At 44.6% G+C, this 72,089-nt stretch overlaps 1 protein-coding gene across 1 annotated transcript; it reads right to left on the reverse strand.

Annotated features, from left to right (window-relative positions):
- Positions 1-8,231: 8,231 nt before the first annotated feature.
- On the reverse strand, positions 8,232-39,759 carry ONECUT1 (one cut homeobox 1). The gene is made up of 2 exons (XM_061158383.1): positions 38,655-39,759; positions 8,232-8,524 (listed from the first exon to the last, which is right to left on the reverse strand). Exons 1-2 carry the CDS (start codon positions 39,757-39,759, stop codon positions 8,232-8,234), a joined length of 1,398 nt encoding a protein of 465 aa, XP_061014366.1.
- Between the last annotated feature and the right edge of the window lie 32,330 nt (positions 39,760-72,089).

Raw genomic sequence — 72,089 nt, forward strand, 5'->3', positions numbered from 1 at the left:
TACCAATAATAATGAAAATAGATAAGATTTACTGAAGATTTGTCATATGCCAGACATTATGCTAAGCTTTACTTACTTCAAATTTCTAGTCTTCACAGCAGCCTTGTAATATATTTATTCCCATTTTACAGATGAGGAAGCTGAGATTTAGGGAAGTTAAATAATTAAATTATCTGCTCAAAGTCACATAGCTAGTAATCAGTATAGCAGGAATTAAAACTCAGTTTCTGTTTTTCCTGAGCCAAGCCTCTTAATCAATCAGTATATTCTATCATTCCATAAAATATAAGGATCATGATTTCTCAGCCCTCCCCTAGCTCCACACACATATGACGCATGCACACACACACACACACACACACACACACACACACACACGTTATTTTATCGGAGAGGACTTTTAAAGGCCATGCTCTCTAATAATAATTTTCATTTCTTCTGAGGGTCAACTAGGTTAATATAAATGGCTAACATCTTCAAATAAATTGTCCAGCTTCCTTTTAAAAAATCCTTCTGCTCCAGTAGAGAATACCTCTTTCTTTTTTTCTCCCCCCTTAATTTTTCTTTAGGTCATGGCACTGGCTTGAGTTTTCAAGCATGTTGTCCCCTTAACTTCACCCTTCCTCCAAAGAAAACCCACAAGCTACTCACTGAGGATTGCAGAGAGAATAAAAACAAAAGAAGGCAAGAATTGTCTAAATTTAAAGTGCTGGAAAATCCAACATTTTATTTACTACATTTTGGTGACTACATAAATGCTGAAACATTTTAACACTGAAAAGCATGATGGCATCATCACTTGCTTTTTTTTCTTTTTTTCTTTTTTGCTTAGCAAACACAGCAGATGATATTGCACGGCATAAAGTGAGAACAGTAGCGAAGCTTAAAAAAAAATGAAAGAAACCTTAATGTGGTACAGGAGATACTCATAAACAAACCAGGAGAATGCCTAATGCATTACACTTTTTGTTGCTACACACGAAAATACAGAAGAAGCATTGGACAGAGAGAAAGAGAGAGAGAGACAAAATATTAGCAAACAACCATAACTGGGTACAATAATCATTTAGTCTGAAATGTAGATGCAACGTAGAAACTACCACTGCTTTCTAATTGACAAAGAAAATGACAGCAACATTTGTCTTTTATCAAAAATCTTCTAAGCCCCTCATGGTTAGGTTTTAAAATTAATTAATTATGTATTTACCTTTTTTTTTTTTTCATTACTAAGGAAGAACTCCCTCTGCTCTTGGAAGATATTCTACTCTACTGATCTTTTTTTTTTTTAATTTAATTTTTTTTTTTTTTTTTACCTGATGATTGTCTTAGGCACCCTCCTTACATAATAAACCATCAAGCTAACTTGAACAGGGAAACTGAGTCACACTCAAACATGAGCTAAGGTCAAAGGTACTGAAAATAGAAGAGGGAAAGGGACAGGTCTACGTGAGTGACAGATGGGCTGACTTTAGAAGGGACGAGAAACTCAGGGAGATATGAAGACAACTACCGAAGCAAGTGGAAGACAATGTTTTAAAGTTTATTTTGTTAAAAAATACTTGTCACTTGGTTCAGACGGCAAATGTCAAATGAGCCCACAATGATTATGTAATAAATGCAGAACATACCACAAAAAAATTGAGACTAACACAGAAACAGAAAATACGACCTTATGAATACAACTCTGTTCAGCATTTCATTGCTGATGGTGAAAGTCAACTCCCTCAACCATTTTCCTGGGCTTTCTGTAACTCACTACACAGCATTTGTATTAAAAAGAAATAATTAATCAATGCTTACCAATAGAGCACTGAATGATCCTGCAACTCAGAGCAGATTTATTGCCCTATTAAAATACATAACAAGTATAAAAATGTTTCTAAGAAAATGTAACATTTGACCCAAAGTCTAAACCCTCCCTTTCCTTCCCCCACCCCAAACACCCCTGCAAAAGAAAATAAGGTAACATTCTTGTATTGGGAGAAAAAGTATTTACATCTATGGATTTATGTCATGTAGTTGAAACAACTTACTTAGCAAAATTAAACAAAATAGTGGGCACCGGGTCTTCTGAGGACGCTCTGGTCAGCTGAGAATTCTGTGTGTGTGCTGATCTGAAGCAGGGCCAAGTGTTGATTAAAGGGGCTTGGGGCAGGGACCATCTTTAGTGTGGGCAAGAAAACTAGTGGGAAGATGACCAGTGAGAAGAGACAAACTCAAACAAGTCTGAAGTTCATTCACCCTTGGGACTGTGGCATTTGAGAATTCTTCTAATCTTGGTTGGGGGGTGGTGGTTTGGGGAGGGAAAAGGGTAACTGTGGGTAGTAGATGCCAAGAATAAAAAAAAAAATGAGGTGGCATCTGTATCTTTGAAATATTTTTCTTAAATTTGATTTCTAACTGGGGTTCAGCAATCGTGTTTTGCTTCTTCTGCGGGTTGGCTGGACAGGCAGAGGCCAGGTCTGTTGCTACTTAGCCTGACTTTCTCTCCAAGGTCACAGACCTGTGATGATCTCTTAGGTCTGGGAAGGAACTGTCTCCGAGCCCTGCCTTGAAGCACTTCAGAAACTTAGTGACACTTACGAGGATTTCCAAATTCAAGTTAGCTTGTCTCTTCGAGTTTTTACAGTTTTTACTTCTCATACCTGGGCAAATGTTTTTTTTTATTTTTTTAAAAAAGTGGCAAAATATCTCACAAATGCCGGTGCTTTGAAATATTAAACAAGTCTTAAATTCTTTGGAATTTCAGGTCTAACCTGCAAAGCAATCTTTTCTTAAAGAAAAAAAAATTGATAAATTAAAGGAAGAACATGAACAATGCCTTTCTTCTAAGTGACAGAAAAGACTACCTTGAAACACCCATTTTGGCATGTACAGACTTTTTGAGGGGGGAGCCTGGCAGTGTTCACAACACACATTGAAGTGCCTGCTAAGAAAAGCTGAAGATACACCCTGCAGTTAAGAGAAGTTCTTGCCTTCAGCTAATCTTAGCATAGAGAACAAAAAGATTGTAACATAAAGCTTTGGCCATTTCCATTCTACTATATACATTTTAAAAACTACACAGTCATAAATTAACACAGTGATTAAATAAGCTCATATAAAATGTAATTTAAATTAAAAAAAATCACAGCACATTATAGAGAAAAATAGGAACCAGTTTCACAAAAAAAGATTATATATACTTCTTTACCCTGTGGAAACAAATTTACTACGAAAACACAAAAACTTCATAAGTAACCATCAAAATGAAAATCATTTCTTATTCCATTCTTGCATTTTTACACAACCCTTCACCCACCTGGGGAACATTTCCAGAAATTAAGTCTTCCTTGAGCAACAGAGCAGTTCTTCTGAGAAAATAAACCCCAAACCAAAGTGGGGGTGGGGTGGGGGACATCCCAAACATACAAACTACAAAATAAATAAGAATTATAAAGTTTTTTTTAAAAGTAACCTTAACAATTATCAAACTAGTAAGTTCTGCCTTATCACATAGACTCTCTATACAACATAACCCTAAAACTTTATTACTATGAGGTATTTGGAGGAATTGGTAAAAGTGATGCACGGCCTGCCTGGGGAAGGGACTCGGTGAAGTTGGGGGGAGCTTTGAGAGGGAACGAGGAGGAGGAGCTTTGGTTTATCAGCAAGAAATTGGGGGAAAAAAGTCATCCTTTGGTATCAAAGAAAGTTTCATTGCATGGTTGCACGGAAAAAGCACCACGGTGATTAATTATTCCTTTTTTTTTTTTTTTTTTTCATTAGTGGCCTTTCTAAGAGGCTGAGGTATTCAAAGAGTATAAGGTGAGAGAGGTCAACAGCGGTTTAACACTTTGGTTCAAGCAAGGCACTCGTCCTAGGAGTTTACAAAGTTTGCAACATGTTTGCCTAGAGATTTACAAGTAGAACTAGCAGTAGTAAGAGTAGTATTTCCTAATGTTGTTGTTGTCGTCATTATCGTATCATTATTATTAAGAATGAAGACAAGTTTATACACTGAGTGAAGAGTGAGGCGGGGAGAGGAGGCGGGGGAGCGGGGAGGGGCGGAGTTCCCTCTGCAGACCAAGGCCGTGCATGAAAATATCTTTGGTATTCTTTGGTATCATCAATGTGATTAAAATCACCAATGGAAATCGAGTGAGGTAGCGTCTTTGGTTCACACTATAAATAGTAGATCTTTACACATTTTTTTTTTTACATGTGGAAGTAGCTATTTCTTACCTTCTGCTTCTTTGTCCTTACTATTTAGTAAATAGTTACCAAATGTACTGTAAAGCTAACCACACCACAAGAATCATCCAGAAGGCCCATGGAGTCTCAAAACGGCCTCTGGTGTTTGAATGCACCCTAAACGACTAGATAGGAAAGGGAGAAGTGCTTTCTCTTTGTTTGCTAAATGCATAGTTTTCATCCTTTATGTACAAAGAAGGGAGGCCCTTTCTTAAGGAAAATGTCTTTATAGCTCGTGTGAAAATGTCCTAGGACTCTTTGGTATAGCAAAGTCTGCATTTAACCTGCAAAGACCGGTTGGTCGTTCACCTGGGGTAGCAATGGGAGTGGCATGAATCTGAAAGTAATATAGAGCTTTACTTTTTTTTTTCCTGGAAAATTAATTATGCTTTTGGGGGGGTAGAGTGAGTGACATGTTCAGTTGGAACTTCTAAATTTCCCCACACATTTTTTTTTGTTTTTTTTCTTTTGGAGGGGAGGGGTCATCTATTCCGGCTGTATCCAGGAACTGGAATACTCAGTGCTTGACAAAAAGAATTCTTTTACCTGAACATTTACTGATGTCTGGGCTCTTGGGGTGTCCAGACATCATAATTCCCACTCTTTCTCTTGGCCCTTTTTCAGGGAAGCTTCTAGTCATGAGAGGACCTGAATGATTTATGGCCAAAAACAGTCTAACTTCCATTCCACCAAAAAAAAAAAAAAACAAACAAACCCAAAACATGCTATTTGAAATACAGTTTTGGAATAAACATGCATACAAAGAAAAGAGTGCGGTATCTTTTTAGGTGGTTTCACTAAAGGACTGAGAAATGCCGGGTGAACAAACAGCACTGTTAAGTGTGGTAGGTGAAGACATCTGAGAAGTAAATTAATGCCAGACTGAACAGGAATGGAAGCATTTTCTATGTGCCAAGTCAGAAGCAAGAAGGAATCAGTCATACATGATGTAATACGTGTATTGCTTGTGAGAAGCTGAGTTTGTCCATTAGGATTTCTAAAAAGCAAAGGTTGTGAGTATGCCTAAATAGTCAAGTAAAAAAACTGCTTTTCAGGCTCTGATTTGTGCATCTGTTTATGAGAAAATATATCTATAGGCCCTGAAATTGCATAATGGGTGCAAATTCAATGCTGGTATGAAAATTATCTTTGGTGTTAGCAAATAGGATCACTGGTTATTTATAAAAAAAAAAATTATGGGGAAATACATGGCCATCCAGTGGTGAGGATTTAATGCTTTCACTGCTTGGGGGCACGGGCTCGATCTCTAGCTGAGGAACTAAGATCCCGAATGCCACGAGGCTTGGCCAAACAAAACAAAATATTGTGGTGGGAATATTAAAAGTGTAGCAATATTCCTTAAGACTGTGTCTACACAATACCAAAATAATTGGTTGAAAATGTAAATTGTGTTGGTTGAAAATGTAATCTAATCTGAGTGGGTAACATAGGGAAAATGAAGCAAAAGACATGGTTGTCTGAATTCAACTTTTGTTTTTCCTGGGGTACTGAATTTGGTAAGGTTGTGTGTAGACACAGCTTGAATTTCCCTGCATTTAAAATTCTCATGTTTTAAATAAAAAAGGCTTTCTTCCCTCCTAAGTGATAAATATATTGTATTGTATTGTATTGCCCCCCTCTTTTTCTGGAGAGAGAAAAAAATGTTCATCAGGTTTTTTCTTTTTCACTTATGTCATTGAAAAGATGATATTTTTAGCAAATCTGAGAGGATGGCCATTTAAATGGTTTCTTTTAATAGCTGAACTATAATTGTGCCATATTTAGAAGGGGAAATTTAAAGATGGAATTTGGGGTGAGATTAAAAATAAGACAAAGACAAAATGTGTCAAGGCAAATGCAGTTTCATCCAAGGAGGAGTATGTCTTGGTTTCCTTTTCTCATCCCACGGCAGACACAAAGGAGACACAGATGGCTTGTGGGTTCATCTCTCCAGGTGCCTGCCTCTTCTAGACCTGGACAAGATGCTCATATTTGATTCTAAGGAGTTAGGTTTTGTGTCAGAATGGTTCAATTTTTAATTTAGCATTTAAATGAGTCTCAGTAAATAGCTTATTATTGAGATAATATTTAATTTTATATTTCTAGTTAGGTGTGGTGATTAAGAGTACCCAATTCTTTAACCTACTAGTACAAAAGGTATCCACTTACATGGTTACAGTTCAACTGATCCCAAGAGAATTTTTCTGGGAACCAAGTGGTTCACTTGGGTACTACTAGAATAACTGTATTACCTTGTGTGGGTTTTTGTTTTTTTGTTTTTGCCTTGATTACTATAGCCCTGATTTAAGTGATTTGGAAAAATAGAAATTTAAAATTTTGTGTTTGGAAAATTTTCAGGTCTAGTTTTTAACCTGTCCCTGTTAGAGAGTGGAATCTATGTTATAAACTTTCCAGCTTAATGTGGTAGCAAGAAAGAATGTAGTATGTTTTGGAGGTTATGCTTAGTGAAATAGATAGCTTAATACCTATGGAACCCAAGGTCTTACCTTCCACTAGAATTCTTGCTTTCTCTATGCAGTTCCATAATTTCTTGGTTGCACCTGTTATTTTTATTGGTGTCCAAGTCACAAAATATCTGGGATTGGCAATCAAATCAGCTCGATTATATTTTCAGGATATAATGAACTGGATAGTTCGTTTTAATAATAATGTTGGTCTGCTTATTTTGTGTGGTTGTAAAGTATTTGAAATAGGTATTTGGTGTCAAATGTATAAGGCAAATTTTAGTCAAATTTACCTAAGTATGGGGTGCTTCATTCAGTGGCATTTTACCGAAAAGAATGACTTTGAACAAATTTTCTAGTTTAGCTACCTGTCCTGTTAAACTTAGTTTTCTAAGTTTACAAATGGGTCCTACTTTGGAAGAATCACCAGGTTTTCTCAGCAATGAACAGAGCATGGAGTCATGTCTATATGTTTACTTAAGTGACATTTATAGATCCCAAAAGGGAATGTGCCATCTGGATGTACATGTATACTGCACTGACCTCTCTGTTATGATATAAATTGCTTCCCTGAAGCTACATTCTTTCTTGCCAGTTCTGAAAACTAATATTTCAAATGCTTCAAGAGTCATAAATAATAGTCATGATTCTACATGGTATGTGTATTACAGCTAGATCAGTTCATACGTATAACTTTACATAGTATCTTGTGTAAAAATAGCTTTGGTTATTAAAATCATTGCGATAAAATACCTGCACTATAATATTAAGTGTGTTCTTTGGTACCTAGGTGATTTTCTTTCTTTAATGGATGGACTCTTGTTTCATTTCTTAAAAAATATCTGAACATTCCTTAACAAACAAAGAGAATGCACTGGTTTAGGTGTCATTCAAATTTCTTTGCTGGGTTTGAATCTGCGTTTAGGTTGTGGGCCTGGCAGGTTCAAACGCTAGGCTAGTTGAGCAAAATCAAGCTCCTAATCCAATGAACTCAGACAACCCCACACTACGTTGGTTGCACTACTGCAGCACAACCCTTCCTGAAGACCAGCCCTGCCTAAGTCCCTAACCACTGGTGGTGGTCGTGGTGGTGTGCGTGTGTACGTGTGGGTGTATTCACGCACACACCCACACACAGTACTGAGACACCATACACCTTCATGGCGCGGTGGAGTGGATGAGAAAGTCTGATCTTAAAGGGGTCCACTCGATGGCTCAAAATCACTGTGCTCCAAACCACAAGACAGCCAAGCACAGCCAGGATGATCACGGACGGAAGCTGTGAGATCCAGTGGTGCCTTCCCGCTCATAATTTTTCTTGCCAAGTTGTCACCCGGCTGAAGAGTGTGTCTCCGAACAAAGTCAGAATGCAGGTGAGCTATGTCTTTGGTTTCTTTGGACTATAAATAACACTTTTATTTTTCTTCAAATATTTCTAAGTATAAACCTGCTATCTTGAGGTCCTGGTCTTTAAAAATTTTTTTCTTTTTATTTAAAGCTTTTCCACCGAGGTTTCAGTTCGTGGTTATTCCTTCATGCTTTGGTACAAGTGCTTGATGAAGAAGATGAGTTGCCTGAATTGGAGCCGCCCTCGTCCTGCCACTTGTCCAGACTCCGCCTCCTCGCATTCATGAAGAAGTTGCTGACGGTGCTCAGCTCCAACCCCAGCTGCTGGGAAATGGTGATTTGCAATTCTTTGGATGGACGCTTATTTTCCTTGAATATTGCGTGTAGAGTTCGACGCTGGACATCTGTGAAGACCAACCTGGGCTTTTTGGGTGTGTTGCCTCTATCCTTCCCGTGTTCTTGCTCTTTCCTTTTGCATGCTGCAAAGAGACACAGAGGCTGTTAGAACAGACCGACTGGGAGACTTGAGAGTAGAAAGGCCCAGCCCATTCAATCTGTTAGGCATTCCTCACAGCCACTTTCTATCTGCTGACCTCTGGTTTTAGCACTATCGTGGGCTGGGAGGGAAGTGTAACAAAGGCATGGACAATGAGGAGGAGATAGAGTTTTGTGAGTAGTAGGCATGGGTCCTGGCTTTGATGAGTATCTGTGTTTTGTTGGTGATAAATCAATTAACGGAGTATGGACCTTGATTCCTCATCTGTGGAATGTTGGGTTTTAGATAAGTGAACTTATTATTTGAACTTTTTCTTTTTTATCACTCTCTGTAAAGTAGATGTAAGAACATCTACCTTACTGGGTTGTGGTAAGAATATATGAAATAGTATGTAAAAGTTAACATAAACTAGAGGGCTTCACAAACACAAAGTCTTATCACCTAGAAGTGGGTGTTGCCCTCAAAGGATTTACGGTCTGCTGCTGGTGGAATACTAAGAACCTAATTGAGGGTCTAAAAGCCAAAAAAAAAAAAGAAAGAAAAAACAAAGGAATTGGATTTGTTCCCCTTCTGGTTGTTTTTGTTTCCTAGGAAACAAACTAGGAAAGAGTTAGTATGCAAGAAAACTCCATAAAGAGTGTCCTACCATGCCCATCAAACAGTTTTCCACCGATTCTTTGGTGGAATCAGGACCTGGGGAGCAGGGATGAAGTGCACTTCGTCACCACTGGGGCTAAACTGTGACATTAGCCATGTCCACTTTGGGGTGTCCCTGTGCCTCCTTTCTCTTCTTCACGAGAGTCTTGCTGCTGGAGTTGCCCTCTTCCCTCACCCCATCTCCCACTGAGAAGGCCCATTTCCTGCCCATGCCCATACAGGCAGCTCCTGTATCATGAAGCTGCCTCTTGGCTGCTAGAGCTATTCTGGTGCATCATCCCAATGTGGTCCTCAGGTCCCCAGGGTTTGGTGCTGGATCGGGGGCTCCTCACCTCAGATGCCATACTCCTCTTTCTCAGCTAACTTGGCTCACTGGCTTCTCCCTGCCAAAGGGGCACTGAATTGCTAATGATGCCCTCCCCTCCCTCTCCTGCCCACCTCCCCCATCAATGAATCCCTGCAGCCATCCCCACATAACCATGCAACTGAAGTAAAAACAGTGTTCTCTGGCTATGCTAATTCAACTTTAAGACAAGGCTCTGGTGCTGTAATCCCAGTCAGTTTCTGGCCCCTGGCCAGGGTTTGCACCTCCTCCCCCTTCCTGCCGCCTCCCCAACCCCGACCCCCCATCCCTCTGCCACCCACCCAGTGCAGAGGTTCCCGAGCAGCCTCGGTTATCTTCACAGCTGGCTACTGCACCCTGTATGGTGTACACTCCCACCACAGCAAAAGGCAGACAGGGCATCTTCTCGGTGGAGATGGGGCCTGCCACTCTTTCATGTTGCTGTAGCCGGCTGCCCTACCTACTGCTGTCTCCTGCTCCCTCTTCCTTTTTGAATTCCAGGTTCCTAATTCCTTACTAGGTGGTTCACCACCTCTGGCTGGGTGCAGCCTCCGTTCTCTCCCCAGTTAGCCCTGCCCTTCAGCCTGCCCTTACCTTTTGTACCCTGCTGTTCCACAAGGTGGATTCCCCTAAAGCTTTAGGTGTCCATTTAGCACAAGTCAGTTGAGCAATCAGAGCAGCTAAAAAGCTATTGGGTACAGGTTGAAAAAGCCCCCAGTCTTCAGAGTACAATCTAGGAGTCTCCAAGTCTTTTCTTTTTAAATCATGGCTATTTAGTAAAGAATGCTTTGAGTATTACATTCCCTTATATTATTTCTTTATACATGATATGCATGTGTTACTATACAACTGTGTTATAGACATTATAAAGCAAACACAAAATACAGAAAATTTTAAAGGGGTAAAATAACATAAATAGATATAGAAATTCTCTTCTACAGTTGCATCAACTTACTCAGGATCCAGAGTGCATCATTTGCCTCACTCCAGGGACCACAGGTCCAATATATTAGGAAATATAAGAACAAGAATTTCAGAATGGATATGAGGGATTGTTGTTTAGTTGCTAAGTCATGTCTGACTCTTTTGCGACCACATGGACTGTAGCCCACCAGGCTCCTCTGTCCATGGGATTTCCCAGCAAGAATACTAGAGCGGGTTGCCATTTCTTATTCCAGGGGATCTTCCATACCCGGGGACTGAACGCATGCCTCCTGCATTGGCAGGCAGATTGTTTACCACTGAGCCACCTGGGAAGCCTGGACAGGATGGGAGGCTTCCCTTTTATCTCCTCGGTTATGAAAGGGAGATTTTAGGCTAGTCAGGTCTTCTGGTACCTTTTATGACACATTCCGTAGATCACTGGCTATGTCCTTTGCCCACCATGACAGAAAGCATCTACATAATGGGAAAGATTTATTAAACACCCAACTCCCTCAGAGCATTGAGCTGTATATACTGAACTAAGTGAGACAGTCCCTCCCCCCAGGGAACCCACAGCCTTCACTGGACAACCAGATTAAGTCCCTGAAAAAATAATCTGACTAAAGTCAAGTCTAGTTAGTTTGTGTCAACCCAAGTAGCCACAGCTTTACATAATACTGATGCACATGGCTGGTTGATTCATTCACTTATATTCAAAAACGAATATAACACAAGCCTTTCTCTTAAGGAAGTCAATCTAATGGTTATGTAACCTAATAACTGCAGGAGTATGACAGGAGCCTACAGGATATTATCTCTGCTCGAGGATATTAAAGAAAGCATCGCACAAGAAGGATGCTTATGCTAGGCCCTAAAGGATGAATAGGAGTTTGCTAGTGAGAAAAGTGGGAAAAACTCATTCCCAGCAGGGGGAGCAGCACTCGTGAAGGGCTGATAAGTGTTAGTAGATGGGTGGTTGAGCAAGAGTGCATGCAAGGAGGAAAGCTGTGGGGGACAAGGCTTCACAGGTAGACCAAGATCAGATACGAATTATATTGTAGGTAAGGTTTTGAGTAAGAGTGCTGTGTGATTGAATTTTAGTTTAGAAAAACCCCTCTGGCAATGTTGTGGGGGGTGAGGTGGAAAGCAGCAATTGAGGACATGTATGCTGACATGTGCTACTTTGACCTCCTTTAGGACACTCATTCTTGCACCTGTTGGAAGAAGCTGGTGACTCTCAGCTGAGGTCCATGCTGGGAACTGCCCCTGGCCAAAGGTTATGCCATCCCAGAGACAGGCTGGGGGGCTAGACACATCCAGTGGGGGATTGGCAGAGTAGGGGATGGGAGTATGAGGGCAGAGGTTGAAGACAGTGGAATGAATTGGTTTAAGGCTCCCCCACACCAAACCCTTGCATCTAGTAGGAACAACTTTGAAGCATTGTCCAGCTCCAGAGTACCCTGTAGGATGGGTTGAGGCTATTTTTGCAACTTCATTAAAGTTCAACTCCATTTGCCTGGTCTTACTTCCTTCATGCCCTTCCCCACTCGAAAAGGGTTAATCTCCATAGCCCTCTTTCTGCATGCAAGTATCAGAGTCTGTTTCTCAGAAAACCTGGCCTAAGACAGAAGCCAATTAGAAAATCAGTGTAATAAGGACCCCAAGATAGACAATGGCAGTTGAATATGGAAAACAGGAAGCAAATTTAAGAGCTTCTTGGAAGGGAGAACCAAGAGGAATTAGTAACAACAGCCCTGCTGGGAGGAAGGAGTTCAGAACATCTCCCAGGCTTCTGATTGGACGGTAGTAAGGGGGCCATGAGGAATGCAGATGGAGAAATGAGTTTTATGAGAGCAGTTGTAACTTCTATGAGGGACAAATCCATCTGAAGTGCATGTTGGACATCCTGTTAAACATCTCCAGTAGGTGGGTGTCCAGCAGATAGCAGAATACATGGGGCCTGGAGCTCGGGGGAGAGATCTGCGTTAGGAATATAGACTGGGAGTCGTTAGGGCTATCGACACCTCCCTGTGCAGAAGCTGGAGTGGCCGAGTAAGAAAGTAGAGAGCTCTATGGAGTGAAGAGTGGACTAAATTACACAGAACACATACCTATGTAAAAACAAATAACTGAGCATCAGGTGCACACTCTACTTATTTACCATTTAAAAGGCAGAACTAAGGGAAATCACAAAGAGATATCTATTTTCAACCTCACTAGGGTAACTGAGGGCTTTCCAGGTGGCGCTAGTGGTGGAGAACACACCTGCCAATGCAAGAGACATAAGAGACTTGGGTTTGATTCCTGGGTCTGGAAGATCCCCTGCAGGAGGGCATGGCAACCCACTCCAGTATTTTTGCCTGCAGAATCCCCATGGACAGAGGAGCCTGGCGGGCTAGGTCCATAGGGTCACACAGAGTTGGACACGACTGAAGTGACTTAGCATACACACACACAAGGTAACTGAATAACTTCAGTGTGGTCCTTAGCACTTGGAAGGACTTGGCTGAAGCTACTCCAAAGCACCCTTTTCCAAATGGCATCAGAGGCATGATATTGTCTCAAACACAAGTTACTTGAAAAGAGGGTTTGCAGGCCAAGTACTTTCAGAAAAACCTACTATATATAGCATCTTCCTCAAAATGCATAATATGTGTTTAGCACATATAATTATGTTTCTCAAATTTATTTAATTCCAGAACTCTGTTTGGTAGAGACTATCTGTCTATGTCTTATACAGTACTAATTCTGGGGAAATGCAGTTTGGAAGTTCCTGCCCTGAGCGTTCAAGCATTGCAAATGTCACTATGTCATAACCTGGGAAGTGGGATTCTCCTGGGGCAAGGAGCCTGGCCAACTCATTCTGTCTCTCCAGGGCAGGCTGCCATAGTGCTTGGCTGTAAGGGGAGCTCAGTACTCATATGGGTACTGGATGGGGTGACTAATTAAATGTGTGTGATTATATCTGGAAAGAGCATTGTACAGAAGTTGAAGTGGCCGAATAAGAAAGTAGAGATATCTATAGAGTGAAGAGTGGACTAAAGCTTGTTGAAGGTCAGTGTGTAACCTCAACGAGGTGCCCAGGAGAAGGAGCCCACAGAAACAAAATCATGCTTCTAGAAGCTTGTATAGAATTATAGTTGTGAGACCTGTTCAGAGAATATAAATGAGAGCAATGTTTTGGCATTTCCATGGAACTCATATCAGGGTACATGTTGTTGTTGTTTAGCAGCTCAGTCGTGTCTGACTCTTTTGCGTCCTCTGTCTACGGGATTTCTCAGGCAAGAATACTGGAGTGGGTTGCCATTTTCTTCTCCAGGGTATCTTTCTGACCCAGGGATCAAACCCACATCTCCTGCATTGGCAGGCAGATTCTTTACCACTGAGCCAGCAGGGAAGCCCCAGAGATTACCTAATATAAGGTTGGAAACCAGAAACTGGTCCATAAAAGTATGCAGTGGACAAAGAGAGAGAATGAGAAAGTGGGAATAAAGTCTGACAATAGGAACCACTGCTTAGGGAGCAGTATTGCATGTGTTTTATGGGAAAATTATATTTTTGTGTGGGTATATAGTTTTCACTAAAAATAGAGTAGTTATCACAGAACTAGACTAAAGGGAAGAAGATTCCTTTTACATGCAAAAGGCAGTCCTGAAGAGGAAGAAGACTCGTCACAAGTCACCTCCATGAAGGTGGGCAAGTAGATATGTTTGCAGGATGCAGGGGCCAAGTGTAATGGGGCTGTCTCAGGTGACTTTGATCTTCTCTGGGAGCCAGGTCCCTATAGTCAGTACTGTATGGGAGACAGAACCAGGTATGGAAGATAGTAAAAGGCAGAGAATGATTTTGTGTATCACAAGAATAAAAGATTATAAAGAATTGTTTTTTTTTTAAGGCAATGCATGAGGACGTGGGCAAAGGACAAGCTTTCATCTCAGGCATGCCTGGGGCCTATGCTTTGCCCAGAGTTGGCAGGAGAGAACTAAGGGTATTTCAAGAAATATGAATTCTGAAAGATGTTGAAAGGCATTCCATGAACAATGAGTTTTGAGGTCAGGCAGTTTGGGAAATGCTGAGTTAATGATTAAGCAAGCTTCTTTAATGCAGGACTTCTCAGAGCCTTTAACATGCTAATACGCACTGATGCTTTCTAGTTTATGGGGTCTCTCAAACTTATTTGATTAAGCAACTCTTTTTACTCAGAGATTCTCTCAGGAATGGTGTTGCTTAGAACCATGTCTCTCAAAATCTGGTTGCCAGACCCATGGTGGTCTGTAAACTGTTACTGATCTGTAGCAAGATCAGAAAATTGAGAATAAACAATTAGCAAGTTTATGACAGTTTGACATTGCTCCAACATTCTGTGATTATTGTTCTAGTAATACATTTTTTATTGTATTATCAAAACTGTTGGTCCAGAACATATGGAAATTAGAGACAAACTTCACTACACAGAGTTGAAGAAGCCCTGTCTTAGAATATACTTTATAAAACATGGCATACAGTAATATCCTAGAATCAGCTGTCACCCAAGCATTTGTGTGTCAACATGTCCATTTTCCTGATATAATGACACAAAGGACTTTACAACATCTAAACTGCTGACTGAGCTGTGCAAAAGTCTGCCAAGAATTTGTTTGGGAATAAGTAGGCACCTTGCTGTATATCTGAAAATAACACAATATTGTAAATCAACTGTAGTTTAATTTAACAATTACAACAAAAAAAGACCTGCTGTGCCATTTTCAAAAAAATATGTAGGCACAGACATGTGGGCTTGAGAGACATTTATAAAGTCAGATGGAATTATAAAACAACTTCTTAAATGAACCTGAGCTCACAGGACACAAGCTCAAGTCCCAGCTCTGTGGCCACTGATGGATGTGTAATCTTGGGCAAGTTACTTGTCTTCTAGAGCCTTAGTATACTCAGCTGCAAGGTAGAGGACAATGGCTTTCTTTCCTCTCAGGATTAGAATAAGCATTAAATAAGATAAGCTATGGGCTTCCCAGGTGCCACTAGTGGTAAAGAACCCACCTGAGACATAAGACATAAGAGATGCAGGTCAAGGGTTTGATCCCTGGGTCGGGAAGATCCCTTGGAGGAGGGCATGGCAACTCGCTTCAATATTCTTGCCTGGAGAATCCCATGGACAGAGGAGCCTACTAGGCTACAGTCCATGAGGTTGCACAGAGTAGGACATGACTGAAGCAACTTCATGTGTGAAGCAACGCAAGACCTGATTGTTGAAATGACTGTTGAAACGACAAATGCTTAAGAGATATTCTAGATGTTTACAGATTAATTCTCTGATCATTTCTTCTCTGATCAAGATGCCAAGTATAAACACTGAATTTACACAGCAGGTTTGGGTCTTTGCTCTGTCTCTAGCCTGTGGTATAAACTTAGGCACATCACTTGATCTCTTTTTCTACATCCTTTCAATAAGTAGGCAGTGTTCTAAGGCCCCTGAAGGCTTTAAAGCCCTGTGAGTCAATGAATAAACCCATGCAGTGTCTCTCCTGGTGTCCAAAATTGTATATTATCTGTTAAAAAATTTCCAAGGTAACCTTACTCTGTCTTTTAGAATATATAACCACTATGGTGACTCTTCCATTTTATCTTCTCCATCCTTTTGGCTTCTCAAAAAGAGAAGGTACTGGCTCTGCAGGGATAGCACCCAGTTTTGCAAATAGTCCGGATCCATGTTTATTTGAATGAAGGTGATCTAATACAAACTCATATTCTTCACAGTGGCTTCAGACTTATGAGCTTTAGAGATGAAAATGATAACTACAGCAGCAACCATAGACCCTGTGAACAGTTAAGCATTCTGAGCCCTTGAACAATAGGTACTTTATATTTTTGCCACTGTCTATTTTTCGTTAAAATTGTAGGAAAATTGTCTGAACTTGCTTCTTGAGGTTCTTGGTATATCTGTCCCAGAGTTGGCTGCTTCACATAGCACAGAACTGTGGATTAAAGAGGACCACCACTTCCTTGGTGGTCCAATGGCAAAGCCTCTGGGCTCCCAAGGCAAGTGGTCCACGTTCGGCTGTGGTCAGGGAAGTAGATCCTGCATTCCACAACTAAGAGTTCATACGCTGCAACTAAGACCCAGCGCAGCCAAATAAATATTTATTTATCTATTTAATAAATTCATTTATTTATCAATAAATAGAAGAGGCTGTCTTCTTGGGGGCACTAGTGGATGTTTCAGTGTGAACTTATGGAAAGTACACCAAGGGTCCAAGTAGACTGAGGGTGTCCATTATATCCTCAGTCTATAAGGGAAAAAAGTTTGCTTTAGGAGAAAGCAATGCTCTAGTTGTTGAAAGTTTTAGGTTCTGGCTCTGTCATTAATTAGTTGAATGGCTGGGCTAAATCCCTTAACTAGGTTAGTCCACGTTCCTTAACTGTATAATAATGAAGGAATTTGACTAAAAACTTTACAGTTCCTTCTGAGTACAGCCCTATGACTTGATGTGAGTAAAGAGCTTTTAATATCACTCCAGGGAAAGACATACAATTCAGATTTCTATGTCCTAAGTGGGCAGTTGGAGAAGTGAGAGGGTTGAACCGTTCACCCTAGCTGGCCCCCTCCCTGACCCCCTCCCCTCTATTCTCAGAATATCCCCGTGCCACCACCATCTTCTCCCTCCTGGCAAGCGGTGGGGAGGGCAGATCTCTGGGCAGAGCAGCTGCAGAGGAAGGAGGAAAGGGACCGAGACGTGTGTGCCTAGTGAGCAGTATCACTAGGTGGGACCAGAAAGCTGAACTTCATAAGTTGTAATGACAATTTGAAAAGGTCTTCTAGAAAATTTTCACTTTTCTTAGTTACACTAAGGAGAAGTATGGAGAACTGTGTGCGTTTGGTGGGGGTGGTAGATGTACAAACAGACAAGTGATCAAGAAGCCACAGTATCCACTAGAATAAGATGAGGATGGAGTCAGATGAAGGATAAGCTGTGTGTCTCTCACTTTAGAGACGTTATTTAATTTTAGCAATAGGTCGGTGAGGTATGACATTTAATAGGAAATTTGGGACTCAACTTGAGGAGAGAACAGTTTTGGCCTCAGTGTTTGGATAGAGACCTCTATAGAGGCAGGATGAAAGGACTTGAGGGGTGCCAAGACAGAACCAGGCTTGGCTGATTCAAATCAGACTTATTTGGTGATCTGATTATATGGGACTGAGGAAGGAGACTGTATGTCTACAGCTTCCCCAATCACACCTGGCTTTTACCCTGAGAGTCCTTATACTATAGCCATGTACTTTCCGCCTCCATACAACTGCTAAAGAGTCTGCTGTCCTAGCGTGATTGAGGGGAGGTGGGCCAGGGAGCAGAAAGGGGACTGGGATTCCAGGGCACCATGAAACTGCCCTGTCATCTCAAGACAGTGTGGCACTTTATCAGGGGCCTGTTAGAGACACAATGTCTTCCCCCTGAAGGCTGCTGACAGAGCTGAAAACTGCAACCTGCAGAGCCAAGTGCTCTTGAGCAGGTGAGCCTGCGATGTCACACATCACTCAGGGAAGGCCTGGCCTGGAGCTGGAGGAGGGTCCAGGCAGCTGCTCCTCTCCTGCTCCAGGGTCTCCAGGCCCCGCAGGGTGCATAGGGAGGGCAAAAAGCACAGACTGAAATTCCACCCAGATTCCTGACCGAGTCAGCAGGGGTTTCCTTACACATCCTGCTCGGGGAGCTTGGGACTTCATGGGTAGGAAAAGGGATAAAAAAGCAGCGGGACCAGAATAGGCAAATACATAGGGACTGAAAGTAGTGGGTGGTTGCCTGTGGCTGAGTAGGTAGTGAGGGGCGTGGAATGCAAAGGATTGCTAATGGATACAGGCTTTCTTTTTTGGGAGGAGATAAAAAGGTTCTAAAATTGTGGTTAAGATTGCACAGCTCTGTGAGTATACTAAAAACCGCTGACTTACACCCTTTAAATGGGTAAATTGTATCGTATGTAAATTATTTTTTAGTGCGTACATGCTAAGTCACTTCAGTCATACCTGACTCTGCAACCCTGTGGACTGTAGTCCTCCAGGCTCCTCTTTCCATGGGGCTTCTGCAGGCAAGAATACTGGAGTGGGTTTCCATACCCTCCTCCAGGGGATCCTCCTGACCCAGGAATCGAACCCATGTCTTTTATGTCTCCTGCATTGGCAGGTGGGTTCTTTACCACTAGCGCCACCTGGGAAGTCCTTATTTCTTAGTAAAACTATTTAAGAAAGAAGTAGCTGGGCACACATACAGGGTGAGCTCTCTGCTCTCACTGCCCACATGCCATGGACAGGAAACCTCTCCTGGACTAACAGGGATGGTGGCATTGCTGTTCATGTCTACTGAGCCCCCAGACACTGTCTCTTGACAGCTGAAGCTGCTTTTCAAAGTAAACTCTACAAGACAATACACGTTCGAGGAGGAAGCATGCAAATAGCACAGACTTCAGTAAGACAAGAATGGGTAACACACATGGTAAATCAACTATACTCCAATAAACATTTTTCAAAAAGACAAGAATGGGGGAACTAGGGAAGTGAATATGGGAGGTTCCTGAGCCCATTTAACAGGCCGGCACCCACCTTGTGGAGATCAGAGAGTCAGTGGGTGGGCCACACAGCTTCAGGATTAGAGCTCAGACCGCAGGAGTGCTGGGTCATCGTGTTCGCTGCTTTGCTTTGTGTTATGTTACTGTCCTGTGCATACTTTTTATAAGCCAGGCCCCTCGCTGTTCTGGGGATGGGACGGCTCTTAAGCAGCAAATTTACCCTCCCCACAGTATAAAGTACAATTTGAAAAGCAACTCCAGTGAGTTCTAACTGATACGGCCAAGGGCAGCCTTTACACGGGAAGGGAACACCTGCATGGGCTATGTGGTAATGATGATGCCCAGGAGAGGGAGGTGGGGCCAGTACAAGCTATTGGACACAGGTGAGCTTTGCTGGTGTCTATGACTTTGTGGGTAGCTCAAGCACCTGTGGAAACTCTTCTGGGCATGTATATGAAACACCATACGAACTTGGAAAGAGCAGATGTTCCTAGTCAAGGATGATCGCTGTACCTTACCCCTGTACCATGCTTTACAGCACTTAAAACACCTCCATTAAACCTTCCCATGTGATCCCACAGAACTCAGGGGAGGTAGAAATGGAGAGTATGTCTTTTTCTGTAAGTGAAGAAACAGTGTTAAAGAGGTGAGGTAACTTGCCTATGGGCACACAGCTGGTTAACCTGGGGACCTCCAACTCCACTGTGCCCTGGAAGCAGATGCAACACAGTGGACACATGAAATCTTTCCCCAGGATGGTTAAATAGGGAAGGAGCAGCTGGTGAGCCTAGGGAACCCAGAGCCATGGTGAGTGGAGCAGAAGCAGGTGGCTAGCCAGGAAGCAGGCAGAAAGGACTGCATTGGCCCACCCAGGAAGGTGGGTTGCACTCAAGTTGAGACGGAGGAAGCCCAGGCAGTGAAAGGGATTCAAGACCCACGCTGGCCTGGGAGAGGGGCCAGAGGGGTGTCTAGTCTCAGTAGGGGCACAGAAGAACACTAGAGGCTGTCTCTGTGTGGGTATCGGCTCTGAGAGGAAGCAGAAGAAAGTTGAGCTGACTCAAAGCAAAGGAAAGATGGAGAGCAGCTAGAGTCAAGAGAGGTCTGCTGCAGCAGACTCAGGCTGGCAAAGTCGCCCAACCCTCTCACCTCTCCACCCTGTTTGCTTCTATACCTGAGCTGTTCAGGACACAGACCTGCCTTCCCACCCATGTGCTGCCTGGAGTCCTCCTGGAGTCCTCCAAAATACTTTCATCAATTTCTCTTCTCTAAAGAAGGCTCCAGAGCTGTAGCCCAAGAGGTTGAACTTTATGACCAAAGGAGGGCAGAGGCTGGCTGAGCCTGGGAGGGATGGAACAGAATCGACTGAAATGTACAGCTGCTGACAGTAACTGGTAGAGCCCCTCAATAGTTTGGGTCCCGATAATTGGAAATATGTGATATCGATGCCCTAGTTATGATGTTGATTCTGCAAAACAGTCACAACAAATGGCAGACCTGATGAATTACATGCTTATTATGCACTATTATCTCATGCAGGCCCATTGTGAATTGTAAGTCTTAGCTTATTGATCCAATTTCTTTAATTAATAGCCATATATAACACTTCACAATATTCACAGCAACTGAAAGTTGTAAAATGGAACTCCTTCAAAAACAACCTACAATTTTGACTTTTCGCTTGGTCATCAGACATTTCTCACAGTCAATTTTAAATTAGTGGTTTTCCTTGTTTTCATTTCCAGAAAGTCATCTGCAGAGTCAGTTGAAAATGCTATTCTTCCAATGACACATGTATCATACAGTTGGCCTCACAAGGGTCTCCAGAAAACCTGAGAGAAAGTCCTTGGTAGCTGCTTCATCATGAGATTCAAGGACCTTGACGTTCTGATCCCAACCACTGTTCCCACCTCACTTCCCACAGCTGCCCACCCACCATCCATACTAAGTCACATTACTCAGAAGTCAGTCCTAAATCTACTATGAATGTTCACACTTCTATTCCTTTGCTCAAGCTGTTTCCTCACCCAGAATGTCCTCTTTCTTTTCCCTAACTCAAGGTCTAGCTCAAGCATCTCACTTTGTATCAAGGTTTCTCCATCCCCTGTCTAATCTAGGGAGAACTGTGGTCTCCTGTGCCCACAGAGCTCCCCAGAAAATTACTTATTACCTACCCATCTCTCTCACTAGGAAACAATGAGTTCTGTCAGAGTAGACTGCAGATTATTACTTTGGCATACTCAGCATCCTTGTTGGATAAATAAGTTGGATGTGGCTCCATAGCAAATGGGGAGCCATCCAAGACATAATCCTTTTAAAGCCCCCAGATGATTCTAACACGTAGCCAAGGTTGAGAGCCACTATTCTAAATCAGTACTTCTCAAACTTGAGTTCATAAACTTGAGTCATTTGGACATCTTATTAAGATGAAAATTCTGATCTGGCTGGTCAGGGCAGAGTCTGAAATTCTGCACATTTAACAATTTCTCAGTTTCTGGCTACTCAGTCACTGGTCCAGGATGGTCCTCTGAGTGACCAGGGTCTAGAGTCCAGAGCAGAAACTGTAAGGTGTGGGTCAAATATATCAATGTCATCTGGGAGCATGAAGGGGAGGCTTGTTCAAAATGCACATTCCAGAACCCTATTACTGAATTAGATTCTCTGAGAGAATGGGATTCACAAACATACATCATCCCAGGTTTCCCAGGTAGTCTGGAATAAAGTTGGAGGAGATTCTGTCATTAACTGATAGAACTTCCTAATGCTGAAGGGCAGTGGGGCGGCAACTGTGGAGCTGAAGAGCACCCCCTCTGGAAAATGAGGGTACTTCACACCCACACCTACCTCTTCCTCCACCAGGCTGGCAAAGGAGCAGAAACAAAGAACTGGGGGCTTATCTTCTTTTATATCACACTTCCACACCCACGCTGACAAAAGGACCCTGATGAGTCTTCACTGGAACTGTTTTATGTTTGTTAAATTTAGGGTATTTTAAAGTATTATTGTACACAATAACATGTTGGTACAAAGGTATATACACATATTATAAACCTGTTCCACATATTTTAGGCAGGGCTTCTCAGACTTTAACATGCTTTAGAATCACTTGGAGAGCTTGTAAGAACTCAGATTACTGAGCTCTTTCCCAGTAGGATTTCTAACAAGTTCCCAAGTGATGTTGGGGCATAGGTATGAGTGAAGAACTGCAAATAAATACTACAGAAAACATTTTTAGTGGGTTTATTTATTTTATGGGTATGGGTGAAGGAATTTTGAAATGATTTTGGATGTATTACAGGATTGAGCAAATGAGTAACTGTGCATGTGGGTTGGAGGGGTGGATAAGTTATTGGGTAATAGGGTTCTCGCTGTAGAGGAAGGGACATACAATTATGGAATGTGGGTAGGCAAGAAAAAATCCTATGGGGATATATTGCAGTTAGATGTGGAGGTACTTGTGCAAATTCATGATTTTTAAAAATATGTATGTAAGCATGTTTATGTGTGTGCTTTCATGCCCAGTCACTCAGTTGTGTCTGACTTACGCAACCCAAGGACTACAGCCTGTCAGTCTCCCCTGACCATGGGATTTCCCAGGCAAGAATACTGGACTGGGTTGCCATTTCCTCATCCAAGGGATCTTCCTGACCTGGGGATCAAACCCACGTCTCTTGCATCTCCTGCACTGGCAGGTGGATTCTTTACCACTGTGCCATTTGGGTTTAGGTGCACATGTATATTATATATGTATGAGTGCATATGTACGTGTGTGTGCATAAATATACATACATTTTTTCCCCCTGGATTTTTCTGTGAGGGCTGGAAAACAAAGTCACCCCAGTAGCCATGAGCACACTTAGTACCCAGGCCTTCTTGGTCTCTAACACCATTCCTCATCACAATAAGCCATGGCTCATCAAAGAAGAGTAGACTCTAGAGCTTGGAACATCTTGTAAAGAATGCCATAAAGTTTAAAGGAAAAAAAAAGGGAGAAGGAGGGCGAGAAGGAGAAGGAAAAGACAGAAGCATGTCACAAGAACACATGAGCCAGATTAAAGGGGTTCTCACTGTCAAATCTGAGAAAGCTTGAGAATACCAAAATAGGTATGTACAGAACTGAATTGGAAACCACTGGGAAAGAAGGAATGTGTGAATCCACGCCAATAACAAATGGGTAAGTAAATGAGAGAGAAGGGGCTCTTGCTCACAGAAGAAAGCCGAGAGCTGACTGTCAAACAAGGCAGGAAACCAGAGATGGAAAATCATTTTGAAGCCGTAGTGAAGAAGAGTAGGTCAGGCAAGAATCAATAGATGCTAAATCTGGGGGGAATTTTGATGAGTTGTAGGATATTTGGTCCGTCTAGTCAAGCCTATGGTTTTTCCAGTGGTCATGTATGGATGTGAGAGTTGGACTGTGAAGAAAGCTTAGGCTGAAGAATTGATGCTTTTGAATTGTGGTGTTGGAGAAGACTCTTGAGAGTTCCTTGGACTGCAAGGAGATCCAACTAGTCCACCCTAAAGGAGATCAGGCCTGGGTGTTCATTGGAAGGACTGATGCTGAAGCTGAAACTCCAATACTTTGGCCACCTCATGCAAAGAGTTGACTCATTGGAAAAGACCCTGATGCTGGGAGGGATTGGGGGCAGGAGGAGAAGGGGATGACAGAGGATGAGATGGCTGGATGGCATCACTGACTCGATGGACATGAGTTTGAGTAAACTCTGGGAATTGGTGATGGACAGGGAGGCCTGGCGTGCTGCGATTCATGGGGTCGCAAAGAGTCGGACACAACTGAGCGACTGAACTGAACTGAACTGAACTGAGGATATTTGCATAATCTTATCAATGGACAAAAAAGTGAACTGTGGCTACAGAGGAAAGATCTGTACTCTTGGAAACACATTCCTAAGTACATAGGAGTGAGGGGCCATGATGAATGTAATATACTCTGAAATGGCTCATGAAAACATTTTTGTGCATATGAGTGAGTGAGAGAAACAGAGATTGAGAGAAATTAGCAGACAGAGAGAGAGCACAGGTGCATAAATGATAAAGCAAATGGGATAAAATGTTAACAATTAGTTAACTGGTGGGTAAAGGGTACATGCTCTTTGTACTATTCTATTTTTGTATTGTTTGAAAAATTTGAAATTTTCAAATAAAATCTTAAATCATGCTTTTGGTTAATATTTACATTGAGGTAAGTTTGATTGTTAACTCTTGATGAGCTTAATTTTGTGAAAAATTAAAATTAAAAATGTATTTTATTTATGTACTTTTAAAACCTAGAAGGAAACAAACCAAGACATAGAGACATAGACGGGTATCATTTCTGGGTTACAGAATTATGGATGATTTGATTCTGTTGTATTGTTTACAGTGTTTCATATTTTTCAAAGTTATTAGAGAAAAAATATTTTTGAAAAAGGAAAATATTCACAAAAGTTTTACATATAATGTTGCTGACTGTTATGTCATTGATTTCTAATAGCAAAAACAAAATAAAATAAAAAACCTGAAATCATTGAAATGTCCAATGACAGGAAAGGTTGTTGGAGAGGTTGTATAAATTATGATACTTCTAAAATATTAGTCATAAAATTTATGTTTGCCCAATCAATTTATGGAACCACCTAAGTATCCACAAATAGGGGGTTGGTTAAATTATAGCATAGCTGTAAAACACAATGTGCAGAATGTTTTCTGACCCAAACTGCTCCAGGAGTAGGGGGAGGGCTTTGACTCTTTGCTGTCTTGCAAACTGTAAACATCCTAGCTATACAAATCTGCTAAATGAGTAAGTGCTATGCATGAGGTATTTGGGAGAGGGCAGGGATGGTGGAATTACCCAGGGCGGAGGGGGGGGGGGTTGTTTCTTGCCTCCATTATTCTTCCGTGTATTTTCAAACATTCTATCATAAATTTGGTAACAAGGGATTTTAATTTTAAAAATTGTAACAGTACGTATGGATCATCCCATTGAGAAAAGATTGGAAGGATATTCACAAAAATGAGGATTTCCTATGCTTTTGGGTAATTCTTGTCACTTTTTTTTCTTGATTAGTAGTAATACTTGTACAAAGAAGTTATGTTTTAAAAGCATTAGATGATCATTAAGAAGTCTATAAATAATATTGCTGGAGAGGGTGTGCAGGAAAAGGAATCCTTCTATACTGTCAGTGGGAATGTAAGTGGGTGCAGCCACTATGGAGAACAGTATGGGGGTTCCTTAAAAAACTAAAAATACAGTTACCATGTAATCCTGCAGTCCCACTCCTAGGCATATATGCAGAGGAAACTCTGTTTTGAAAAGATACATGCACCCCTATGTTCATTGCAATACTATTTACAACAGCTAAGACATGGAAGCTGCCTAAGTGTCTAAAAACATGTAGTACATATATACAATGGAACATTACCCAGCCATAAAGAAGAAAGAAATAATGCCATTTGGATGGACCCAGAGATATCATATTAAGTGAAGTAAGTCAGAGAAAGACAAATATATAATATTACTTATATGTAGAATCTTAAAAAAAAAAAAGATACAAATGAACTTGTTTACAAAACAGAAATCGACCCACAGACATGGCAAACAAATTTATGGTTACCAAAGGGAATAACAGTATGGGGGGGATAAATTAGGAGTTTGGGGTTAATAGATACACAATACTATATATAAAATAGATAAACAGTAAAGACATGCTGTATAACATGGGGATCTATATCCAATGTCTTATAGTAACCTATAATGGGAAAAAAACCTGAAAAGAAACATATATTTTTTTCTACCCCTGCTGACAGCGGCGTACAATGTGACCCTCATCATCTATTGCCACCCCTCCTAGTTAGTCCCCTGCTGCTGCTGCTTCTCCTATTGGTTCACACTAGGCTGGCTTTCAAAAGCATAAGCCTGACAACTTCACTCCAATAGAGGCCACAGCTCCCTTCAGCTCCTGCTGTCAAGACTCCAGTCCCTTGGACTGTCAGACATACAACTATGTACTCCCTTTCCAGCCTTCTTTCCAGTGTCCTCCCTGCTCCCACATAACTGTACTCCCACCTATCCCAGAGATCATCAGGGGCACTGTAAGTAATTCTTTACCCATACTCATCCTTCTGTGAGCTCCTATAGGATACGACTTTTGGGCCCCAGCACTTAGCCTAGCATCTTGCACATAAGAAAAGACCCTGATGCTGGGAAAGATTGAAGGCAGGAGGAGAAGGGGACGACAGAGGATGAGATGGCTGGACAGCGTCACCGACTCAACGGACAAGAGCTTAAGCAACCTCTGGGGAGTTGGTGATGGGCAGGGAAGACTGCTGCAGTCCATGGGGTTGCAAAGAGTTGGACACGACCGAGCAATTGAACGGAACTGAACTGAACTTGCACATAGGAGGCGCTCCAATAGCATGAGGGCTAATGAAGGAAGATGGACCTTCTGAATGATGTAATGTGACCCTCGGTGACTTGAATGTGCACATGAATCTTCTGGGGAATCTTGTCAAGATGCAGGTTCAGATTCAGTAGGTCCAGGGGGGAACCAGAGAGCCTGCATTTCTTACAAGTTCTGCTGTTGTGCTAAGAACCACACGGAGTAGTAAGGACCCAGTGAACAGTAAGAGTTTTTCAGACAGAGGAAAGTATGGATACAACATTCCAATAGGAATATTGAATTTTTGAGTGAACTTTTGATCTGAAAAGAGATAAAATATCATAAAATTATATTAATATAATACATGTTATATAATAATATTATGTGTCATTAAAATATATATAACTACAGAACTATATAGGTCATTCCAGAAAAAAGGGTAAAATAAATAATAAAGGGGCAAAAATAAAATCATTTACTCTTAAAGTCTCAATATCAATACTCTTTTTTAAACTATAGTTGATTTACAATGTTGTGTTAGTTTCTGATGTGCACCAGAGTGAATCAGTTAAATATATATATATATAAACATACATATATATACACATACATATATATTTTCTTTTTCAGATTTTTTTCCACTATAGGTTATTAGAAGACATTGAATATAGTTCCCTGTGCTATATACATTAGATCCTTGTTTATTTTATATATAGTAATACTCAATATCAATGTTCTAATTCTCAATTTGGAGTTACATTAGAATCACCTGAAAGACTTTTTAATCGGCATATATTTTCTTCCCACTTCTCTGCCAGCCACCAACCTGATTTGAGGAATACGAAACCCTCTATCCACCCCTCCCCACTACAAAAAACTACAGACTTGGAGGACACTTTTGTTATTGATAGAAAGGTACTGTGTCTTTCAGTTGTGCTGGGGAAGAAACAAGCTTCCAGTTATATAATAACTCACATCCACTAAATCGTCTGCAAAGGGGTTCCAGCCAGGCTGTGCACAGATGCTGTTGTTCCCTCTGCCTGAAAACCTCTTTCTCTATTTCTGACCAAGTCCAATTTTTTTCCTAAATCTTCAAAACTGTCCTTTCATCACATTCCAAACCTTTTGTTTTGGCACAAAAATGTAACTAAGAAACAGCTATTTGTCTCTCTTCCCCACTCAACTATGAGTTCCAAAAATGTCTCTGTACACACCATCCCCAGTATTCAGCATAGCGTTGTTATGCTGGTGCTCAAACGAATAAAGAAAGAACCACTCTCTCCAGATCTAGTGAAGTTTCCTCTTCCACATCTTATGCTCTGTCCCTAACTGGCCAAATCTAATTCCTAAGAGGGCTGACATTTAGTACAGGACTAAGAACTGTGTAAATAACAACTCAAATGTCCTGGGGTTTGTTTGGTCCAAGTTGTTTGGGTTGGGGAACCAGACAGAAACAATCTTTTTCCTCCTAAAAGTTAAAATTACATAATATTTACTTCTTGCAAATCATATATATTTAAGATAGGAAGCCCAGGAACAAAATGAACACAGGTGAAGGCGGACACGACAAAAGAACCAGAATAACTACTGTTTGGGAAGCTACCAAGGTGTTCCCTCCTTCCATCTTTGACCTTCTCCTATTGGAGGTAACCGCTCTTAGGAACTTGAATTTATTATTAGTTTGTTTTTACCACATACTTATATATCTCTAAACAGTAAATTGTTTAGCATTGCTTGCTTTTGAGCCTTGTAAAAACAGTATTGTTCTGGTGTGACCTTTTGTAGCTTGTTCTTTTTTTTTTTTAATTAACATTGTTCCTAAGACTTAACTATGCTATGGTGTATAACTGTGGCTCATTCATTTTCTTCACAATATACTCCTGCATTAATATGAATATATCACAATTTATTCCTGCGTTCCTCATCAGTGGACTTTTGGGATGTTTCTGGTTGTTTGCTCTTAGAAATAGCGCTGTTACAAACCATCCTTGTACTCGTCTTCAAGAGCATCTGCCAGCTTATCTAGGGTATACACCAAAGAGTAGACCTGGTCCAGGTATGGGTTTAGGTTTATAATCCTAATTATCTTTTGAAGCAACGGTGCCAGTTTACACCCCCACCAGCAGGGCATGAACTCCTGGTGATCTGTACCCTCACCAACCACTTGTATTGTTAGGACCCAGGAATTGTACCCTTAAGCGGCAGCATTTTTGCGCCAGAATACAGTGCCCCTGACTGGACAGGTGTTTCCTCTTGGCCATCTAATAGAAGAGCCTGATCTGAGACTCTGCCCAAGAGATGGGCCCCAGGGACTTACATGTTGTTGAATCCTGACTTTGGGACACAGCACTAAATTGAGATAAGAGACACAGTCATCATAGAAGTCAATCAGTCATAGAACATGGATCTGGAAGGACCCTAAGGCCAAATACTTCATTCTACATTTAAGGAGACAGAGGCCCAGAGAGGTTAAATGACTTGACAAGCTCTCAGAGCTAATTAGTATAAGAACCTGTCTCTGGGGCTCTCAATTCTTAGTCTAGGCCTATTTTTTTGTTTGTTTGTTTGTTTTTAAATGTGTTTATTTGGTTTAGTAATTTAAGATGGTGTAAAAATCTATTAAATTAAAAATGACTCTGTAAATACTTAAATAACTGCCAATTTACTTTTAAAAGGTAGTTCTTTGACGTAAGTGACTGATGAATTTGATATCTTCAGGTCCTTTCCTTGTGAACTAAACAGAAATAATACTGAATTTCAATGGGATGAATAGGGGAAAGATGCAATCTCCATAATAATGGTTTTCAATAGGCAAATTTAACAGTTTTTAAAGACACCAATCTCCCAGGGAAATTAATCTCCAATTTTTTGACTGGTCATCTTCATCCTTGGATCATCCCCCCAGGCAAAATATAGGTTTGGGCTTAAGAAGCCATTTTGTGAGGAAGTAAAAAAGAGTGAAAAAGTGCTGGTTGCTCAGTCATGTCTGACTCTTCACTACCTCATGGACTGTAGACCACCAGGGTCCTCTGCTGATGGAAGTCTCCAGGCAAGAATACCGGAGTGGGTAGCCATTCCCTTCTCCAGGCAACCTTCCTGACCCAAGGATAGAACCCAGGTCTCTTGCATTGTAGGCAGATTGTTTATCATCTGAGCCACCAGGGAAGCCCCAGACAAACTGCAAATGCAGTGAAATTTCAATTTATCCTCCTCTTCTGAGTACTCAGAATTAAGCTGTTATAGGAGGCTAGGACCTATTTATGGATATTACACATATCCATACAATATAGTCCCAGTAAGCTGATGGTGTATAATCTTAGATGCCTTTACATGCGAATGTAGAAAAACTCTGAAAAGAGATCAATTTGCAGCTGAAGCTGTTATGCAGGTGTTATGCTCTTGAGTGTGCATAACAAGCACGGTGTGTGTAAAGGAATCTGTCTTCACATAAGAGGCAGTCAAAAGCAACTGGGGAGGGGAGAAGGACTGCTAAGTAGGAAGGGTGTAGTGGCTTCAAAAACCTGAAGTGGAAATTTTCATTCTGAAGTTGTTTACTTCAGAGATCTCCCTCCCCACCTCCCTTGCTTTGATCTTCTCTGCCCCAAGAATCCATTTACCATTTGAAAATATCTTTTGGTTTAACAGTGTCTGCAGGCTGGCAATAAAAGCTTTCCAAGAAGCATCCCCCTTTTAATGTCAGGATAAAACTCAGGAGCTGCTTATTACTTTGGAGGGGGGACGGCGGGGGCTTGAAGGGAGAGGCCTTCAAGTAATTTTGCTAAGAATGCTGACCAAAGGGTACTATGGTACTCCAGGATCAGGTTTTCCTCCCAGCAGTCATTTTAATCAGCACTTCCCCTGTTTAATGAGCTTGTAGTGCCATTACATAATCACCCAGCTCACTGGATTAATGATGAAAAGAGGAACTGATTTTTCCAGTTGTATCATTTGAAGTAAATGTTAACTTTCTTTCTGAGTCCTTAGTTAACCGCATTAGTGTGACAAATATGTCTTTGTCTAGCATAAGTAATTAGAATTTAATCACTTTAACTGCATCTTAATTACCCCAAATGAATTGAAAGGACATTTAATAGCAAAGATTAAATTGCCTTAATGAACGATTTTTGTGACTCCATCAATACTTGAATCGCGCTAGCCACTCCTCTCACGCACTTCACCTGCAGTGAGCACAGGAGTCACTAGGTGGCGCGTTTTGCTCATTTATTTATTTAATTTCCCCCATTGATCTGCTTTTAGAAGACAGGAAAGAAAGTGAAAAGAATAGAGTTTATTATGTTCCTTTAACAACCTCTCTTTGGGACTATGAGGTCATCATCAGATGCAAAAACGAAAGCAGCGATTTCAGAAATTGTCGATTCTGAGGACCCTATGGCGAGTGCAAAGGGAGATGAGAAACACGCGGATAATTGGAAGCTTGCAGTGGTTGAGAGAAACTGTAAGTTACCCTCTGGATGATTGCCAACATATATACAGAGTTTAAGTCAATTTATTATTTTTTAGTGCAGAGTCCTAAAACATGAGTAACAGGCAAGCTTTGGAATAGCAAGACAGGAACTGATGGGAAGCCAAGAAATATAATTGTTGTGTAAGTGCAGATCAGAACAACAATGCCAGAAAGTATGGGAGGTTTGGGCCTTTGGGCTCTCCTCCAGGCTGGGTCCCAGTGGACTAGTCCTACCCACAGAACACATCTAATGAGATGGGTCTTGCCCGTCAATAATTGTTTAAGTGAACAAATGGATAAGGAGACTTGAGTTCCATGGCTAGCTCTGTTACTGCCTCACATTCCCTCTTTCTTCAAAGGAGCAATAAAAGATCTCTCTTATAAGTCTTAATAAAAAAAAGAAAGAAGTTTCCACAAGTACCTCTCTTTGAGCATCCCAGAGGGAAGACACACATTCTCTAATTTCAAGACCTTTATTATGCAGAGACTTTCCAGGTTGGTGTTTATGACAGGGGATCACACATTTCCACATTCTTGGTCCACTGACCTGGTAAACTTGAGCCCGTAATTGAGGCACAGGGTGGAGGGGAAGGGGGTTCTGGGCTTTGAGCTGAGAAAGTTGAGGACAGGGTATCAGTGATTTCCAGCTCTGTTACCACAGTTAAGTAATTCAACCTCATTGAATAGAGAAGCCAGAAAATAATGGTAACTACCCCATAAACTAGTGGCTCCTAAACTTTGCTGCACATTAAAATCACATCAGAGCTCTTAAAAGTCACAGTGCCCAGGTCATGCCCTATACTACTAACACCCAGAATATTTGAGATTTTATCCAGGAATAATTTTTTAAGAGATCCCTAAATAAGTTCAAAGTATAGCAAGATTTTGGAGCCACTGGTACAGGGAGAATTAAATGGTGGCTCAGACAGTAAAGAATCTGCCTATAATGCGGGAGAACTGGGTTTGATCCCTGGGCTGGGAAGATCCCCTGGAGATCCCCATGGCAACCCACTCCAGTATTCTTGCCTGGAGAATCCCCATGGACAGAAGAGCCTGGTGGGCTACAGTCCATGGGGTCACAAAGAGTCAGACACGACTGAGCAACTTAGCACAACACATATGTGCCCAGCAGAGTTCCTGACCAATAATAGGTACACAATGGACACAAGCTCCTTCCTTATCAGCTGACTTCCTTATCACTTGCTAAGGCAAATCTGTGGGTTGAACTTCAGGGTCTTGTTCTGTTCAGCTCTTATCTTATCAAACTATCTCACCTGAAGGAGAGGAAAATTTCTGGAAGTTAATTTGTTTCAGCTTTATGATCACGTTACATCTTTGGGGAGGAACACAATGTGGATGTTTCTGTAGCAAGACCCTGTGATAAAACAGATTTATATGTTTGTATCAAAATAATCAGATTGTCCTGTGATTGGCCTGGTCATCTAAGCCAATTCTACAATTTCAAAATAAAATTAAGCTTCATTCATATTAGCATACTTGTGTTAAAGGAAAAATCTATGCAAATCTATTGATAGAAGACAGGAATGTATGATTACGCATTAAATTAATTCACATTAGAAATCAGGTTTTTCCTTTTTGCTAAACTCTATAAGGCTGACACTTTTCAGGAAATGACTTCTCTTAAAGGTGCTTACCCATCTTATTTAAATACAAACAAAATGAAAATAGTATTTAATTAATACTTGTTGAATCCTTTATCCCAAGTTATAGGAAATCTATACTTTAACTGTTATGACTTCAATAAGACTCTCCTTCTGTTGGTACCCTAGATTGAGGACCATTCAAATTTGCCAAGAGTGTGGAAACTTCTGTTTTTATGGGGACTGAATGAAATTAGAAATTTCTCATCCTGTCCATCTAAGCTCCTTGGTTGACTTAAAATATTAAACTGGTGAAGTTTACAAAGAGCACTGAGCACTGTTACCTGAAGGGCAATGATTCTAACTATGTATTTTGAGGCAAGACACCTGAGAACCTCCTTTTTAATCACCCACTTTCACTAGACTTGAGGATTTTCTTTCTTATAAGGAAATCAAGAATAAATTTTACCGATATACTCTGCAAGAACTCTTTCTTCTGAGAACTTTGGGTAGCAGCATCTGTTTGATTAGCTGAATTTGCCATGAATGTGGAAATGATGACATCAAAACAGCTCATGTAACAACCTCCTTAAAGACCTCATAGATTAGAGATGACTATAGATTTTCCCCAGCACGGATCAAAAGGACTGAATTGAACGTTTTAGCTTAATGATCCAACCCCTGTCACACCCATAGGGACTCAAATTCCGATTGTATAAGCAGGTGTGCATGTGCACTCAGATGCATGCAGAAAGCTGCTGGGGGAGGGAAGAAAAGATCAACCACCTGATCGACGAGGATAGGTTTGATCTTTTCCATTATTACTTGATTGTGCCCATGGATACTACTGGCAGGGCCTCATGATTTCGCATAAGCTTTGAAATATTAGCTGTTAATTTTTGTTTCCTCACCACAACTCTTCAAAGCCATCTTAGCCACTTTCCAAGGGCAAGAGAAACCCAGACAACAGGACTGACTGGGCCCTGTCCAGGGTCCTGACGCCATACTGGGGCTTCAGGATGCCAGGCCTCCAAGCACATCCCACCAGACAGCAAACAAAGAGCTTCAAGCTCAGAGCCTCAGGGCAGCCTTCTAACTCCCATCAGTTAGCTGGAAGGGGAAACAACAAAACAAAGGGAACGCTAAACCACCCTCCCTTCACTACACCCTGAGCCCCAATCTCTGATTTCAGATTGCCAGGATCACCTTCTCTACTATGACCCTGATATTCTCAACATGGCAGCAAAAGTATAATTTGGATATAAATTCCAAACATGCTATCTTGTTTGGAGAGGTTAGAGTTGGGGTATAATTTGGGGGAACGGCGATTTTGTCTCACCAGTGGGGTAATACCCAGGAAGTGGGTAGGACCAAGACAGATCCATTAAGTATCCTTTCCTTCCTCCACTACACTCTACCAATCAAAACAGTTATCGGTTGAAAATCACTAGGACATCAGTGTTCTAAAACAAAGCCTCTTTTCACATTTGATTGAGACGCCGAGGTTTGCTGGGTGCCTGGCCCTGTGGCCCGCAGGGGGCGCGCGCAGTTACTGGAGCACAGTCCCGATCCCCTAAGCTACTGGGGGAAGCTGAGTCCAGATGGAGGGCATCGAGGGCAGGAGTTTAGCTCCCCACCTGGCGCTGAGCACTGGAAGCTTGAAGATAAAGATGCAGCCTGGGATTTGAGTTGCTCTGCTGCTACAACACAACCTTGCTGTTGTTGGCACAGATCGCCCCAAGTGTCGGGTACAAAACAGCTATGGTAGGACTGGGTTTCTACTGACCCTGATTGCCCTCTGACTTGGGGCTGCGCCCGCTGGTGGGAGAGCCAACCGCCCTAGGAACAGGCCGCAGAGTTTATTGTCTCTGGCGGCCGTGCTCAATGCCCCGACACCAGGTCACCACACAACGACCAGCAAGTCTCCTCCACTCTAGTCAAACTATCTGCTGTGATCTTCACCACATGCACACTTAACTCCATGTGTTGCCTCCTCTCCTCCCTGGAGTTTGTGCTTCCCAGTGGGGACTGCAAGGGAGAACTATTATCACAAGGCCTCCAGGACTCAGAGATGGGCTGGGAGAAAGGTGCAGGCAAAGCCATCTGGTGATTGGACTCCAAGAGCCAGACCTGTTCGGCTGGTGTGTCAGGGGGTCCCAAACCAACTCCCCGGGAGCAAGGCGATCACTGGGCCTGAGTTGGTGAGGGGACTCTGCCTCTGCCTGACAACTGGCTGCCCCCCAGGCCAGGCTGGAGGGAGTCTGTAAGAAAGCTTCGGAAGAGGCCCTCCTCCCCGGCAGCCAGCCCCCCTCGCCCCCAGGCTGCGAGGCTGACTCGGTCCACCGCGCCCCACGGGCCCTTTGTTCGCGCCACAGCCGGCTGGGAGCAGCTGCACTGCCGGAGACCCGCGGCGCTGAGACGCCCGCCCGGGCGTGGGGGGAACTAGTCCATTTGGCACCTTCTCCTCCTACTCTTGGGCCCAGGAATCCTTCTGCTCCTGCATTCCGCACGCCCAGTCCTGGCTTTTCTCCTGGCCCAGAGTCCTCGAGGATTCGGGAAGTGGGGTTCCCAGGGCCCAGCAATGCACTCCTTCTGCTTGGCTCCCTTGGTCCAGGGAAATGAGGGGACAGTTGAAGTGTCACCCGCTGGGATAAATATTAACAAAAAGCAAATGGACTTGTGCGGGGGCCAGTTATCAATCAACCAGACCACAAGGCCACTTATGGCAAACATGGCCCAGGTTGGCCGAGGAGAGACTTTTCTCATGGCCACCTTCTGGCCAGACTGCCACCCCCTCACCCCCACCCCTGCCCTTCTCTAGGTGGCCCTGAGGCAAGTGCCAGCCTGGAAATAGGAGCAGTCCTGGGTGCTGCAGACCCGTGTGGCTCCCGGGTGCTGCAGTTTGGAGGTTTCTTCACCTCCAGGTGCCTCAGGGCGGGAGCCGGGCACCAGACTCCCGGCCATGCCCGCTGGTGGGTGTGCACTTGCAGCCACTTACTGCACTGGCAGCTTCCCTAATGTGGCCAGAGTCTTCTGGAATCTTTAATTGGAAACTAATCTCTTCCCCTCTTAATAGGCGACCACGTCAGAGGCGGGCGCCCACCCACCCGCACAGCCCAGCCCACTCTCCCCACCTGGGAGGAGACACAACGTGAGCCTAGTTGCACTGCACTTAAATGGGGCAGCAGCAAGTACTACATTGAGGGAACATATATTGATTTTTTTTTAAAGGTAGTTAATTTGGTGAAAATTTCCTCCTGTCTCCTGTCTTCCACCAGCCGATGTAATTTCGTGAAGAGAAAGCGTCTCTACAAACAGGCTGCCACCTGCCCGGAACCTGGGGTACCAGGAGGGGCACGAAGAAGCTACTCTTCCGCCACCCAGCCAAGGAACCGACCTCGATGGGCCTTGCCTGGAATGGGGTAGAAACGAGTGTGAGGGGGGTTTTTGAATGCAAAGGCGAGCAGAGCTGCAAGTGGCGCCTTCCTCTGTGCATCGGACGGAACTGGCAGCGGGAAGGGGGCGGCGATGTCCCACCGCTGGGGCCAACATGCCCTGCAATCTGTTTGAAGTCACCTGCAGTTAGGACCTACTAGAGATCATCTGAACGGTCCAGGAATCTGACCCCCCCCCCCCACCTTTTTTTTCCCGTAAAAGAAAATGTTAACAGGACGGCTCGCTGTTAGTCGGTGTCTTCAAAACAAGTCGTGGTTCTTCCTGCATAATGGGATTGATCCCGGCTGGCTCCGCAAGCACGCTCATCCCAGCCAGCCCCACCCCTTTAATGAAGTTAAAGAAAGGAAAATGGAAGAGACGACTCTCCATCCGGGTCTTAGGATGCAGAGTTCGCTGGGGGTTTGGCGCCAAACTCCTGTTCCGCCAGTCTCCGATTTTCCTTCCCCACCCCCACCTCACCGAGGAAAAGGCCACGCGCCTCGGCGCAGCGGCTGAGCACGACTCTCTACTGGCTGCCAGACAGCGGCCCCTTGGATAACTCGGGTCCCCGAGAGCCCTGGTGGGGACGCCGCCCGCACCTCCCCCGGCCTGCCCACGCAAGGAGGTCAGAGGACGCTGCTCCTGCGGGACAGGGCGCCAGGGCGGGTTGCCTGGGCTCCGGGGTCGTCTCTGAACCTAACTTCTCAGTCAGTCTTTCGAGGGGGAGATAGGAGGCCCTGGGGAAAGAGAGTCGTTGAAGTCCTTAAGAAGTGCCTTCCCGAGGTAGGGGGTGTGGAGCGAGTTTTCCCGAGGGGACGGCTTTCCACCTGCACCCCCTCCTTGCATTCCCCTAACCCCACTAACCGAGGCTTGTGTGGACACCGCCTGGGTAAAAGGTCCTGAAGCCCGACTCGAGGCTGTCCTGGCGTGCGCGCGTGTGAAAAGGCACCACCTTGGGCGCCCGTAGAGGCGAAGCAGTCAGGGAGAGGAATAGCCTTTTCGGCCGTTCCTTCTAGAACTTGAAGTGTCCTGGGGTCTCGGTCAACCCATGGGATAGGGGGGCGATCTGGTGGCTGCACACACAACCACAGAATGGAATTGCGGGAGCCCCAGAGGGTACCCGGTCAACCTCTTTCTTGTCCCTCCCGTCCCCTTACCCCAGCCTCTCCAGACTTCTGGGCGAAGGCTGCATGAGTCCTCCTGGGGACTGCTTGGAGCCTACGAGCCCGGGGTTGGGCTGGAAAACCTGGCGGGGGCAGAGGCTCCGGCGGCGAGGCGCTCGGGCAGCTAGGCCACAAGAGCTCACACGCCAGGAGTGCTTTGAGTCCTCTCCGGCTCTAGACGCAGGCTCGCGGGGACGCCGGCACCTGCTCCCCTGGAGCTTCTCATTGGCCCGCACGATGCGGGGGAGGGGGCCCTGGCCTCTTGCTTTGATTTTAGACTGTGAAACGGCTCAGTGCCCCCGGCTCTGAGCGGATTGACTGTCTCTCGTACTCCAGGGACGAATTAATGGAGAACGATCAGTTAATTAACAAACCCTCATTCCGGCTTTTACCTTTTTCTTCTCCAGGACTCAGGCGAGGGCGCCGGGCTAGGATGGGGTGGGGAGCGGTAGCATGTACCCAAGAGTCAATCAACTCAGCCCCGGTCTCATCAAACCGAGTCCCCCCTCAGCTCCCCTTGGCTCTACCTCTCCGCTTGTCCTCTGCCCTAGGTGGTGGCTGAATCTGTTTGAAGCCCCCCGTGTGATTCAAGCTGACGTCTCTTGTCCCCTCCGCCAGTCGGCCGGTCAGAGCCTTCCCCATATCCTTGGCCTAGAGAGGCTGGGGAAGCTGGGCGCTGTGTGTATGCAGCCACCGAGACCTTCCCGCCCAACTCAGAAACACTAGTGCCTCGGGGTTTGGGGCCAGGAGACCTCTGCTCGAAGACTTGGTTTTTTCCTCTCACACTCCCACCCCGAAAATTCACGCGGAAGAATAAAACAAAATGAGACGTACTAAGCGAATCGGCAACGAAAGCGGTCTCTGGGCTCAGCTAGAAGTCCCCTTGTTCCTTGGCCGCCCTCACCCGGACCTTGTCACGGTCTGCCTCCGACTCAACATTCGGTCACCCGCGCAAACTGCATGCTAAATCTTAAGAAGCATCTGCGCCACACACCCACCGCCGCGGTTCCATAACCTTTTGCTGGAACTCCCAGAGTGCGCTCCCCACTCCCCAGATCCCTGCCCTTCTCCGTGCCACTAGAGTGAGCGCCGGAGGGGGGAGTCAACGCAGCGAGTTCAGATAAACATTGGCAGTCAGCTCCTGCACGCTCCAGCGCAGCGCCCAGGTATGTGCCAGGGATACTGGTTGGCAGCATCTGCGCGCAGTTTCACGCACGTTTCGCCTGTCTCTCCCCAAACCCGAGTGCGAAACCCAGAAGCGACGCACAAATCGTATCCATCCAGGTGTGGGGATTTCTCTCCTCCTACGGTTGTGCGAGCTTCCTGCGCTGTTTCCCAGCACAAATGCGCCCCCGCAATCACCCAGGCCGCGCCGCTCAGCTCCCGGTACCTTCCACAGCCCAATGCACTGAGTCCTGGAAGAGGCTGTCTGCTCCCGGGAGCCACGCTCTGGCTCTTCCAGGCCTAGGAACCCCCCCTCTCGGTGAAAGAAGGACGGGATGAAGTGTGCATAGAAGGCTGTCCTTCCCTTCCTCCTTGGGTCCCTTTAGCTTCCCCAATACCTTATCTGCTCTTGCGCCCAACAACTTGGCCGCTCACCTGCTAAGCGGAGCGCAGACATACGCTGGAACTCCGGCTCCTGCAGCCACTTCCACATTCTCCTGAAGGTCTCCCGGCCGGACTTGAGTTTGCTCCAGGGTTTGGGGTTGCGTAGCAGGTCCGAGAGGGTCCCTTGGGAACGGCAGAGCACCCTCTGCGCGAAGATGGCCTGTGGGATGCTGTAGCGCTTGAGCTCGGTGGTGATACGCTGCGCCACCTCTTTGGTATTGATCTCTTCCATCTGCCCTGAATTACTTCCATTGCTGACCTGCGCACCGGTTACCGAAGGGTTGGGCTCCCGGGCCGTGCCCAGGAGTTGCCCGTGGCCCTGGGCGTTCAGGTGGGCGTGGGGGTGGTGCGGAGGAAGGCCGTTGATGGGAACCATGCCTGCTGAAGTGGGCGTGAGGTGCTGCTCCCCGTGACGACCGAGCATGGCCGGGTGGTGGGCTTCGAAGCCGTTGGGGGTGAGCATCTTGTCGGTGGGCATGGCGGCACCCGGGTGGGCATAGTGTGGGAGCCCTTGCTGGGAGTTGTGGATGCCGCCCAGACCGGAGCCGGAAAGGGGCGAGAGGCTCTGGCCCATGCCGGCCACGTCCTTGTGGTAGGGGGTATAGAGGTTGTTCATGGAGGCCAGCCCGCGCTCGTCCCGCATGAGCGTGAAGCTGCCGCTCACGTTGCCCGCCAGGCGCTGGTGGTGGTGCGGGTGGTGGTGGTGGTGGTGGTGGTGGTGATGGTGGGGGAACTTGTCCGAGACGGTGGAGATGGGCGGCAGCGGCTGCAGCGGGGTCAGGGTGGTGTAGGTGGTGGGCATGCTCATACCTGGCGGCGTCTCGCAGGCCATGGTCATGGTGGGGTGCAGCGGGCCGGCCAGGCTGTGCTCGGGGGCCCGGTGGTGGTGGTGGTAATCGCCGCTCCCGCTGCCGCCGTCCAGCAAGGACGCCATGCCCATGGAGCGCGGGTGCGCCGGGGGCAGGTGGCTGCCGCGGTGAGCCACCGAGCTTCGCGCGTGGGGGCTGCCGCCCAGCAAGTCGGCAGGGGCCGGCACCGGCTCATGGCTCACCCCGTGCAGCTCCCCGATTGCCTCCATGGTCAGCTGCGCGTTCATCGTGATCTGGGCGAGCGGGCGGCGGACACAACATCGATGAGGCCGGGCAGAGGCGGCGAAGGGCGCACGCAGTCCGGTTTTCACATCGGCTGCTGGCGACTGTTGCCTTCCTTCCTTCCTCTCACTGTGGGGCTCTGTCTCCCTCTCAGAGTGTCTCGCCTTCCCTCTTGCCCCCACCTTCCCCTCTGCGTCCTCGTTTTTTTTTTTTTTTTTTTAATATTAATTTCCAAAAAGGATCCGCGCCGTTGGGCGAGCGCGGTGCCCCCAGCCCTCCCGCCCCTGGCCCCCTCTCGCCCCTCTCCTTCTTAGAATTGTGAGGCCCCCGGCTCCCCTGACGCAGCCCGCGCGCCTTCCGCGGCTGCTGCCTGTCCGTGCCGCTGGCCAGCTCCAGCCATGGCTCGGTTACTGTTGCAGACTCTGTGGCCGCTGTTCCGCCGCCGCCGCCGCCGCCGCCGCCGCCGCCGCCGCGGCCCACCCTCCCGCCAGCCGGGCGCAGCGCGCAGGCGCGCCAATCGGCCCCGCCCCCTCGGTCCCCGCGCTCTCGGTCGGTGACGTCCCCGTACAAATGAAGGTGGGGGGCCTCCACGCCTTACCAGCAGCGCCGGGTGGCGGGGAAGCGGCGGGCGCGTGCGAGTGTCTAACGTAGAGCGCGACCTGGGGTTGCTACCCCGCGCTGGGAAACTGGCGCCCCCCTGGCTCCCTGGGTTGGGTGGGCTCTCCTCCCAGTCCCCGGCCGCGCTTGGTGGGCTCGCATCCCCAGTGGCGCACGATACCTAAAGAGCCATCGCCCCTCTCTCCAGTTGCTGCCTCCAGGTGAAGGTTACCCAGGGAGCCTCAGCTGGTGTCATCACTTCTTCCACCCTGGCCTGTTTCCCGGGAGGGCCTCTGGGAGTCCACGCTCTCCCCAGCTTCAGGTGTTTGACCTTTTGCCGGGGAGCGGAGCAAATATTTTAAAGGCCTTGGTCAACCCAGTGGCTGTTCAGCCGACAACCTCTATGCTCCCTAACACTTTGCCCACCCTTCCTCTTCCATGCTCTGCGAAGAGGCGCGCTTAGTGCCAAGAGTCCCGGCCGGGCCATACCTCTCTGTCCTCCGCCGCCTGGGTCCTTCTCCCGTTCAGCTGATAATTAAGCGGTGCGCCACTTCGTGAATGATTCGGCGTGTGTGTGTGTGTGTGTGTGTGTGTGTGTGTGTGTTTTAAGTGCCCTGGGTGGGTTCCTATGTTAACTCGTGGGTTCTGATGGGGCCGCAGAGGTTCGTGCTGTTCCTGCGGCTTCTTCATGGCCCTCTTGGTAAAGCACCCAGAGGCCGCTGCTTGCGGAAGGACTGACGCCTGCAGGGTGGACCAGGCGCGCCGGTCTCTGCTTGGCCCGTAGGGACGCCCTCTTCCCGGCGTCCCTGCGAGAAGCCTCCAGATTTGAAAATCAATTCAGCTTCGGGAGTAATTGTTCGCTTTCCACAATCACGCTCCAATCCGGAATCGAACCTGGTCCTTGGGCCTGGTTGGGGACGCGTGGGGAAGCCCCCGGTTTGGGACGTATTCCGGCTGCCACATGCCGGCTTTCTTTCATTTACAAAAGAAAGAAAAAAAAGTCCGTAACAAAAGGCAGAGCGTGTCCGCTTAGGTGCTTTCATCCCTCAGAGAAAGGACAGATGTGCCCATTGTCAGGCCCTTGGCAGTTACGACCCGGTCAGTGCCGAGCCTCAGCCCCGGGCGAGTGGTGGTCACAATGGGGGAAGAACTCCTCGGAGCCTGGGTGTCTATGTGGGCTGGGATGTGAAATAAAGTGTTTGTGACCTGAGCAGAGCCAAACTCCAACTGTGTGTTCTGATCAGAGCCCACCACGGGTGTCTCTCCTGGGATCGTTCCCAGACCCTAGGAAAGCTCAGGTTGGTGCTGTGGTAGTAGTGGTGGTGGCTGAGTCCCTTAGGCAAAAGCTTGGGCTGGCCTATACTTGGGGAGGGGGAGGAGGTGGGGAGACTTCCTACCAGCTAAGGCATAAGCAGGCCAACCTCTTTGCCCAGGTCCCTACCACAGCCCAGGAAACAGGAAGATCAAGGTAGGTCAAGACCAGTGGGTTCACTCTAGCTGACTTCTTTGAAAGCTGTCCTGTTCAGAGATGGGTTAACCTGTTTGGTTTCATCACCACAGACACTCCTATTTTGTCCAAACAATGCCTATGGAGGTCCTAGAAATGGGGGTCCATCTCCCGGGACTTAGCATCAACTTGAACAATGAATATTTAGGATTTAAAATTTGCCTCCGGAGGGTAAAAGGTCTTTGGGAAACATAGACTGACAAAAAGGAACTCAGAAAACAAAAATTAATTTTAAAATTATTCGTATCTACATCTATTTATACATACATACATACAAGCATAAAACATATTTTCTGCCTAGTGGATCACAATATGTTGGTGGCAAGCTGAATTCTTGGTTCCTTAATGTTTCTGATCTCGTTTCTTACAACACAGAGCATGTAGCTCTCATATGAGACCAAACAACGGGTTAACATAGAAAGCAGACTTTGAGCTAAATCATTTGCCTCCCCTTTGCACCCCCCTCTTCATTCTAATCCTCCTGAAGTGATTGATTTGCCCTTATGACAACTCTGTTCCCAAAAGGCAGTTTGTTAAAAGAAAGAAGTAAATACCACCAAATGCACAAATTGTTCATGGTTTTCTCTTTGTGTAACTAATTAGGGACTTGATCCTAGAAACCTTTCCTCCTGTGAGGCTCCTGGTTGAACCTCTAGAGTCTACCTGAAGAGAGCTGGGATCAGGTGAGCTTAACTCTCCCTCTCCCCACCTTATGAAAGGGGGCCTGGTTCAGTGCTGGTCCTAAAGGAGGAGCCAAAGTAAAAATCTGGAGAAGTATATATATGGTGGACTAAAGTGTGTACAGGACTTGCTTGGGGAGGAAATCTTAATTTTTCTTGGTCATTTATGCCTTCTATTTAACTTTTGTTTTCCTGGAGTTGACTGAATTGCAGTGATTTCTCAGAAACATTTTATTCTTATTCAATGTCTTGGAAAACTTTCCTGTTACTAAGAATGTATGTTGGGCAGGATGGGTGCTCTTAGGCCTAGTTAGGGTGAATGCATATCTATGTGTGTGCGTGTGCATGTGTGTGTGTGTGTGTGTGTGTGTGTGTATAGGGGGGAACCAGAGGACTGGGATAGCTTTTTGTCATTTTGTCCCTCTCTGCCCTTCCACCTCCCACTGCCCAGCCTGGCACCCATCAGGTGCACTATGGAGGATTGAAGAGCCCAAGGATGGGTCTCTTGAAATTACTTGATGGGTTTAATGTATGTGGTTACAGGATGTGTACAGTTCTGTATAATAAACAAGAAGCTTGAGGGGAGGGCTCATTGTTAGCTGGTTAGATTTTGAGTACTTAAAAAAAAAATGTTAGTCACCACTCTGTTTCATACACGTATATATTTAAGGAAAAAGGAAACAAGACTATGGACTGGATGCTTGTTGCTGGCAATATTTTCAGTGTGGAAACAAGGATTTCAGACTACTTATTTTGTAGATGTTGGAGTGCTGCTTGGTGGTGGTCAGGCAGGTCCAGTCCCTCCTATGCTAGGTGGGCTAGAGCTTGCCCGGTGACCCCAGAAGGCTTAGAAAAGAGAATGAGAATAAGGTCTTTCCTCCAAATGCTGGCTACACAAGGTTCTTTGAGAACCTTCTATCAGTCTCAGAGTTGCTGCTTTAGTGTTCTTTGTGAGTAACAGAGATGTGGCATATGACTCAGTCCCAGTTTTCAGTACCCTTCCAAAGAACTGTTTCCAGCCCCTCTGAGTCATTAAATGTTTGCTTCCTGTTTGTAGACAGCACAAAGAGCAAACCTGAGTGTCGGGGTGGATTCCCTCACCCAGGGCTTCATGGCAAGGCTGGTTCCTTGACCAGGGCCTTGGAATGTAACTCACCAGCCTTTCTGATGCCTTTAGCAAGTCTAGAATTAAACTGTTGGTGAGGAACCATTTCTTTGGTACCGGGTAGAGTTAGGCACCTGATAACTGTGGGTGAAGAATTTGGTCCTGGGTGCTTCTAGCCTGGGTGCTTCCTGTCTTCCTCCCACCTCTGCAGAATTTTTTTTTATCCAGAAAATTGCTATTGGCTTAGAATAGGAAAAATTCAGAAGAGGGTGGCCTGTGATTCCCTATTGACAACTATTAAAAAAATTTAGTCAGTGGATTCTCTCCACTTTACGAGGGCCAAGGAAATGCTAATCAATTATTTGAGCCCTCTTCATCAATCTTTGACCTTCATATACTTCTTTTTCATCTGTTGTTAGTTTTTTCCTTTTTAATGTAAATTATGTTTTGCACACTATATATAGTGTGGGTTCACACTTTCCTTTGTGGCATTTCCTACCTCCACTTTCCAAATCCTAAAGAGAAGATGCTCTGGTGAAGAGCTCTTTGACAGCTCCTGCCAGCTCAGCAGACTCCGGGTTATAGGAGATGCCCAGGTGGTCCAACATTCTAGGACCTCAGATGGGTCTGGGAGCCTCTCCCTGTTCATTCTTGGGCAATTGGGCAACCAGATAAGCTAGAGGCGGCTTTTCCTGGACTTAAATTCATTCCAATGGCTGCCCATTTTGGCTAGGGCTTTTCAAGATCTCTGGCTAAGAGCTCTAAAGGGAGAGGGGCTTCCTGATGCCCTGGGGCTTGGGATGGGGTCCAAGGCTCCCAGGTGGAACATACTGTTTTCAAGACCCCGCTATGGATGCAGCCAGCTAGATTGCGGGGCAGGTGACCTTCTCTGGCCAACCCTTCAGTGGATTTTCTTTCCTAGTCTTTGTATTGTTGAAGTATATTACAAAGGAGCCCTATCTGGGCTGCGGGTGCAGTAGGGCAATGAATTTACCAGATTTGGAGCGGTGGTAAATGCTCTTCCAGTGCTTCCTTTCTGGGGCTCTATTCCAGGTTAGCCGGTGAGCCCCTGATGTAGAGAACGACAGGGCTGGAGACTGGGGAGGACAGGGGAAAGGGAGAAGGGGTCCTTTCACTGGAGTGGATCAAAGTGAGGACAACTCTGAGCAAAAGGGTTGGAGAGAGACCAAATTTGGCTTACGATGATCTCCAGGTGCACCAAGCTTCGGACCTGGTGGACAGCAAGGATGGAAGTCGAGGGTGGCAGGTCAGCCCAGAATCTGAGGTGGACGGGTGTGGACTAGCCCCCAGAGCCCTGGGCTGGTTGCAGCCTCTGCAGCCAGGAGCTTGGCCCATTTGGTGAGCTCCTCCGCAGCCTTGCAGGATCACGCCGACCCGCTGGAGAGCAGCTGCACTTGGGAAGGAAAACTCTTTAAACAAATCATTTTGGTGTCTAATCAATTAGTGTTTGCGAAGTCAAGTACCATAGATTTAACAGAATAATCGTTACTGCCCTTGTCTTTATTTGACCCGCAGACACCTAGAAGATTTAAAAATGAAACGCTGGTGTTGGTGTTCTGGGCTCTCCATCCCTTGCCTGTGCCTCCCGCCCGGGTTGCACCTGGCCATGTGTTTTCTCGAGGTTGAGCCGCCTTTTCCCCTCCCAACCTTCATCTCTCCTTTCCCCTTCACAATTTCTACACGTTCCCTTCTTTCTTTGCCCATCTGGCCCTGTTCATCTTGCAAGTCTTGGCCTTCTTATTCCTTTGTCCCTGCAGATGACAAGAGAACCAGCCTCGGCTGTGTGACTCTTGGGCTCTGGGCAAGTGTCTGCCCCAGTGCCATCTGGGCAATGGTGCCCAGAAGTCTTTCCCCCTACAATCCTTACCCTCTAACCCTTTTGTCCCCTTCTGAACCATCCAAGGCCCAAAGGGTCCTGTGCAAGCCCTTTAACATGAGTGGAGCTCTTAAAAGACCTTCACCTTCACTTCCTGGGAACTTCATGTCGCAGGGTCTTGCTCCATAAATGCAGTGACTCAGGGTGCAGGAGAGGGGATGAGAAAAAAGAGCAGAGTGTGTGGTCTTAGAACCCCTCCCCCCAACTGTGGGGTGGGGGGGCAAGGCGCCAGGGCCAGTGAGGAGTGGGCCTGCGGTTGCCTTGGGGTGAGGGGATGACTGGGGACTATTATGTGGGGAATGTCTGTTGTCTCAGAGGCACACTTCCCAGGGCTGCACCAGCACCCAAGATCCAGAGTCAGGACTGGGAGGGTCTCCAGGTGTCTCTCTCCCAGTTCGTATCTTTTTTTCAGGTCTAACTGGTGTGGATGCATGTGCATGTACTCATGTAGGCACACCAGTGTGCTCCCCGCCAGGCCTCAGGCCACCAACTGGGATGTGGGAGTTCCCAGCCTTAGGTAGAGACCCAAGAGGGTTGTAGGGATGGTCACCAGGACCAATAGACCCGGAAGCTGGGCTAGGAGGCTGTGGGAAAATGCCTGGGGCTGGCGAAGAATTTTCGGTGTCAAGAATGTCTCCACCTCTCCAGATAACCCACTCTAGTATTCTTGCCTGGAAAATCCCATGGACAGTGGAACCTGCAGGCTGCAGTTCATGAAGCTGCAAAGAGTCGGACGCAACTGAGATGACTTAGCTTGTACATTTCTGTAGTCACCTACGCAGCTAGAGATTGAGTCTGACATACCTGGCTAGTAGATTGGTTAAATAAGCCTGTAATTCTAAAAGGAGCGGGAGGAAGAGCAAGCTGGGGTTGAGGTTGCCTTCTTTCTGCACCACCAGCCCCTGTGGGCTCCCGGATGCCCCCATCTGGGCCTGGATACTCTTGAGCCCCTGGAAGTGCTTCGCAGTCCTGAGTCTCCAGCACTCACCTGAGAAAGGTTGCTCTCAACAATAGATGATTATAATGTACTTGACTAATGCCTGTATTTCCCTGTTTAACATACATTAATCCAAGTAACAAAAAAAATCAATATTGCTAACAATATTGCAAACAAATCCTAGTCGCTCTCACACAAGCCCTTGTCTGACTCTCAGTCACTTTGACCCACTTAAATTTTGTTATCTTTCCTAGCCCACTGGTAGCTCCCAGCTAGCCTGGAGTCCAGAACTGGCTTTCAATAGTTTTTCTTTAAAAATTCTATTTCCCCCTCCTCCCAGGGGGAGTTGTAGCCGGGAGGACCTGGGACACTCCCTGGGTCCCCTTGGGAACTCTGAGTTTACCTAAAACTTTGTTCCTTCCAGTACTAGTGAATGTCCCAAGTCACTGCCACTGACTTTAGATTTTTTTGTTTTCTCTAACAACCCCTCTCCCTCAAGCCCCCCACAGGGCAGCTCTTTGCTCCTCTGAAAACCCCATTTGCCTCTCTTCCAGCCGATCTGCCCCCACCCTTGCCACCTTTAAACTAATCATAGCCAGTGGTTCTTGGGAGTTTATTGTGATTCTTATTTTGATTACTATTTTTTAAATTGGTGTTTTCCACCTGGAAGGAACAAACCCGAGGGGCTGGCTAATGAAGGAACTTAGGTTTGCAAAAACACTGTAAATAATTTAGTATTGTATTTCAAGGAAAAAAAATAGCTTTCTTAAATCATCCCTGCAATATAAATTGCAGACTTACAGTATGGTCCTGGTAAGTCTAAATTTTTAAAGGAGCAATATTCAAAGAGACATAGATGTCTGTATTAATTATTTATTCGCCGGTGCCTTCCTTCGTTTCTAACTTATTATTAATTAGGCGCCTCTAGTCTTTCGCAGAGCGCTCCACCGAGCCGGTTGCAGCTTTAAATATGAATTAAAAGCAAATCCAAGCTACTGTAATGCGAAAATTATTCCGTGTCTTGCATGGCAGAGATGAATAGCCGCGTGGATCAATACCGTGAAACTCGGCTCCGAACGACAGGGTTATTGATAGCTTATATTAATGATGTTAATGATGGAAAAAGGAAAACAACGGCCCACCCGACTTAGAAACTTTTTAGCCGCTGAAACCCCGCAATAAAAACGGGAAGGGGGCAGGAATCAGGCTTAAGTGTAATAAGAAAATTATTTATGAAACCGGATAAATGACTTCAGAGCCTTGATGCATTTGAACCTAACGCTCTCGGCTCCTGGCGGCCCCGGCTCCAGCTGGGGAGACCGCGAAAACCCCAAGCAGCGGTGAGCTGGGGGCTGGGGGCGCTTCGCCAGCCTCGGCAGCCTCCGGTTTGCGCCCGCTTCCCCCACCCGCCACCGCGCCCCCCCAACCCTCGTCCCCGCCGGGAGAGCCCTCTGGGGCGCCGGTCGCAGGCGCTTTTGGAAGTGGTATGGGGCAGGCGCTAGGCTGGTTCCCGTAGTCCCGGAGGGGACAGTGAGGCGGTCAGCTGGGCCCCGTAGCATGGACTTTGGCCCGATTTCTTCACTGGTTCTCTTGGCACCTGCTCCCAGAGACTAGTCCAAGGTTTCGGGCTTGAAGGGGACACAAGGCTAACTCCACACTGCTCCCCCTCTCATCCAAGGCTCTTTGAATTCCCCAAATGCAAAAGGGTGGGTGGCTGGTGTCTGAAGGGTGTATAACGCTTTGAATGAAGATACATTGCTCTAAACAGGTCAGGAAAAACTGAGAAAGATGCCCACTCTCTTCCTACGTGCCTTAGCGGGTTCATTACCAAGCACGGGGTTAACTGGGCCTTGGCATTGAGCGCCGGGCAAGCGAGGGATCTTTGAGGCTGGGTCTTCTGGGTGTGGGGAACGGAATGAACACGCAGGTTTGGGCTCCATCCTTCTGCAATCCTGCTTGGACGCCTCTCCCTCCCCCACGCTGGTCCCAAATATTGACGCACTCTCCCTAGCCTGGGGCCGCTGAGTGACCGGGGCGGGAAGGGAAGAGGGGCGGGGAGCGATAGGTTAACTGCTGACCCCAGAGGACGGCGGCAAAGGTCAGAGCCCTAGGGTCTCTCTAAGGCCCGAGGTTCCATCCCCCTCCGCAGGGCATAGAACCATCAAGACCCCTTCCCTTAGCCAGGGTCGGAAATTGGTGGTGGGGGGTGGAGTGGGGTGGTGGTGACCTCTGCCTTTCACTGCGGGGGCAGGGGAGGGGTGTGGCTGGGGGAGTTGGTGGATGGTAAGGTTGCCAGTGTGTCCGCGGTCCGCGCGCCCTGAGTCCAGCCTTTTGGATTGGAGTAGGAGTTTCGGGGATTTTAATTTATGCTGGCGACTGTAATTTGTTCTGCATTTCAGGAGGGAGGAGAAACTACCCAGAGCTGTGGGAAAATTCCCACGTAGCCCACAGAGCAAACAAATTCCCTTCGAGGGACAGGGTAATTTTATTAGGTCTTTTGAAATCTTTTTTCCTTCTTTTCCTTTCTTCCTCTCCTTCACCATCCTTTTTACTTCTCTTTCCCCCTTTTATTTCTCTCTTACCCTCTTCCTCCAGTTTCATTTTCCTCTCCATCTCTTTTCATTTTTTTTTTCTTTCTTCCTCTCTCCACCTCATTCTTTTCTTCTCTGAAGCTTTCTCCCCTCATCCCCACCCCCCTTCCTTCTATAGGTAGGTGGAGGCCAGGCCCACCTCCCTGCACCTCAAGACTTTCACATGAAAGGTGCCAACACCATTTGGCATCAGCATCAAATATCACCTTGTTTTTGACAAAGAAAAGAGAGAACACCAGAATTCAGAGAAATCATCCATGTCTGAGCCCGTTAGCAGGAACTTGCATCCCCTGCCACTTCTCTACTCGGCTTTTGCAGTAGTCCAAGGTTGGCCAGCTCAGGGTCATGCTCCTTTCCTAAACTTGGGGCTGCTGGGAGAGTGCGCTTCCCTTGCTAATGCTTCTCGTGGTGCTGTCTGGGACCAATAACATTAAGATTTTGGGGTTATTGGTTTTATTTTTATTTATTTGATTTTATTTTGAAAAAAATTGCAGTGAAACTCTGAGGCCGTAACTCCTAAAAGCACCAGCTGAGTCTTAAATCTATCCTAGGGCACCAGAGGTTGAAACCATTATCTAGATAACTAGACAAAAACCAAACTTCCTGCCACACAGGCAGAACCCCATTTTAGCTATCTGGCTTCAAAGTCCACAATCAGCTACATGTTTCAGATAAGCACCTGCCCACTGGAGTGCAGTCTTAGAGCCAGACCATCTACCAACAAACGGCTCTTCCTCAGAAAGGAAATAAAACAGACACTGCACAAAATCACTTGATTCTGGAAAAATCAATATCAAGATTAGGTTTATTGTCTGCTTATATGATTAAAAATGACAAAGTGTTGCCTTTTATTTTCATAAAAAGACAGAAGTCTGAACAAAATAATTTACTATTGAGTTCTTGTTTCATTTGCCTGGCAAAACCTGGAAGAGGCCGACAAAGCAGTTAGGAGGTGCAGTGGCCCTTGCTGGGCATGGGTGAGCTTGCCATCGGAGGATGTGTGCTGCTGTGTGCGCGAGGAGAGTAGTTTCCTAATGTCCAGATTGCCCTAATGCCAGGCCAGCTGGGTAGGTCTCAGTTCTTCCTCATTTCAAAGAAATGCTTGGTCATCTGTCACTTGCCCTTACTTTCTTTAGCTCAAACCTGGGTTCCAGGTCCCCCCCACCCCCACCCCAAAATAACTATCAGGATCAGGCTGCTTCAGTGGCTGCAGGACTCTGGCAGGGGCAGCACCAGGGCCTTGCTGGCTCCCTCAGCCGTGGCCTCCCAGACCCGGCTTCCAGCCACTCTGGATCTTAGATCCTATGAAGCACTGCTCTCTGCCTGTGTGTGCATGTGCGTGCGTGCATGCGTGTTTGTGTGCCCCCGACCCACTACTTGGCCCGATTCAGGCTCCCTCTCTGGGGCGGCTCTCGGGGTTCCAGAGTCTGAGCTGCAATCAGGAAAATGGGGTTTTCGAAACCACTGTGGGCTGGATTCTCCAAGTGTTGCCGGCGGTGAGCGCATTCGAGGGACAAGACGGCTTTGGGCGCGCGCTGGTTACACCACTGCCGGGGTTATCTATCTACGTTAAAAACAAAAAGAAAAACAAAGAAAAAAAAATCCACCGTATGAATCCCAGCTTCAATTCCCCTTCCCTATCTCCCAACCCCTGAAAGCCCACTTAGAATCTACTCTCATCTCTAGGCTGCTGCTCTTGGGCGAGAGTCTCGCGTGCTCAGAGCATGCTCCCAACCCGTTACTAACTTGTTCTAGAACAAGAGTGGCTCCCATACGCACAAGGTTCATGGAGCGCGGTCCCCGAGAGAACAGTTTCACGCTCATTTAGCAACATTAGGAAAATAAACTACCTAGACGGTCCCTAAGAGCCCCAAATCCGCCTTCGGATTTGGAGTTGGAGCCGTTTGGCGGGCTGCAAGCGCCGACTCATTTGTTAAACGCATTAATTTGCTCTCCGTTTCTTCTGGAACCTAGTGGAAAACCTGGTGGTTGTGGAAATGAAACCTAACCAAACCATCTCCTCTACCGAGTCCCCACGGGCATAGCTTCTCCAAGACCGTCCTGGCCTCCTCTTGGGGTGGAGGGCTTACCGTGTAGCGGCCGTGGATTATTGTACTACTGGGAAATGTGACAAGCCCGGCGGGCTAGCGGTGGTCGGGCCCCGCTGGCTGTCAGGCTTGACGGCTCTCTCTTTGCTGCGGGAGTGCCAGTTCAGCGCACCCTCGAATCGGGGCACTTTTCACGGAGACGCCCGAAGGGAGACCAAAAGGGCGCCTGGGTCCGGACAGGCAGATCTGAGGAAGCAGCTTTGGGAAAGGCGAAGGCAGCCCGAGAGTTGAGACCTCGCCTGGCGCCTGCTTGGGGCAGCTCTGGACTCCTTTACGAGCCACTAACTTCTCGGGAAACAAGTCTGGTCTCTCCTTTCCTCTCCTGGACCCTCTCTCCAGTCTCTTTTCTCTACCTTCCTCCCTCTTTAGCCATGAGTACTCCGAAGCTGCTAGCCCTAGGGTCAAAGGTCAGGCCTTCACTGGGGGTTTGGGGGCGCAGGCGGCAGGGGACGCTTTCTTCCTGCACTGGCGGGAGCACCGGAGTCGCCTGGCCTGTCTTTCGGGGCTGGACACCCATTGCCAACCAAAGAGAAAACAGACATTGAACTCAGAGCTCCCTCGTCCAGTACTTAGACCTCTTTGATGACAAGGAGAGTTGAAGGGGATGGTAGTTTAATTTAGAAAGTTGTATCCAGACCATAAAGTCGCTCATCTGGATATTTTAGGAGTCTTTTTTGGGGGGGGGGGAGGGTGTGGGTAATGATTTCCATAGGTGTCTACATTGGGGTGGTTTTGAGCACAGGACTGACCTTAAGAGCAGGCTTTTGTTGCATCATTTCCCTTGCCCTAACCCTGGTCAGAGTTGGAAAGAAGTTGCCAGAAGGGCTCCAGGAGAGGTTAACGAATGCCCAGCTCTCCAAGTAGGCAGGTCTGTTCCAAAGGGACCGACCTTTCGCATGAGTGGGGGCAAGGCAGGCAGAGTAAAAAGCAGATCTCTATGCACATTCACGTGGCTTCATGTAATGAACACATCTCCATCAATTCCGGGAGGCAGAGGGCTCAATTTACTTGGGTTTTAGCCGAGGAATGTTCTCAGCCTCAGCTCTGACTACAGAGGAGCCGAGTAGTTAGAATTCTCTCTCCAACGAAAGCGATGGTCAATAGAATTCTCGGTATCAAATGAGCAATAATTTGCTGTGGCTACATGCTGGATAATGAAAGATGTTAGTGGGATCAATAAAAAATGAAAACACTTTTACTTACATCTTGAGTTACTGTTTTAAGCGAGCAAGAGGGATGCAACAAACCCAAAGCTAGGCTCAGAGCCTCTGCAGACCCCCTCAGACTCACAAAGCTGTGTCACCACCGGAGCCTTTTTGTTGCCAGGACCTCTAACTTCCACCTTCGGTGCTCACAGGCAAGTGGGTTATTTATATGAAATTAACCCCTTGGAATCTGGTAATAGTTTAACTGTCAGGATTTTATATTTTTTCTTTTTTTCCTACAACCCGAATTAATTTTAAATTGTTTTCCATCAGAACTAAACTGGTTGTGGTTTACAGAAAAAGTAGGAAAACATCCCAAAGCTGATTTGTCCATTGAAATGCTTAGAAGTGTGCACTTGACAGACAAACCCAGGAGGGCCTGTGTTCTTCCGTTGTGCATAAAGAAAACACAGGTAAAAGGATAGACTAAATTCCTTTCAATTTGTTATTTGTGACCATGAAATCTGGAAAATTCAGACATTAAAATCACTTTTTCCCAGACTAGTTAATTCCCTCATCTTCATTCATAATCATTTCTTCTGTTCAATGTGTTTTTAATTTGCATGGGGTTTATTTATACCTTCCCAGGCAGCTTCTCTCACCATTCAATCCCGAACACTTACGAACATATCTGTTCCTTAAGAAACCTATTGCAAAACCATCCAGAAAGCATTCTATATATATATGTATATATATTTAAGATACAAGACTGAAAAATATCCCAAGTGCTCTGCATAAAACAGGCTCAACGAAAAAGCTCGTTGTCAGACAGCTTCCAGCACCCGAACCGATATAAACAAAGAACATTGGGAAATGTGTGTTTGGTTGCTTCTGCGGATTTGAGAAGCCTATATTTTCTCAACATTAAAGGGCGGGGAGGGTGGGTGGGGAAAGACACGAATTTAGCCGCCGCTTTATGCTCTCTGACCAGAGAAGCTGGTTCTTCCATCGCAATAATGGTCAGTGCTGCAAGGACAGTGCCCTGGGATAATCCTGAGCAGGTTTGGGTTGGATTTGCAGAGACAACAAGCCACCTGGGAGATTTAGAAAGCAGGAACCAGCCTAGGGAAGTGTAGACAAGTTCTAACTCGGGGTTTTCCCCAGGTCAGTGACCCTGGCTATCTCCATTTCTACAACTTGCACGGATGCAGGTGCAGTTCTGCCGCCGCACGCGTCTTCGCGGGAGAACCGCTCGTAGACCGCAGACGCGCGCTCGCGTACCCGCCGCCACGCTTGGCACGCCCGGATATTTACACCCTGTTTGGGAGGCCTCCTCCCCGCCCTCATTTGCTACTTTAAATTTGCCAGGAGGACCTGTTATCGCCGAAGCTGGGTGGGCAGGGTGGGAGGGGGGCGCCCTCGCTCGGCTCCCTGATCGTGACGCGGCTTCTGCCCTCCGCCCTCGGTTCCCACCCTGTCTGCGTGGCTACAGGCTCAGCAGTGGACCAGCGACTCCGGGCCCCTGGAGCCCCTGCCCCGGCCTGTCCCCCACCCCCACCTCCGCACGCGCCTGTGAGAGGCTTACCCGGGTGGGCGAGTCGCGGCGCATTAGCGGATTTCATGGCAAGTTGCTTCTGTGACAAGTGATCAGGTTCGCGTTTGAGGATTTGCCCCCTAGGAGGGAGGAAACGAGAGTCAATCTGCATAATTTCAAATGAGAAAGAAACAGGGAAACTGGGGAGCCTAACTTCTAGCCTCCTAATTTCCCGCTCCCCGGGATCCTATAAGGCCCCCCATAAGCTCCCCCCCCCCCACCTCCGACTCCGGAAACTGTACTCTCCGCTCCCGCCCCCGAGGCAGTGCACAGTAAGAAAAAGTGATCCGCACAAGTCGCAGGTGATACCTTTTATTGCGCTCATATTAAAGACGGGGACGGGATGGCTCCTTCCATGAAGCCTTTCTCGGTAGCTCGGCCCCGGGGAGGTGGGTCAGCCAGGCCGCTTCAGGACCCCTCAGATTCCTGAAAGGTCGCGAGGTGAGGGGTGCGGAAAAGAGCGACCTCGGGCTTCGTGCCAAACGGCCCCCTTCGGCGCCCCGGTCTGAGCTAGGCGCACAAACCCAAATTCCCTCCAGCGCCTTCGGCTCCATCTTTAAGTCCAGGCAAAGATCAATTCTCCCTCTCTCTCGCACGCACACATTTGCAGCCATAAATAAACAGCTCCCAGCTAAATCAGGAACCCGAGAAGAGAAAGAGAAAAAAAGAAGAGAGAAGGATGAGATCCAAAGCACGGGTCTCGCTTCTCCCGAGCGCCGGAAGGCTCTTTTTGGTCCGGCTAGCCTTGCATTTGGGGTTGCAACTTGCATTTGAATAGCTGCCTGGGCTTGTTATGGACCCGGGAAAGCTCTGAAAGGGAATCACTATGCAAATTGTCCCAGTTACAATCGAAAGGTTCGATCTCCAGGAGCTGCCTGACGGAAGTTGATGTCAGCTATCTGTGCATTAGGGTTGCATTACCGCCTTCGCCGGCCTCCTCAACACCCCCGCTCGCGCCTGCCGGGGAGGCTTTTTTTTTTTTGCTTATGTGTATATTTTCCCTCAGTAATTAAAAACAAAGGAAGAAAGAAAAAAAAGGGTGGGGGGCTTAAGGTGGCGATGTAGTTGGCTCGGGCCTGGGAGGCCCACGGGCGGAGGGGAGGAGGTGAGGTGCAGGCGGGGAGGGGGGGTGGTGGTCGTACTTTTGCAGCAGGTGTTGATGGTGCGTTTGAAATCAAACATTTAGAAACGGTTTTTTAGCGCTTTGCAGGCCTAGGCGGCGGCCAAGGGATGGGAACGGCGATGTCTGCCTCCGCCCGCCTGCTTGATCCTACAATGCCGGCTGCAGATCAATACCCGCTCACTGTAATCCCAGTAATTGTAGGGCTCGCAGCTTTTATTTTAAAGAAATAGGACACTAGGGCGCGGACGAGCGGCTGAGGCAGCGCTGCTGGACTCTGGTGCCTCCAGGCCCTTTTTGGGGCGCCCACCTCTTACTCTAGAGCCCTGAAAGCTCCTTGCAGTGGGGTGGTTTTGGGGCGCCAGCGCTCGGACATCAGCGTGGCTCGCGTGGCCTCCGGCCGAGAATGGCGCTCGCCCGAAGGCGCTCTTGATGACTCAGGGCAGGCCGCCTGCGGCATGGGATCGGTCGTTTTCGGGCCTTCTCGCCAGCTCAGGAGGGCGGACCCACCTGGGGATGAGCACCCTGGGCTTGGACGGTGGCCTGTTTGCCTTAGGCCGCGCGGACTCCAGACCTCCACGCTTGGGGCCCGCGGTTGTTGGAATACGGGCCTTCGACACTGAGGCGAGACGTTTTGTCCCTTCTCGGCTGCCTTCCGGGGCCCGAGGCCTAGATAGGGCCTGCACTGTTGGGGCGCTCTGCCTGGGAGGCTGGTTAGGGCGCCAGGAACCAGCAATTCGCCCGTGTGACCACTTAGGCGCTTGTTTCCTCAGGGGGCGCGGGGCCACGCCTTTGGCCGAGACCCACCAAGCCCGCCGCTCCCGCGGGCCTCCTGCTGCCTCTGCTGCCCGCCCCTTGTTGGCAGGGCTGGGGCAGGACCGCTGGGGCCTGGGGCCGCAGCCCCTGCGCGGCTGGCAGCCCGCAGCTTCTGGCGCCCCCGAAGATGACCATCTGTCATTCAATTAAGGTTTCAGGGCAGCTGATGGGGGAGCCAGGGTCAGCGACCTCAGGACAAAACGGCCTGCTGCCTTGGATAGGAGAAGTTCAAATGTTAAATGCAGAACATTGTGCCCACTCCCAGTCCTGGCCCCTACCCGGCCTCAGGTCCGGCCGGTGGACAGCAGCGGGGTGAAGGGCAGCGGTCATTAGCACTTAGATTTCAGCTCTGGGCCGGGCTCCTTCTGTTGGGTCATTTTGACCAGACAACCTTTAACCCTTTCACGCCAGCCCACCCTCTAGGGAAGGCCAGCTTGTCTGATGGAGGAAAGAAAGAGGGCTATCAGATGCACCCATATAAAGAGGGGTCACATTGTATTTCGGGTCACTTCTTAATTGGAGAAGAAAACCTACAAGACAGAAGGAAAACAGTTCATTATAACCAAAACAAACTATGAGGTCTTAATAGTTTTATTTTTTAATTTTTAGTTTTGGGGGAGAAGTGCATTCATCAGGTATGATCAGGGAACTAACTACTGGGTCAGTGTGGGGAGAATGGATTTGCTTTAAAAAGTTCCAAACTTTCCACCCATATTTAAGTGTATTGACCCAAACTCGAGTGAGTGGTGATGAGCTTAAGCCAGCCACACACAACTTCATTTAAAATGTTGGTGATGAGGTCTCCATTGCAGCTAGCCTCATCTACAGTTGAAAATAGATTGGACAGTTGATCTTTCCCTTTGGGGACTTTCTCATAATAAAATGAGATTAAAAATAATTTTAATTTAATGGAATTCATAAAAGACATTAGTTAGGCATTCACAGGCTATGGGCATTTAGGTGTTAATATTCCTGGCTTCCCTATATGGGACAGAAGGGGAAGCAGCCACATACGTAGCAATTTTCAGTGGAAGATCCAACTATTCCTCTCAATTATTAACCATGAGGCCTGAAAACTATTCTATTAGCAAGATATCATTTAAAGGCTTGGAAAACTAGGTCTTTCAGCAGGCTAGTTGGTAATAAAAGAAGGAATTGGGGCTTCTGGCTTCCAGCCCCACTTCTCAATATCAAATTTAGCCTTTACTTTTTGGAAGTAACTATCAAGAAATCAATGAATCAATCAGACATTCAGCATGGAAACACCTTAGCAAATTTTTCATTGGATAACAATGAATAATACATGGCCCTCCAGTATATTGACTGTGGTAAATGGTCTTGAAGGTAAGGTGCTGCAACAAGTATCTTTAAATAAAATCAAAATAAAAAGTTTACCACAATCATAATAAATTGTTCAGTCATCCTCCTATTGACTCACATAGCATCTTTCTTCAGGGGCATTTGGAGTTATTTTTCCCCCTTACAAACAGACCAGAACAAATTGATGAATTGAGCTTTCACTATGCTAATTTAGACATTATAAATATTTAATTAACATCCCTAATAGCCAGTCATAGAGGGCCCCAGCTCTACTTTACACTATTCTTAATCTAAAGTAAATGCTTTTCCCATTAATAGCCTGATGCCATATTAGCAGCTTCCTCGGTAAAAGGGCCCCACTTAGACTAAAAGGAGGCGGCATTGAGTAGTCTGCATTAGATAGGGGTTTACTCTTGTTTGTAAAGAATCCAGAGAATGGTATCAACTCTCTACAAATTCCACGTTTCCCAGTTCTTGCTTAGACTATTCTAATAGGGACAACCTTGCAATTTTACTTTTCTAGACAAGGTAATATTTTGAGTTTGTACTAGAATAAAAATGAATTTATTTTAGTAAGGTTTATATTAAAAAGTGAATCATAGGTAGTGGATGACAAATTGCCAACTGTAGAATTACTAGTCTTTTCAACAGCGTGGAGCAGGGAAAAGAATTCTGTACTAGGAGTCTTGTAACGCTCACTAGTGATGGGACTCTTGGGCAAGGTGATTAACCACTGCGAGCCTCAGTTTTCTCTTTTAATGAGTCACATAGTGCCTATGCCACAAGGTTACTTTAATGATTAAATGGGAGAATATATGTGAAATTACTTGACATATAGTAGATACTCAATATTGGGTTAATTCCTAAATGACTGCCAAATATTCATTAACCTTTCTCTCCCCTTATGTTTATTCTTGTCTTCTGTAAACTATTTTCTTATCATAATCTAACATTATCTTTGCAAATGCAATTTGTCTCATCAATTCTTGGATCTAGTTTCTTTAATGTGAAGTGGGGGAAAACTGGGAGGCTTAAACTCTAACCAGGACACAATTTAAGAACAGATACAAGAATTTAGACTTTTTAAAGCTCTGAGTCATGAATTCTGATCACTGAAATGTCCTTATACGACAGTCCTTGTGTGGTTTAGAAAGATTCTAGAAGTAGCATTATATTTCCCAGGGGGTAGGAATCAGGCCAGAACTGAGAGTTCAAGAAATTAGAAACTCTCCAGGCTGATCTAACTCTGGGACTAAAATCTGCAGATGCCAAATATTAAAGAGCCAAAGAAAGGAAAAGAAGTTTCAGACACAATTTAAATTTAAAACATTAAAAAGATAAGCCATCTTATTCTAAAAGTATTTCTCAAAGAATGTGAAGAAAAACCAAAGTGACCTGTTGGACATTGCTGGTTACAGAGACAATATAAACCCTGAATTATTCTTATTTGCCAGAACAAAATAAATACTACTGAATGTAATATAGGCATTTATATTGATAAAATAAATATTTAGTCTAGATACAGTAAATATCCTAGTAAAATCACATCATTTGGATTTTTGGTATAACTCAAATTTTCCTTTTTATTTTTGATTAGCAGTGGAAAATCCCAGATAGAAAGTTCAATAGGAAAGGGGCAAGGCATTGGCTGGGATGACTTCTCAAGGAAAAGACAGTAGTCAGGAGGTATAGGTAGGTAAACAGCATAATCTGAAATTGGAGAGCTTTTTTCTCTTCCTTGTGCTGCTCTTTCTCCTCTCTCTAGAGGTCTTTCCTACCGCTGCCCACCCAACCTCACTTTCTCTTTCTGCTCTGTGATAATCCATTAAATAGAAAGGGAAATACTTTTTATTGTCCCTTCCACTAGAGGTTTTGTCGGGCTTCCCTGGTGGCTCAGTGGTAAAGAATCTGCCTGCCAGTGCAGGAAATGTAGGTTTGATTCTTGGGTTGGGAACACCCACTGGATAACCTGTGGCAACATGAGAAGATGGGGATAGGAAGGCCAGTATAAAAATGACAAAACAGAAAACCAAACCAAAATTAGTACTCATATTCTTGGTGTATATAAAACCCTAATTCATTAAATGATTTTCCAAATTTCCATTTTTTCTGATTTAACCAGAGAGAAATTGCAGTATTAAATTTTATCTGAGGAGAATGTATAACTTTTTTTTGTTTACTATTACTTTTGGTTAATTTCCCCTTCTATTACAATAAGTACCTCTTAGCTTTGCCTTTGAATCTTATTGTTCTCGATTGAATTTGACTTGTATGTTTTGGGGGGACAACCATTGCCCCAGGACAAGAAACTTGTCTTCAGGGAAGTGTGAGCTGGTCATATTAAAATGAAACACAAAGCAATTAAAAAAGCCTTGAAAAATAAAGTGGATCTTTACTATCTGTCTTCTTGAAAGTGTCTTAAAATTTGCACTACCCTTTTTTACTTAGCTCTTCATAGACAAAACTTCCTAAATTTCATTTTTAGATATCTCTTTATTCTTCCCCCAGAATTTCCCCCTTTTTTCCTCAGCAGTAAAACTTCTAGATTGTTGGGTGTAGCAATGTGCCCAAATGTGCAGCTGAATCTCCCCCTCTCTCTTGCAGTCAAGGAGAGTGGTCTATGAGTGGTAAGCATGTATCACATGGTGAGACTTCCAGGAAAGTACTTTAAAGGAGGCTGAATCAGTTGGAATGTGTGACCTTGGTCCTTGCCCTTCTCTTTTTCCTGGTGCCTGGGTCGTACACTTGATGGTTGGATCTGCAGTGATCATCTTGCAATAATGAGGCAATTTTAAGGATAAAAGCTATATGTTAAAGGTGGCATGGCAGAAATATAGAAGCCTGGTTCCTGATGATTATTCTAACTTTAGGTTTTTTTTTTGAGAGAGGCCTTTATCATATTTAAGTCAAGGTTATTTCAGAGATGTTACTGGCAGCTGAATGCATTTCTAAGTGATACTACCTTCACAGACTTTGAAAGTAAATTCTAAAATCTGGTAGTCTTGGCAGGGGTATATTGACATTATTAATTATATCTTAATTTAATTAGGCAGTCTGTAACTTATCATGGACTATTGGTTATTTCCTTTGTCTTGTTGCATACAGGTACATTTTGGTTTCTTGTTACTTCTCCTAACGCTAGATTTTATTGTATGTTCTTTCTTTCATATCCCTCTTTTATCTCTGTTTCTTATATAAAATGTATTTGGTTTAAGATTTTTATAATATTTTCTTATATTTCTTAAACCAAACATTCATTATTGGTAAGCTGTAAGCTTCCAATTACTTTATTAGTTCTTCAGTGATGTCTGAATATTTACATTTTGAAATATTTACTCTTAAATGATAAATTGCTTTATTTCTTCTTTACATAATTATTGGAACCTTATGAAATATGTGCATTAGTAGGTTATAGTATTAATTTTACTTTAGAGAGTAAAGGAAACATACCAAAATATTTCTTAATAAAGCAGGTTTTGGGTATGATTGGATTGGGGAGATAATGGGGAGGCCCAGACCCATGCTATACAAAATGCCTGTTTACCCTGGCTGACATGGGCTATCCCTGAGGCAGGCCTGCATCCAGGTGGTACTTAAAATAATGGAGACTATTATCCACCTACTGAAAAAATAAAACATTGGTTAGTGGGGGGCTGTCCTAAATGACTTTGTCTTCAAGCCATGTAATTAAGGGTTTCTCTTATGTTTGAGTTTGATATCTATTCCTCTTGTGTTTGAATTTCATCTATTACTGACTTCTTTGAAATTTATAACATTATTTTTTTTCTGTTAAGATATATTTTCTTCTATTCGGATTTATTGATATAAATAGCAAAATCCCCCAGAAACTCGTGTTCACATGCCTTTTTCTGTTATTGTTTCAGCGCTGGAGCATTTGGCGTCAAACTACTGACTTTTGTTCTTATTTCTGAGCCAGGTGCCCAGCCGTACATCACAACGGCCAGTTTCTTATGGCTCACTGGATCTAAAGTTTCTAGACAAAATATTAATACATGAAAATGCTGAATCTCTTCCTTAAAATATATGCTTCTTCCCCTTTGTATTTTAGAAATTCATAGCTTATAGTCACTGAAAATGGAAACAGAATGACAATAATGTTAATCATATAAGAAAAAAGAGAGCAATAAACAATTTGAAATAGAAATATTACTTTAAGTAAAAAATAAAACCAAGCTATGATACTTGTTAAATTTGTGTTATAAAATCCATCATTTTCATTTGGACCAAAAGTAAAATTTCAGCAACTTCTGTGGATTATAAAGCAGGAATCTAACAGACCCTAGGTTCTTAGGGAGACTGGAATGAGGAGGTGACTCTGCTGGTGGATTCCTGGGTTTTTATCCCCACTCAAACCACAGTAGCTCTATTTTATAAAATACTTTGGGTATGAATTAGTTTGGGTAAAGAATTTATTTCCAAAAGCAATAAGAAAGCATTATTTAGTACTGTACCTCAAATAGGCATACATAATTAGTATCTTCAGCAACTCTGGGTAATTTAGTTCTCCTCATTCTTAGTGATTACTAACAAATGAGCAAATACAATAGAAATTCTCTTCTAAAATTAATTTTAGCATTGAAATAAGAATAAACCTTAACCTATAATGATAAAAATATCCCACTTGTTTTTTTGAATTTTTGTTTTGAAATGTCAAAGATCACTAACTAGATTTTTGACTTAAGAAAATTAATGATAGTCCCCTATTAACATGGGTGGTTTATGTATTTCAAGACTTTCTTTTGCCATAATGACAATACAAATGCAATTTTGCTCTATGGAGACAATCCAAATTGTAATAATAACACAATTTTCAGAGGGAGAATGATGCAGATGTTTAAAAATGGTTCTTTAAAAATGAATGTAAGCAATATAACATTATAGTTCTTAAGACTTTTGTAATATAGGGCATATATTTGATGCTGACTTAATATTACTCTGAAGGATGAATTGTAGTCTGAAGTTCCATTAAGATTTAATTTACATTTAAATTGAGGTAGTTATGACTACTTCATGTATCATGACTTTTTCTGCATGTTTCAGTTTTCTAGTTGTCAAAGGAGAGCAATGGTATCTGCCTACTTGTTTTGAATTTTATTCCTGATATACAAAAAAGCTATGCAAATATTGGATTTTTAAAAAGGATAATTATTTATTTTGGTTGGTGATACAAATAGTATTTACCTTCCTTCTGCTGACTCCAAGAAAGTTGATACATGTGTGCATGCTAAGTCGCTTCAGTGGTGTCCAACTCTTTGTGACCCCATGAACTGTAGCTCTTCAGGCTCCTCTGTCCATGGGATTCTCCAGGCAAGAATACTGGAGTGGGTTGTCATGCCCTCCTCCAGGGGATCCTTCTGATCCAGGGATCAAACCCGCGTCTCATATCTCCTGCATTGGCAGACCGGTTCTTTATACCACTAGTACCACCTGGGAAGCCCAAAAGTTGACATATATTTGCTCAAATCAATAAATGTGTCTGTTAAGATGGACTACTTAGATAAAGAATTGTGGCTGAGTGCTATAGTGGCACAAGGTTGGAGACTTGGGTAGGGATTGGACCACACAGAGCCTTGTGGCCAATGATAAAGACATCTACATTGTATTCCAAAGGTGGTATGAAGCCCCTAAAGGATTTCTAACAGAGTGACATGATCTAATCCGTGATTTAAAAGATTCCTCTGGCTGCTCTAAGAGGAAAGAATAGTAGAAGTTCAAGAAAGGATGTAGTGAATAGGGGGCTATTGCAGTTTCAGGTGAGAAATGATGATTTGGACTCAGGTGGCTGTGGAGAAGGATAAAAATGTAACTTTTGAATGCTAGTCCTTCTCAAACTCTTCCAAAAAACTGAAGAGAAGGGAACCCTTCCAAACTCATTTTATGAGGTCAAGATTCCAAGTCTAGGTAAAGACTCCAAGAGAAACCACAGGCCAATATTCCCTGAGGAACATTGTGACGTGGTTTATAATAAGAAATATATATTTGTCGTCTTCCCCATTTCTGGTACAGAGCTCCTAAAACCTAGAATTTGCTAAGTGTTGAGAGCTATAAAAATGTCTTTTATTATGTTCATGAAGACACTTGCATAGCACTTAAGGATGGGGGCTGGTTGCCAGGAGAATCAGCCATGTGTTTAGAGGGTTGGAACTTTCAGCCCACCACCTGACCTCTGGGGAAAGGAGAAGGGCTGGAGGTTGACTAAGCTGCTGATGGCCAAGAATTTAGTCATGCCTGCGTAATGAAATCTCTATAAAAACCCCAAAGAATGGGGTTTGGAGAGATTCCAGGTTGGTGAACAAATGGAGGTTTGGGGAGAGTGGCACCCTCTGAGAGGGCATGGAAGCCACATGTTCTTTCCTGATTCCTAGCCCTGCGTATCTCTTCTATCTGGTATCTCATTGAGGTTTGAATTTATATTCCCCTAATGACTAGTCATGTTGAGCATCTTTTCATGTGCTTATTGGCAATTTGTATACCTTCTTTGGAGAAATGTCTCACTCCTTTGCCTGTTTATTTCAGAAGCAGAATAACGCACACTTAAAGACAAGTTAGCACTGGATAAAAGGAAAGGAAGAAATTTAAGATGTGTCTGACAACCTAAAATTATCATTTTTGTGTGTCTCTTCCATCTGGCTGTTCTTGAGTTATATCCTTCTATAATAAACCACTGATGTAGTATTATGTTTCTTTGAGTTCTTTGAGTCACTCTAGCAAATTAATATTACCAAAGGAGAGGGTTGTGGGAAAGTCTGATTTACAAGCAGTCAGTCAGAAGTACAGATAAAACCTAGACTTGTGACTGGCATTGAAAAGTCTGAGGAGTAGTTATGGTAACTTTTAATCTAAAACTGGTAAATCAGAAGCATAAAATGACTATTATATATTAAAAAAAGGTGAGAAATAGCCAGTGCAGGTGACGATGTGGAGAAAAGGGAACCCTTGGTGCATTGCTGATGAGAATGTAAATTAGTGCAGCCACTATGGAAAACAGTATGCAGGTTCCTCAAAAAATTAAAAATAGAACTACCACGTGATCCAGCAACCCCATTTATGGGTATTTATCCCCCCAAGTTGAAATCAGGGTCCTGAAGAGATATTTGCTTTTAAAAGTTCACTGTAGCATTATTCACAGTAGTCAAGAAGTGGGAAAAATGTAAATGTTTACAGACAGGTGAACAAATAAAGAAAACATGGCATATACATACATATTACTCAGGCATAAAAAAGGAAGGAAATCCTGGCTTATGCAACAACATGAATGAACTTGAAGGACATTACGCTAAGTGAAATAAGTTAGTCACAGAAGGACAAATACTGCATAATTCCACTTATATTATAGGAGGTATCTAAAATAGTTAAACTCATGAAAGCAAATAATAGAATTGTAGCTGCCCGGGGCTGGGAGTGGGGAAGACAGGGAGTTGCTAATCAATAGGTATAAAATTTCAGTTATGCAAGATAAGTTCCAGAATCTGCTATACAACATTGTACCTATAGATAACAATATAGTATTGTTACACTATATAATGTTAAGTGGGTAAATTTCATAAGTGTTCTTACCACAGTTAAATTATAGAAAAAGTGTAAAGTAACATGAATAAAAAGAAAAATGAAGACTTTTGGAGTGTGATTCAGAAGTGGAGTTGATAACAATTGTAGATGAAATGAAAGTGGAGAGGTAGTTGCTCAGTTGTGTCCGACTCTTTGCAACCCTATGTGGCCTGCCAGGCTCCTCTGTCCATGGAATTTTTCAGGCAAGAAATTGGAATGGGTTACCTTCCTTACTCCAGGGGATTTTCCCCATCCAGGGATTAAACCTGTGTCTCTTGCATCTCCTGTATTGGCAGGTGGATTCTTTACCACTAGCGCCACCTGGGAAGCAGTAGTGAGGGAAAAGAGTTTAAAAGATAACTCTTAAGGAGAAGAGAATCCAGATGGTAGGCTATGAAAATGCAGAGCTCACCTCCCCCCACAAACACGTCAAAAATGCGTCCACATGTGGAACAATTCTCACAGAAAACTAATTGGGAAGTGGCAGCAGATCTCCTATACAACAAAGCTGCAAAGAAGATCTCCACATAAACAAGTAGGATGGGGAAAAACAGGCACCAGTTCAGGACCTATGCCCCTGGCAGACATCTGTAAGGAAAAGAAGGTCCACACAGGTGGACCCTCACCCTGGGGAGGGAGTGGACTGATTCACAATCTGGGCATCACAGTCCTGGGGCCCTGCATGGAGAAGACAAGCCCCTTGCCTGCTGGGAAATCCACTGAGACAGATAGAAAGGCTAGAGAAGCCTAGCCTCACTCATGAGGAGTGTGCCCATGCTGGCTTGCTAACGATCTGGGCAAAGAGAGCCTTGTATTGGTGGCTGCACTTCCTTATTGTACCTCCCTATCTGAAGGGGCAAGTGCCCTGGCCTCGCTCACTCCATACTACAACCTGGTGTGAAATCAGGGCAAAGATTTGGTCTAGCTACACAGAGACAGAACCAGGTGCCTGGGGTGTGATTAGGGCAGAACTGCCGAGGCCATTGTCAGTACATGCATGGGGGTGGCAGGTGGAGACTGGTAGACATTGTCAGCATGCACACTGGGTGAGCCACAAGCATGCATGGTGGCCAAGTGCTGACTCTCAGGGCACAGAGAGAGTGCACTGGTCCCTCCCACTCTGTACTGCAGCGTAGCATCAGATCTGGAGCAGACAGGTCCTGGGAGAGGTCTGCCACAGAAGCAGTCCAGATCCCAGCTGGGCACAGACACCTCAGTTCCTGCAGCCACAGTGTCCCGATCCTCAGCTGCAGCCTAATCCACACTACAGCTTTGCACTAGATCCAGGATGAACAAAACAGAGAAAGGGATGCAACCTTGGGCCACTTCTGAGATGAATGGTGGATGTCTACACAGACAGTGCATAGGAGCTCTGTGACTGCATGGGCCTCACTTGTTTCAGCAATTCCCTCCTTTGGGAAAAGGCACATACTCAAGGGCAATGGAGCCTGATTGAACCCAAACCTCAGGGCTTCTACTGCAACTGGGGAGCAAATTCTACCTCAAAAGGTCAGTGATAGCCAATACCCTGCCTCACATTCAGCACAAGGTCTAGTCACTACAACACCAATCACACCCCCTATCAAGGGGATAATGGCCAGCACACTCTGGGGAAAGATGTGGCTGTCATCCATACCAAAATCAGCCCTCGCACCAAAAATATTGGACACATATAGTCTATGTGACCCCATGAACTGGAGCCTGCTAGGATCCTTTGTCCATAGAGTTCTCCAGGCAAGAATACTGGAGTGGGTATCCATTCCCTTCTCCAGGGGGTCTTCCCTACCCAGGGATCAAACCTATGTCTCCCATGTCTCCTGCATTGCAGGAGGATTCTTTACTGTCTGAGCCACCCAGAAAGTCATTTGTTGAAACCTATAGAAGGTTCACCATCTGGAGTGAGACCTAATGTAAACTATAAACTTTGGATGATAATGATGCATCAAGGTAAGTTCTTTAATTGTGACAAATGTACCACCCTGGTTGGGGATGTTGATGATGGGGCAGGCTGTGCTTATGTGCAGTCAGAGTATATGGAAAATCTCTGTACTTTCTTTTCCCTTTTGCTGTGAATTTAAAACTCCTCTAAAAAAATAGTCTTGAAAAATAATAGGAGCCATAACAATAATTCTATTTTTTTGTAATGCTGCAAACATATTTCAGAGACCTGTATGTAAGGGTATCTATATTCATTATCTACATTATCTATCATATATACCTATCTATTTGTCCTTATATTTGTTTACCTACCTCTGTGTTAGTGTAATGAATGTTTTCCTAGTTTGCCTAGGACTATTCTGGTTTCAGTATCAAAAGTCCTGCATCCAGGGAACCCATTCAGTTCAGTTCAGTTCAGTTGCTCAGTCGTGTCCGACTCTTTGCGACCCCATGAATCACAGCACGCCAGGCCTACCTCTCCATCACCAACTCCCAGAGATCACTCAAACTCAGGTCCATCGAGTCGGTGATGCCATCCAGCCATCTCATCTTCTGTCATCCCCTTCTCCTCCTGCCCCCAATCCCTCCCAGCATTAGGGTCTTTTCCAATGAGTCAACTCTTCACATGAGGTGGCCAAAGTATTGGAGTTTCAGCTTCAGCATCAGTCCTTCCAATGAACAACCAGGACTGATCTCCTTTAAGATGGACTGGTTGGATCTCCTTGCAGTCCAAGGGACTCTCAAGAGTCTTCTCCAACACCGTAGTTCAAAAGCACCAATTTTTCAGCGCTCAGCTTTCTTCACAGTTCAACTCTCACATCCATACATGACCGCTGGAAAAACCATAGCCTTGACTAGATGGACCTTTGTTGGCAAAGTAGTGTCTCTGCTTTTTAATATGCTATCTAGGTTGGTCATAACTTTCCTTCCAAGGAGTAAGCATCTTTTAATTTCATACAGATGGTGATTGCAGCCATGATATTAAAAGACGCTTACTCCTTGGAAGGGAACCCATTAGTTCCAGGCAAATTGGGATGATTGGTCATCGCACTTTATGTATATACGAGTGTACATAAGCATGTAATCCCTATTCCAAGGGATCTTTAAAAATACAGCAGGCATGCATCTATTTTTGCCTACTTTTGACTAAGACTGCTTTTACTGATATACACAGGGTATAGATTTATATTCTTATGATGTTTAATTTTGCCTCACATGTTTTCAGAATCTTATATGTCATCAAACAATTGCTACTCTTTTCAACACTCTAGGAAATCTCTTGGAGTTTCTTACAGCAATATTACCTTTTCAAATATAGTCTGTTCCGACTGTCATATCTTAATGTCCTTCCTGCCAAGTTTCAGTTACAAAGAAACCCCTCTTCCTGTGTAATCACGTTTACTTCCCACAACCATCCCCAACATTCACAGAAATGTTTTCTTGTCTTGTCTAGCTTTTCTTTTCGGTTTTTAACTTTCTTCCCTAAATATTCTCTTCTTTTTACAACTGTGTTCCTACTTAGTCATCAATTGTTCTTCTGAAAACTCATATTCTTCAAGAAGCCTCCATAATAATGGGTAGTTATAGGATCACAAAGGAAGCATTCTAAGATGTGACTGATTTGGACTATTTATTTGAGATTTACAATCGTTGGAATGGGCTTTATACTATTCAGGGGAAACAGTTTGTCATTCTAATTAAAAGCACAAACAAAATGTATGGAGGTGGAAGGAAGGGAAGTGAAAAGAGTGTTTAAGAAATAGAATTATATTTTCAAGTGTTCAAAGTCTGTATCATTTAACCCAGAATAATGCTGTATACTATTTGTATGCCTCTTTAATGTAGATCCAGTGATACTTCTTTTGTCTGTTTTTTTACACACATACACATAAACATGTACATATGTACATATTAGGGCTTCCCAGATATGTACGTGCCAATGGTGAAGGATCCACATCCCAGTGCAGGGGACCTAGGTTTGATCCCTAGGTTAGGAAGATCCCCTGGAGAAAGAAATGGCCACCTACTCCAGTATTCTTGCCTGAAAAATTCCAGGGACAGAGGAATTTGGTGGGCTACAGTCCATGGGGTTGCAAAGAGTTGGACACATCTGAGCATACAGCACATATGTGTATTTGAAAAAACACAGTAATAGCTACTTATTGCTAAACAAATCAAAGAAACATTTAAAAGAAAAGCAATATAGCTGAAGTCAATATACATAAATATTAAAAATTCAAAACACCTTAGGGTATGAAAAGAAAAATAAACCTCTTTCTCCATTATTCCTCTCCTCCAGGAATCATTCTTAACAGCTTCTCATGTAATCTTTTATACATTAAAAATATTTTAAATTCTTCCATGTGTATGCAGGCATATGCTTTAAAAATATTTACACAAATAGAGCATACTAAACCTATTATTGTTAGTCTTTTTAAAGTTTGTTTCATTTGGTAATTTATTTTAAACATATTTCCATTCTTTTATTTTTTATGGTTTTATTTTTTTATAACTTTATTTTTTATTGATGTATAGTTGGTTTACAATGTTGTGTTAGTTATAGGTGTACAGCAAGAGCAAAGTGATTCAGTTATACAATGTCTATTATTTTAAGATTCTTTTCCCTTATAGGATGTTGTGAAATATTGAGTTATTTCCCTGTGGTATACAGCAGGTCCTTGTTGGTTATCTGCTTTATATATGGTAGTGTATACATGTTAATCCCAAACTTCCCCTTTGGTAGCCATAAGTCAGTTTTTTGTCTCTGAGTCTATTTCTGTTTTGTATATAAATTTGTATCATTTTTTTAGACTCCACATAGAAGTGATGTCATATGACATTTGTCTTTTTCTGTCTAGCTTGCTTCACTTAGTATGATTATCTCTAGGCCCATCCATGTCACTGCAAACGGCATTATTTCATTCTTTTCATGGCTGAGTACTATTCCATTGTATATGTCTACCACATCTTTATCCATTCATCTGTCCGTGGACCTTTAGGTTGCTTCCACGTCTTGGCTACTGTAATCAGGACAGCCGTGAACACTGGGGTGCCCACAGCCACTCCCCGCCTCCCCAGGAAGCCCTTGAAGACCTCGATAGGTATGGCTGAGATGCCTCTGAAATTACTGCTTTTGCCCTTGGAGTGTGTGAGATTTTGTGTGCATCTTTTAAGAGTAAAGTCTCTATTTCCCTCCTTTCTGTGGAGATTCTGTAACCAAGCCCTGCTAACCTTCAGAGTCAAATGCTCTGGGGGTTCATGTTCCCAGTGTTGGACCCCTGGGCTGGGGAGCCTGATGCGGGGCTCATAACTCTCACTCCTGTGGAAGAACCTCTGTAACATAATTATTCTCCAGTTTGTGGGTCACCTACCTGGGGGTATGGATTTGATTATACCGTGAGTCTATTCCTCCTACCAGTCTCTTTGTGGTTCCTTCTTAATGTCCTTAGTTGTAGATCTTTTCACACTTTTTCAATGATAGTTATTCTACAAGTTGTGATTTGGTGTGCTCATGAGAGAAGGTGAGCTTGGGATCCTTCTACTTCACCATCTTGGCTGCTCTCTGGAAATTTAGAAGTGTTGCTCTTGAAACCCTGCTAAGTTGATTGGATAGAGTAAAAAAGGGAAGATTTCAAGTCAAACATAGTATGTGTATGAAGGATAGTCCAGTGGGTCTCATGTGCTGGCTGGGGCTATCCTTTCCAACACTGTATGAAAATGCCCATTTCTCCAGCCATCATAAAAAGTTTACATATTCAGTAAAAAAACGTATGCTATCCCAGCCCAAGAGTTTTATTTTTCTATAGCCTCATCAACACTTCTATTGTCAGACTCTAAATTCTGCGATTTCATGTTGTGAAGTAGTATCTCATTGTAATTTTTATTCACACTTCGTTTAGTGAAATTTTATGCATATATTTTAATAAGTTAAAATAAGTTAATATCACCCTATATACACATACTTTCTTTCTTATAATGAAAACATAACAATTCCTCTTTGTTACATGCTTTTCATAAATAATCTTTAAATGGTTGTATAGTGTTTTAACATGTGAATGGATTAAAACATTTTGTCATTGGTTAGTAAGTCAGGTTGTATCCAGATTTTCATTGTTACAGATGTGGCTCTGAATACATTCAACTAGAAAGCCTTTTATGTATTTGGGATGACTTCATTAGGTTAGCTTTCCAGAAGGTGACTTATTGGACCAAATGAAATACACAGTTCTAGAGCTCTTGCTAGTATATTGCCAAACTGCTCTTCAAAACACTGTACCAATATTCTTGCCAACCAGCAGTATATGACTGGAACCTGGAACTTAAATGGCATTGCTGATATTTTTTTCCAGATTCTGGGGAAAGTGGTTCCAAGTACTTTCCATAAGCGATTCAGAGTCTGTCATGGACCAGAGGACAAAGAGAAGAAATGGGCACTTAAAAGAAGAGTCAGAGGCTTGAATATGAATTTTTTTTTTTTGTCTAAAGACGAAGATTGCTCTTCATGCTTTAGCAGGGAGGACTGACTGCAGGAAGGAGGGACAGGGTGACTTGTCACTGACCTTGTACAGCTGCTCAGAGGCTCTCTTCTTCTCCTTAGTCTTTCCTCTGGTGTATCCATCTCTGAATTTTTGCTGTCTCCTTTTTTTGTGATTTTCAAGTAAATGATGATATCTGCAGATAAAAACATATGAGAGTCAGAAATCATTTTCAAGAAATTGCATCTTTATTCTTGGAAGTAAGACAGTATGTTATGTATCATATTGTATGTAATACTCAGTTAGATTCAACCAGTATTGGGCACCTGCCACATCCCAGGCTAGTCCCTGGGGTTCCAGTGGTGAGCAAAATATTTATGACAGTTTATAATCATTAGCATGAGTGCTATGGTAGTATATTCAGTATATATACACTATGATAAACATACTGGTTGTAGAGAGTAACAGTCATGTTTATATTAGCAATAATACTAAGATTAGTATAGTGACTAGCAGTGCCTGAGAATTTGTTATTATGGAAAGTGTTTTTTAGGCATTGCTGGAAATGAGGTGTTACAGTATAGATGGTTATTTTTTCCTTAGTTTCCAGATGTTTCATAGCTGAAAAGTCTTGCAGATTGGTTGCTTATTAAAATTGGCACAGTGCCCTGCAGGTCTAACATATTAATAAAAGCAGAGCCCTGCCCCTCATTAGCATCCCCCAGGATCTGCCACTGCAACATGGGTCTCCATTCTGCCCCAAACATTTCACTGAGTGCCTCCAGGAGTGGGATTTCAGTGCTGCTCAAACATCATAGGTGACTCTTTAAAAAGGGATCTTAGAGATGGCAGGATAATTTAACGGCCACATGTAACATTTGTAGTTCCAGAGGCTAAGACAATGATGAAAGCAATGCAACCGTGGGGTCCAGAGCA

The sequence above is a fragment of the Dama dama genome, chromosome 12 (assembly GCF_033118175.1).
Source record: "Dama dama isolate Ldn47 chromosome 12, ASM3311817v1, whole genome shotgun sequence".
NCBI classification, from domain to species: Eukaryota; Metazoa; Chordata; class Mammalia; order Artiodactyla; family Cervidae; genus Dama; species Dama dama.

What these genes read in the sequence shown, in the direction of transcription:
- ONECUT1 (XM_061158383.1), bottom strand. Translation starts at nt 39,759, where the DNA reads ATGAACGCGCAGCTGACCATGGAGGCAATCGGGGAGCTGCACGGGGTG. An exon ending in GTCTGCGCTCCGCTTAGCAG is followed by an intron (nt 8,525 to 38,654) that starts GTGAGCGGCCAA and finishes GTCTCTTTGCAG; the next exon opens with CATGCAAAAGGAAAGAGCAA.